Source organism: Danaus plexippus (assembly GCF_018135715.1).
Source record: "Danaus plexippus chromosome 22 unlocalized genomic scaffold, MEX_DaPlex mxdp_27, whole genome shotgun sequence".
Classification (NCBI taxonomy): Eukaryota; Metazoa; Arthropoda; class Insecta; order Lepidoptera; family Nymphalidae; genus Danaus; species Danaus plexippus.
In genome coordinates this window covers 3,257,859-3,329,947 of record NW_026869855.1, presented here as the reverse complement: position 1 = coordinate 3,329,947, position 72,089 = coordinate 3,257,859, and the positions used below count along the sequence as shown (strand labels likewise).

At 30.0% G+C, this 72,089-nt stretch overlaps 5 protein-coding genes across 5 annotated transcripts; 3 read left to right on the top strand and 2 right to left on the bottom strand.

Moving 5' to 3' along the window:
- Positions 1–6,481: 6,481 nt before the first annotated feature.
- Positions 6,482–7,572, bottom strand: LOC133318699 (defense protein 3-like). Its single transcript, XM_061528752.1, has 3 exons — positions 7,191–7,572; positions 6,922–7,119; positions 6,482–6,843 (listed from the first exon to the last, which is right to left on the bottom strand). The coding sequence occupies exons 1-3, from the start codon at positions 7,514–7,516 to the stop codon at positions 6,639–6,641; spliced, it is 729 nt and encodes a 242-aa protein (XP_061384736.1). The 5' UTR covers positions 7,517–7,572; the 3' UTR covers positions 6,482–6,638.
- Positions 7,573–9,128: 1,556 nt separating this feature from the next.
- LOC116773699 (defense protein 3-like) lies at positions 9,129–10,213 on the top strand. The gene is made up of 3 exons (XM_032666201.2): positions 9,129–9,503; positions 9,575–9,772; positions 9,852–10,213. The coding sequence occupies exons 1-3, from the start codon at positions 9,178–9,180 to the stop codon at positions 10,054–10,056; spliced, it is 729 nt and encodes a 242-aa protein (XP_032522092.2). The 5' UTR covers positions 9,129–9,177; the 3' UTR covers positions 10,057–10,213.
- A 10,946-nt stretch (positions 10,214–21,159) lies between these two features.
- LOC116773695 (defense protein 3-like) lies at positions 21,160–22,245 on the bottom strand. Its single transcript, XM_061528745.1, has 3 exons — positions 21,869–22,245; positions 21,600–21,797; positions 21,160–21,521 (listed from the first exon to the last, which is right to left on the bottom strand). Exons 1-3 carry the CDS (start codon positions 22,192–22,194, stop codon positions 21,317–21,319), a joined length of 729 nt encoding a protein of 242 aa, XP_061384729.1. The 5' UTR covers positions 22,195–22,245; the 3' UTR covers positions 21,160–21,316.
- Positions 22,246–30,791: 8,546 nt separating this feature from the next.
- On the top strand, positions 30,792–32,326 carry LOC116773502 (attacin-like). Its single transcript, XM_032665964.2, has 3 exons — positions 30,792–31,051; positions 31,287–31,478; positions 32,107–32,326. Exons 1-3 carry the CDS (start codon positions 30,858–30,860, stop codon positions 32,306–32,308), a joined length of 588 nt encoding a protein of 195 aa, XP_032521855.2. The 5' UTR covers positions 30,792–30,857; the 3' UTR covers positions 32,309–32,326.
- Positions 32,327–54,698: 22,372 nt separating this feature from the next.
- LOC116773576 (uncharacterized) lies at positions 54,699–59,476 on the top strand. Its single transcript, XM_032666059.2, has 2 exons — positions 54,699–54,751; positions 58,586–59,476. The coding sequence occupies exons 1-2, from the start codon at positions 54,740–54,742 to the stop codon at positions 59,474–59,476; spliced, it is 903 nt and encodes a 300-aa protein (XP_032521950.2). The 5' UTR covers positions 54,699–54,739.
- The last annotated feature ends 12,613 nt before the right edge of the window (positions 59,477–72,089 follow it).

Here is a 72,089-nt window from a genome sequence, read left to right as displayed (position 1 = left end):
TATTGTTTGTTTCAATTGTAACGAGACCGGACACTACAGCTATAGATGCACGAAGAAAATTTTGAAATGTAATATATGTAACAAAATAGGCCACTTGAGTACAGATTGTTTTAAATTGTTAAATAATAGTAGTTCTAAACCAAGAATAGAGAACGAAAAGACGGTTATGGCTTTGGATTCGATTTGTAATAATGGCAATAATAAATACCTGATCAATTTAAAATTAAATGATCAGCCTCTGAAAGGGTACGTAGATTTAGGTAGCCAGTGTACTTTATTACGACAAAGTCAAGCTGAAAAGTTAGGTATTCAATGGTCCACGGGGCAATTACCTACAATGCGTGGTATAGGCAATAATATTGTCCTACCCTTAGGAAAAACTAATGTAAAAGTGGAAATTCAGGGTATAGTTGAATTTGTTGATGCTTACGTTGTTAATGATAGTGTTATTAAATATGATGTACTGGTGGGACATAGTTTTACAGAAAGACCTGGTATAGTAATTACGAAAACTAGTCAATCGTTAGTCTTTGGCCGCTCGTTACCTTTGAAATTACAACTTTTTCTAACCAATAACGTTTCCCTATTACCACATGATGTATCTAAAATCGGAGTTAGTAGTGGAACTGAGAAATATTCGGGTAACATATACGTTAATGGGTCCTTACGTGGTATTATGGGTGACGAATATTATTTAATGCCAGGTGAATATAACTTAGTTAATGGTACAGGAGTTTTATTAATACAAAGCATTTCAAATAAAACTTTAAAATTAGAACAAGGATCATTAATTACGCGCGCCACATGCACTGATGATACCTTGGAAATCAAATTACTAAATTTCAATGATTCCAGTATGAAGGAAGCCTTAAATTATAGTCAACATTTGTCCTTAAATGAGGTCAAACAATTGAAAGACCTTCTTCAGGATTACGGGGAATGTTTTTCACATAATATGATGGACTTAGGATATACCAATGTGGAAACTATGGAAATCGAACTTATCGACTCAACGCCTGTAGTCTATAGACCGTACCGATTGTCCTATCCGGAAAGAGAACTGGTTAAGTCAATGGTTAAGGAAATGCTTGATGCGGATATTATTTGTGAATCTAATTCAGCGTATGCCAGTCCAGTCTTACTTGTTAAGAAGAAGACAGGCGACAAACGGCTTTGCATAGATTATCGTGCTTTAAATAACAGAACAAAAAAAGAACATTTTCCTTTACCATTGATCGATGACCAACTAGATCGCTTGGCTGGTCATTCCCTATTTATTACTCTAGATCTAGCATCAGGCTATTATCAAATACCATTATCAGTAAAATCACAAGACAAGACGGCTTTCGTAACCCCTGATGGCCAATATCAATTTAAAAGAATGCCTTTTGGTCTTGCAAACGCACCATCAGTTTTTCAGAGGACCATGAACAAGATATTGTCTAGACTTGACTACGTATTGGTCTATATGGATGACATATTAATACCGGCACAATCATTTAATGAGGGTTTAATAAGGTTAGAGGAGGTTTTGAAGGTTTTTCGAGATGCTAACTTGACACTAAAATTGGGCAAGTGCTTTTTCTTTTATAAGGAAATTGACTTTTTGGGATTTGAAGTTAGTGGAGCTGGTATAAGACCTGGTTATAGAAAAATAACTGCAGTATCGAATTTTCCGGTTCCGAAGAATATTCATGACGTTAGGCGTTTTATCGGGCTGGCTAGTTACTTTAGACGTTTCGTGAAGGGATTTTCTCTGATAGCTCGACCGTTAACAGACCTTTTAAAAAAGCAATTCACATGGAAATGGACAAATGAGCACGACGTGGCATTTGAGACTTTAAAAAGAAAATTAACAGAGAGGCCCATACTTGCTCTATATGATGCTAATTTAGAGACCGAATTACATACAGATGCATCAAAGTGGGGTATAGCAGGTATTCTTATGCAACGTAGTGATTGCGGATTTATGAGACCTGTGGCGTATTATAGCCGTAAAACCACTGCTGACGAACAAAGGTTACATTCTTTTGATTTAGAAACCCTAGCTGTGGTCGCATCTTTGAATAGATTCCGCGTTTATTTATTAGGCTTAAAATTCAAAATAGTTACTGATTGTAACGCATTACGAACGACTCTGACAAAAAGAGACTTGGTTCCTCGAATAGGTCGTTGGTGGATGCAGCTTCAGGAGTACGATTGCGAAATAGAATATCGATCAGGGTCAAAGATGCCACACGTTGATGCGCTTAGCCGTGCCCCAGTTGCTGAACCCAGTCTATTGAGTGAGGATCGTGTGATTGATGTACTTGCTGTAAGCACCGATGATTGGATTTCAACCGTCCAAAGTGACGACGATGAGATTAAGAGAATTAGGGAGATTTTATCTAATAATGAAACGAAACATATCGTCGATGTACATAAAAATTACCAATTAAAGGGTAAACACGTTTTTAAGATAGTTGAGGATGGGTTGCGCTGGGTAGTTCCAAAATCAGTTAGATGGCAATTATTAAAAATGAACCATGATGATGTTGGGCATTTTGGTTTCGACAAAACTTTAAACAGAATCAAGGGTTCTTTTTGGTTTCCTAAAATGAGACGTTTTATTAAAAAGTATGTTAAGGCATGCTTAGAATGCGCTTATCATAAAAGCCCTGGAGGATCCAAAGAGGGCATGTTACACCCGATCCCTAAACCAGACATCCCATTTCACACTTTACATGCAGATCACTTAGGGCCATTTGTACGTTCACGAAGGGGTAACATGTATCTATTAGTAATTATAGACGCATTTACCAAATTTATTAATATAAAACCTGTTAAGAATACTAAATCTGCCACGGCAATCCGTGTATTTCAAGAACATTTTAGTTATTTTGGCGTACCCACTCGACTAATTACTGATAGAGGAACATGTTTCACGAGTTCTAAATTTAAGTCTTTCATCGATTCTGCTAAAATAAAACATGTTCTGAACGCTGTTGCTACCCCGCGAGCGAACGGTCAGGTAGAACGTTACAACCGCACTATTTTAGATGCCCTAGGTACCAAATGTCATGACAAAAATGACAACGCTTGGGACGATTATGTGTGCGATGTACAATTGGGATTGAATACATCAATTAATAAAAGCACCGGTAAAAGCCCCTCGGAATTATTGTTTGGGTATAAAATCACAAGTTCTAGTGAAAACATACTGTGTGATGTGATAAATGAAACTTTAGAAAAGGTAAGCGGGGATGAACTGAATAGCATGAGAAGTGAGGTAGCTGACAAAATCGAAAAAGAGCAGGCCATTGCAAAAGACCGTTTTGATAAACATAGGAGACTGACTCATATTTATAGTGAGGGTGATCTAGTAAGAATAGAAAGAATGACGTTTGACAAGGATAGAATAGGTAAATCTAAAAAGCTTATGCCTAAATTTCACGGACCATACAGAATTATCAAAGTGTTATCTAAAGATAGATATGTGGTAGGGGACACTCCATTAACCAGAAAAGGTAATAAAAGATATGAAAATGTTGTTTCAATCGATAAGATACACCCTTGGCTTAATTTTAGAAGTATTGAGAGTGAAAACGACACTGACACTCATAACAGTGGTGAGGAAAGTGATATTAACTGATATAGACATGTTGTATATTTTGAAGATGTTTAAATAATGATTACAATGATGTTTGTCGTGCTAGTTAGGTTGTGAGCAGTCAGTGCTTGTCGGCACAGATGACTGCAGATCACACCGGCTAGTGTGATAAATTTATTATGACATGTTGTATATTTTGAAGATGTTTAAATAATGATTACAATGGTGTTTGTCGCGCTAGTTAGGTAGTGAGCAGTCAGTGCTTGTCGGCACAGATGACTGCAGATCACACCGGCTAGTGTGATAAATTTATTACGACATGTTGTATATTTTAAAGATGTTTAAATAATGATTACAATGATGTTTGTCGCGCTAGTTAGGTAGTGAGCAGTCAGTGCTTGTCGGCACAGATGACTGCAGATCACACCGTCTAGTGTGATAAATTTATTATGACATGTTGTATATTTTGAAGATGTTTAAATAATGATTACAATGATGTTTGTCGCGCTAGTTAGGTAGTGAGCAGTCAGTGCTTGTCGGCACAGATGACTGCAGATCACACCGTCTAGTGTGATAAATTTATTATGACATGTTGTATATTTTGAAGATGTTTAAATAATGATTACAATGATGTTTGTCGCGCTAGTTAGGTAGTGAGCAGTCAGTGCTTGTCGGCACAGATGACTGCAGATCACACCGTCTAGTGTGATAAATTTATTATGACATGTTGTATATTTTGAAGATGTTTAAATAATGATTACAATGGTGTTTGTCGCGCTAGTTAGGTAGTGAGCAGTCAGTGCTTGTCGGCACAGATGACTGCAGATCACACCGTCTAGTGTGATAAATTTATTATGACATGTTGTATATTTTGAAGATGTTTAAATAATGATTACAATGGTGTTTGTCGCGCTAGTTAGGTAGTGAGCAGTCAGTGCTTGTCGGCACAGATGACTGCAGATCACACCGGCTAGTGTGATAAATTTATTACGACATGTTGTATATTTTAAAGATGTTTAAATAATGATTACAATGATGTTTGTCGCGCTAGTTAGGTAGTGAGCAGTCAGTGCTTGTCGGCACAGATGACTGCAGATCACACCTACTTGTGTGACAATATGATAATTGTATGTTACATAGCTATTATTTTGTGTGAAAAATGATCACAGTTGCGGTTATTGCACTAGTTAGGCAGTGAGCAATCAGTGTTTGTCGGCACAGATGACTGCAGATTACACCAGCTAGTGTGATAATGAGGTTATGGTAAAATTTAACAATATGATTATAAAATGTTTTCTTTTCCTAAATTTAGTTATTGTTTAGATAATTTGTGTGAGGACCCACCTTAATTAGGATGGCCGAGCTGTAAGAATCGATTATTTATTTTATAAATCGATTCCATATATTATCAATTATAAATATATTTTGTAACGTCAAATGTCAGAGTGACACTTGTCATTCGAGAGTGGCGGTTGTCCCTCTGACATTGGACGAGGGTAGTTAGTTAATCACGAGATGTAAAACTGAGCGGTCGACATTAAAGTGTGGATATTAAATCTAGTTGAATCGAAGTAATCCGTTGTTATTTATTTGAAAACCGAGTTGATCTTATAATACAAAGTAATGGTTATGAACATATGTATACATATAAAGACGTTTAGCATTTAGTTTTAGTAAAGATTCAAGTGGTCGTCAATCCTTTAATCATATCGGCCATATTAATAGTGGGGAAACTAAAGTTAAACAATAGTGACGAAAACATAAAATAGCAGTGATCCAGTACAAGTAAAATATGGAATGGAGATCAAAAAATATATTTTTAATAATTTAATCCCTCAAATGGATATATTATAAATATCTATATTCCATAATAGGTAAAAGGTATTATTAAAACATAGTTCTGAATTCGGTAGTCGATACATTTTCGGTAAATATATAGTCGTCTTTAGGTTTTATCTGCCGAAAAATTCCTTTTTACGGTGTCGCAATGAAGATGTGAAAAATCGACATCGATTTAATGACAACTAAACAATGGATGACGGTAAGTCGCGAAAATGAGTTTTTATATTAAGAAATGAAAATTAAAGCTTGTAAGACAGCGAGTGCATTTTTAGAGGCCTTTTAAGCAACCCAATTTAATCAATATCTAATATAAAATCAAATCGACGACTTATAAAAGAGTATATCAAAAGTATATTAAAATGAATTAATATAAATAAAATAAGAAGTAAATATTAAAAGTATTCCTGCTTCTTGCAATAAGTTTTCTTAAGACATTAGTTCAACAATTTTGTCATATTGTTTCAGTTCTATAGGTTGGTTTTATTATATGGGAAAGCTATTCACTTTTAAATGAGATTTGTCAAAGTTTGTGACTTCAGGTGTCTAAATATATTATAAGATTGACATGTGCCTGTTTATGTTTAATATGTAATACCTATAACGCTTCGAACAAAGAAGAAATAAACTAAAGATAAGAAACAGATTCAATTTTATTTGTTTTTAGTACTTCATAAATAATATTACATTTAAAATGACAACGGAAAGTAATAAGTAAATGTATGTATACAAAATAAAGTCCTTCAGGAAGTACTAAATAATTTTGACATCAGTCATCACATTGAAGAAGATTTCTCTGTTAGGGACTCTTTAATTGCAAATAATAAAATTTAAATTGAAAGAGTAATTGCAAGATGATTAAAAGTAAAAAATGTGACTTTAAAAGTAATACGTGAGAATAATGAGTTCTCTTCATAATTACTAAAATGAACATTGAAGTAATTGTTCAGGTCGATGTTGCGCTTCAGAAGTGTTAAAAAAAAAAGATTTCATTTGCAGCTAACCCGAAAAATGTATCAAACATTGGATAGGAAAACAATAAAATGACGAAAATTTTATGCACAGGTTGTTTTATTTTTTTATATTTTTTATTTTGAGATTTTTTAGTGATTATAAAAAAGCATATAAACTACTTATCACAGACAACACTCTATTGAGATTCATTAAAATAATTCAAACGGACTGTAAAGAAAGTAATACGTTTGTTAACTTAAAAATATTTTGAAAACGAAAGTCCCAAAGTAGGTTGCCAGGATCTGTTAGGAATAAACGGAGAAACGGATTTTGCTGCACCGGCACTGAAATCCAAAGAAGAAGTTGGATTGCGGAAGAGGTTTAGGTTCCCCATTGCGGAATAGTCTGTCTTCTGTAGCAACGGAGTATGTGCCATTCCCAAGGAAGCTCCAACTTTTTGACTGCAAAATAATTACAAATTAATATTATTGGAATGTTTCAATGGCATCATGACATTAATTTCTTTTATTCGATCTTACTTGAAGGTATAATCAACACCACCGCCGTAGGTGTTAAAGTTGGGTATAGCTGGGTTACTTGGCAAGTTTCTGGTAGCAAAAGCGTTTGCGTTAAAGTCATGTTTATCCGTGTGTAACAGGTTCAGTTTACCGGCCGCTGTAAGTTGGTTTCCAAAATCCGGAATATGCTTGCCTGTTAAGCTTAGCCCGTGGCCATTTCTGCAATAAGAGTAACAAAATATTATTAAGGAACCGATCATTTATTTATAAAATTATGATAGATCACTTACACATTGTCCAATGCTAGACCACCTGATGCAGCTCCAAATGATCCGCCTGGTTTCACTCCTTGCACGCCACCAATAGCACTCAATATATTCTTATCATTACCCGCAAGTGGAAGTTTGGCCATAATATTAGCGGTTCCATCAGGATTGGTGTTAGCTACTCCATGAACTTGCCGACGATCTCTTATAAGGATGGGATGGACTGATTCAATCGGTTGATCTAAGTCGAAATCAGTCACATATCCTATAGGTCTGCTGTATTCATATGGAAGGTACAGGCAATTAGCTCCGATAGCAAGCACCGTTATCAAGATTATTTTTGAAATCATTTTTATAACTTATGAACCTCTGTCAACGCAAATTGAAGAAGGAATGATTTTCCAGACCTATATTGCAAGTTATATACTAAAATATAATGTTGCAGTAAATCCCCTTAGAACAAGTATTCTTTATATCTAGAATCGTCATTTGAAATAAAATTTAATTGAAGTGCTTTTTTGTATTAATATGTTGTGGATGTATTGAAGGTCTTTTCGGCAGTGTGCATATTGTAGTATATTTTTTTCGTCAGTTGACTAATATTAGATTTAATATATATTTTTCTCAAAAATATTAAACAATAATTATGTTGATATGATTGTGAACCCCACCAAAAGTAAATTTATAGCATACCGTAACGTTTATACTTTTAGAGAATATAAATTTTCCACAGAAAATAAAATAGGTACTATCTATAATTGTTAGTCAAAATGTAACTTAATAAATTTAATTTCTAACTTTAAGGAACAAAAATTACTAAAAAATTAAAAGTTGAATAAATGCAAGACGAAAAAATATTTTTTAAAGTTTTGTACTCGAGAATAAAAAATGATATGGTCACTTCCAGATATAAATGTTCTACACTCTCGGGGCTTCACACTTCCCCGATAAGACGAAGTGGAGATAATTTGCAATTGCGATTTGACCTCTTAGTTTACTGATTCAAAGTGAATCCCGCCTATCAACGAACTTTAATATGGAGACAATAATTAATTGCTTCTATACTTTTTATTTGCAAATAAAATATATGACTGATTCCCTTTTTTTGTGCTACTATAAATGCACAATGTTTGTGTAATTTAAGAATCCAATTTCTTATAGATTTTTGACATAACTAGTTTGTCTGTTCAATTAACTAATGATAGTATAAGACAATAATATAAGTCCCTTTTTTTTAACTAATTTGTTGATTATAAGAAAGTAAAATGTTAATATTTATATCAATATTTAAAAACTCTTATGGGTACACTCACATTATATATAACCATAGATATATATGTGTATATATTACATGGTAAATAAAATTATTACAGAGTCAAATCTTTTGCGTATTTAAAATTCTTTCAGCTCAAATCTCAAGACAGCTGTTTCAGGGCAATCGATCTTTAAATTTTTAAGAAATTTCTAGTTGCTTAAATTTAGAAAATAAATTTATCAAGTTACATTTTAAATAACGATCTGGATCTTATCTTGTTATTTAAAAATGACAATTGTAAATTATATATTATATTTAAATTTTATATTTATAATTTTTAAATAACAATAACACATAGTACCTATTTTATTTTCTGTGGAAAATTTATATTCTCTAAAAGTATAAACGTTACGGTATGCTATAAATTTACTTTTGGTGGGGTTCTCAATCATATCGACATAATTATTGTTTAATATTTTTGAGAAAAATATATATTAAATCTAATATTAGTCAACTGACGAAAAAAATATACTACAATATGCACACTGCCGAAAAGACCTTCAATACATCCACAACATATTAATACAAAAAAGCACTTCAATTTAATTTTATTTCAAATGACGATTCTAGATATAAAGAATACTTGTTCTAAGGGGATTTACTGCAACATTATATTTTAGTATATAACCTGCAATATAGGTCTGGAAAATCATTCCTTCTTCAATTTGCGTTGACAGAGGTTCATAAGTTATAAAAATGATTTTCAAAATAATCTTGATAACGGTGCTTGCTATCGGAGCTAATTGCCTGTACCTTCCATATGAATACAGCAGACCTATAGGATATGTGACTGATTTCGACTTAGAGCCACCCATTGAATCAGTCCATCCCATCCTTATAAGAGATCGTCGGCAAGTTCATGGAGTAGCTAACACCAATCCTGATGGAACCGCTAATATTATGGCCAAACTTCCACTTGCGGGTAATGATAAGAATATATTGAGTGCTATTGGTGGCGTGCAAGGAGTGAAACCAGGCGGATCATTTGGAGCTGCATCAGGTGGTCTAGCATTGGACAATGTGTAAGTGATCTATCATAATTTTATAAATAAATGATCGGATCCTTAATAATATTTTGTTACTCTTATTGCAGAAATGGCCACGGGCTAAGCTTAACAGGCAAGCATATTCCGGATTTTGGAAACCAACTTACAGCGGCCGGTAAACTGAACCTGTTACACACGGATAAACATGACTTTAACGCAAACGCTTTTGCTACCAGAAACTTGCCAAGTAACCCAGCTATACCCAACTTTAATACTTACGGCGGTGGTGTTGATTATACCTTCAAGTAAGATCGAATAAAAGAAATTAATGTCATGAATGCCATTGAAACATTCCAACAATATTAATTTGTAATTATTTTGCAGTCAAAAAGTTGGAGCTTCATTGGGAATGGCACATACTCCGTTGCTACAGAAGACAGACTATTCCGCAATGGGAAACCTAAACCTCTTCCGCAACCCAACATCTTCTTTGGATTTCAGTGCCGGTGCAGCAAAATCCGTTTCGCCGTTTATTCCTAACAGATCCTGGCAACCTACTTTGGGACTTTCGTTTTCAAAATATTTTTAAGATAACAAACGTATTACTTTCTTTACAGTCCGTTTGAATTATTTTAATGAATCTCAATAGAGTGTTGTCTGTGATAAGTAGTTTATATGCTTTTTTATAATCACTAAAAAATCTCAAAATAAAAAATATAAAAAAATAAAACAACCTGTGCATAAAATTTTCGTAATTTTATTGTTTTCCTATCCAATGTTTGATACATTTTTCGGGTTAGCTGCAAATGAAATCTTTTTTTTTTTAACACTTCTGAAGCGCAAGATCGACCTGAACAATTACTTCAATGTTTATTTTAGTAATTATGAAGAACACAATAATCTCACGTATTACTTTAGGCCTCTAAAAATGCCCTCGCTGTCTTACAAGCTTTAATTTTCATTTCTTAATATAAAAACTCATTTTCGTGACTTACCGTCATCCATTGTTTAATTGGCATTAAATCGATGTCGATTTTTCACATCTTCATTGCGACACCGTAAAAAGATTCATACAAAAACGAGATCACTAGGAATTTTTCGGCAGATAAAACCTAAAGTCGACTATATATTTACCGAAAATGTATCGACTACCGAATTCTGAACTATGTTTTAATAATACCTTTTACCTATTATGGAATATAGATATTTATAATATATCCATTTGAGGGACTATATTATTAAAAATATATTTTTTGATCTCCATTTCATATTTTACTTGTACTGGATCACTGCTATTTTATGTTTTCGTCACTATTGTTTAACTTTAGTTTCCCCACTATTAATATGGCCGATATGATTAAAGGATTGACGACCACTTGAATCTTTACTAAAACTAAACGCTAAACGTCTTTATATGTATACATATGTTCATAACCATTACTTTGTATAATATTATCTCATATATTTATTTCTATAGTATAATGATATATAAGACATTCGTGAGTCCACATAAAAAAAACGATGGTTTTCTGATACTATTTTGCCTTTTATTAATTTTTTTCCAACCATTAAACTGCTTTGAGGTAACCTTGATCGCGAAAATAGTTTCAATGTCGTCTTTCCAAACATACATAATCCGAAAATCATAGCGTTAACTCGTTCAAAGTAAAAAATGCTTTTTAACAAATTTAATGAAATTTCTCGAGCTGCATAAACTTGATAACTTGTCTAATATTAAAAAATAATAAATTTTCATTTGTCTACCATTTGCATCGTAAAATTTTAATTTATTTGCAGTTTCTCTCAAATAAATTTACTGCTAGTGCCTATAAAAAATATTATTAATACTCTCAGAACTTGTTTTGCTTTTATGATTAAAAAAGGGGTTTTAATACGGGCCAGCGTAGTTCCCAAAGTGCCCAATATTTTTAAACTGCAATTTTCTGTCTTGTAATTTTGCTATACTTTACTCCGGTAACATATCCTAAAAACTTCTGTGACAAAGCTATCTACTAAATTAACTAAAAGTTTATAAGCAAATCTAGTATGTAAGGGGACGAGTAAATAAGAAAAGGTGCTATATGTTAGAATCTAATAAATAACGAAATTTATTATATAAGGAAAAATAGTACAAAAGAGAATGTAGTGCATATGCCAATCTAGTATATAAGGGAGTCTTTTATCCACAAATGACACACTAACGATTACTAACGATTTTTCTCTTGTCTGTAATAGATCCGCGAGTTTATTCCTAATTAAGGATCAGTCGGTCCCAGTATCGATTAAGGCGCAATAAGTTTGACCACCTATCTTTATATCAGTTATACTACGATCCCTTGAAGTGCATAAATCAATACTTTGATTATTTGACAATTTCGAACAGTCATTTTATTTAAGGTTGCAATTTTCTTCAACGCGACAGCATTCAGCATATTATTTTATTAGTGTTATTTAGGGTATGTTATTATTAGAGTTATTTTCGGTATTTAAAGCCGAGGGACCTCCGAATGTAACAGTTCTTTTATTATTATAATCGCAAGCAAAATGACCGGGTTCATTACAATTAAAAAAATTACCATATAGTTTTGTGAGTACTTCTGACGGTCGTTTTTTTTAAAATTGATACTTCTGCTTTCGAAATTATAATTATTTCTCTTTCTATACTTTTTAAAAACAGATATTAACGTAGGTAAAGAACTGGTGTAGTTCTTTATAATTCACTTCTAATACAGTCAAGATAAATATCTGTTAACAAAGCGTCCATAATTTCGGAATCATTTGCTTTTGGCCTGAAGCATTTGAACAGCGTCCAGCCCGTCGTTGCGTATTCGGAGTAACCGTCCACTTGTTCAGATGTGTAACTGCTCCACTTCTATGCATCGTCAGCGTAGCAAAACTCTTTTCCAAAGGTTTGAATAAGGTATTCTTTCACTTGTTGCCATAAAGCTGACTGCAGTGACCACGTGTCAGCCCAGATCCTGGACCTCCCTAGTCTTTGTAGTATAGCTTTCATTCTTGCCTCTTGTTCTGTTATGTTGTAGGTAGAAATCATTTCATCAACACTTGCACACTAGTCTCCAATTTCATGTGAACGGACGTCCGGGTCGAAGGGTGGTAGATAGAGATTGCCTCGTAATGTTTCTAAAGTTAAACTGGTACGCTGCTTGTTTGCTTATAGAAACTAGACTCATAACCTCCTGCAGTTTTTAAAGTTTGGTCGTTTTGAATCGTGTATCGTAAGCCGCATAAAATAGGCGATTGGAATCCCACAGCTGCTGTCGGTGTAGCGCGCTCCGGATTATTATTATCATCCATTTCTTTATAGATTGCTTATAAATACTACCACAGACTAAACAGTAAAAAGATTTATATTCAAAAAAATTAAATTAAAAAAAAAAGATTTATATTCAAACTTCAAGAGTTGCTGCTTACAATATTTTCTCACTTGGTGCACCCAATAGAATGAATCCCCACAAACAATATCTGCCCTTTTATAGACATTATCAGGTGATAATGAGATCTAAGATTTTCGCGAGTATTCATTTAAATGAAGCTAGTATTATTCGGATTTACTACGCGGATTTTATTATTTAAAAACTACATAATCCCGACGTTTCGGTTACTTTGCAGCAACCGTGATCACGGGCAGACGAGGTGCCTGTATGCCCGTGATCACGGTTGCTGATATATGAAACGCCCGTGATATATGAAACGAAACATTTTCCATCGGCCGCTGCTAACTGCTAGCGCCGCTATGCAGCCAGCGCGGCGGCAGGCACAACTACTCTGTGCTTATTTTCCATACAAATGGTCTCATGGACGATCTCCAAATCCCTTGTTGTTGTATGTTGTGTGCAGAAAATGTTTGCATTTGTGTGTGTAAAACCTACGCATGTGTTGTATTCGAGAGGCACTGCTTCCTTTTTTTCGTTTAAAATGTCATAAAAAGTGCGTTAATTGTCAATTGAAACGGGACTCTCTGATTGGTCGATAAACTGTTTATATATTTTTTTCGCCATTTTGTTAATATTGAATATTGTCATGTCTTTCTAAGCGCAAGTGAATAAGTTTTAAGTAGCTAATTAGTAAATAGTGAATTAATTTATTAACGAATTATGGAAATTTATAGCTGTGAGCCCTGTGCTGGTGATGTGTGTTTATTGAAATTAGTTACGAGTAGATTTTCCATATTGTCGTTTGATAATAAAATTAAGACAATTACAAAGGGAAGGTGTGTGACCAGTTGAGCGTGAACTAAAAGAAGGGTAATGTTATTCGTGTAAATAAAAAGTATTATGATAGTTCTAATAAGCTAGCAGGTTGTGTACACACAGATAAGTTATTGTGTTTTCCTTGTTTGTTGTTTTCATATAATAATAATAATAAAAATGTTTGGATTTCCACTGGATATTCCGATTTTAATAACTTAATAAAGCAGTGATGAACAAATCGTCGTTTAAGGTACTTTCGTGGCTCAAATGTAATTGATAGATTCATAAAATATATAGATGTTCGTTCTAATCGGATTAGTGTAACTTTATGCGCGAATATTATCAATGTTTAAATGAAACTAATATTTTCGGATTACTTCGCGTATTTTGTTATGTTTAAAAACTACATACTCCCGACGTTTTGGTTACGTTTGCAGCAACCGTGATCACGGCAAACATGTCGTCTGCCCGTTAAAATAATAAATTACGCGTAGTGATCCGAAAATATTAGTTTCATTTTAATGAATACTTGCGAATGTTCTCATTATTATCAATGTTTTAGAGGAGGAAATTATCATGCAAATTGGTATTTTTTTTCAAACATATTCTGTTTAAATGAAACTAGTGTTATTCGGATTTACTACGCGGATTTTATTATTTAAAAACTACATAATCCCGACGTTTCGGTTACTTTGCAGCAACCGTGATCACGGGCAGACGAGGTGTGATCACGGTTGCTGCAAAGTAACCGAAACGTCGGGATTATGTAGTTTTTAAATAATAAAATCCGCGTAGTAAATCCGAATAACACTAGTTTCATTTAAATGAATACTCGCGAAAATCTTAGATCTCATTATATTCTGTTTACCCTACCCCGAATCTCTGTACAAGCCGCTGGGTGTAGCTCTACGAGGTACCATTGGTCCATGCCGCGCGGCATAGACGCGCGGTCGGCTCCCTTCTGAATGGTTGTATGCAGTGTTATTTGTTATTGCGATATAATATCGTCGTGTAACAAAACTTTTTAAATATTACCTTATTTTGTTTTAAGGATAATATTTTGGTTCTAATAGTTTCACAATTATTAATACTTTTTTTAGTTTTGATGTAGATCATTCATTATAAGTAGGTGGGATAGTTTTCTTTATAGTAATTGTTTGATTTAAGGACAGTATTTTGTTTCTAATAATTTAACAATAATTAACACTTGTTATTAGTTTTGATGTAGATAACTAATTATAAGTAGATGTCATAAGTTTCTTTATACTATTGTTTGTATTACAAATAGTATTTTGTTTCTAATAACTTAACAATAATTAACACTTTTATTTAGCCTCACAGAATTCCTGAACTTTGACACCGCGATCGGAAATCAAGCAATGAACGATCCCATCAATTAGCATAGTAAAAAAACACGACCACCAAGAAATAGAACTCGCAGGCAACTTCATTTGTTAAATGCTGCATTTGCTTATGATTGTACCCTTGACTATACTGAGCTAAATATTATTGATATTGGCAGAATGGATAAAACAATTTTTTTTTTCTCATGCAGATCAGGTATCCTTGCGCTCAAATTTCAATCCAGACTTGCATATCGATCTTATGGATATTCTCCAAACATATCTTCACAATCGTAATACGTATATTCAAAGTTTTAAATACAATCTGGAAAAATGACCACCGAACAACTTAAAACTCCTAACGAGCATCGAGGTCGGTATAATGTGCCAATAGTAGATGAATTAGCTGTTCTTTTGATAGATGAAGACAAAGGTCCCCGAGATATTGTGTTGACTGCGAGAGATGGTGGACTTCAACGAGTTTCCTGAAATTCATATATCTTATGATCCACTTCAGTATCCTTTACTGTTTCCCTTTGGTAATAACGGATACTGTATAAATATTCCACAGCAGAATATGCTGCTAGATCTAAAACTGTATCATGAATGCAGTTCTATACATTTAGACTCATGGTGAGAGTAAATGACTTTAACAGTAAACATTATTTCAAATCATTATTCAACCAATATTGTGTTGATATGGCGGCAAAAATGATTTCTGAGAGACTTTACTTCATCAAAAGAAATAAAAAAAAAATTGAGAACAGAAGCGTATATTCATTTCAGAGATGCCGTGGTTAATATTGCGTATATGAACGCTTCTAATATTGGCCAGCATGTTATATTGCCGTCGTCATTTACTGGATCCCCCAGATAATTACCCAGAAATAACTGCAAATGGCCTGAAATAAAAATTGATTTATTACACGGTCAACATTCTTACGACAGACATGATTTGGTTTCTAGATTATTTCATTTAAAACTCAAAAAAATGCTAGACCTACTATTTTATTTATTTTTATTTATTTTTGGACCATCGAAAGCCTTTGTCTACAGCGTAGAATGGCAAAAAAGAGGTTTACCTCACGCCCACATTTTATTGTGGCTGGCTCACAAAGTACAACCAGATTATATAGATGCAATAATATCGGCTGAAATACTTTACAAACAACAATATCCAATTCTTCACAATATTAATATAAAAATTGTTATACATGGTCCTTGCGGATTTCATAATCATGCGTCACCATGTATGAAGGAAAACATTTGTTCTAAAAGTACCCTAGGCATTTTATTTCTGAAACACAAACCGGGGATGACGGTTACCCAATCTGCAGACTCAGGTGTCCAGATAATGGTGACCACCGCAATAATTCGTGTCAAAGGTACAGAAATGAGGGGGGATAATAGGTTGGTTATTCCCTATAATACAGTGCTATCACGAATTTTCAATGCACACATAAACGTAGAGTTTCGTCAATCGGTCAAAGCTATTAAGTAAATCTGTAAGTATATCCATAAAGGTTCTGACCAAGCTACATTTTCGTTAGAAAGTAATGACGATGAAGTAGAAAATATCTAAATAGTCGCTGTATAAGTTCCTCGGAAGCGCTCTGAAGTAGTTCATTTAGAAACGTTTTCCGGCTGTAGTTCATTAAGCAGTTCATTTGGAAAATAGACCAAGAGTTTGTTTTATAATAATGCAAACCCTCAAGATAATCCTTCATCAATGACACCTACAGTCTTCTTTGATCTTTGCAAAAGTGACAATTTGGCACAAACTCTTTTATATCACGAAGTATCGAGTATTACGTATGGAAAAGAAATTCATTTTCTAGAAGAAGTCGTGGGTAAGATGTAAAAAAAGACAAAACTCGGTGTAAAAAAAGACACAACTTTAGACCGTGCCTACAACATCCATCCAACTCAAACTGAATGTTTTTATTTAAGAATGTTACTGCAACATGTTCGCGGTCCAATGTCATTTGAACATCTAAGGACCGTGAATGGTGTTATTTCCCAAACTTATCAAAGAGCTTGTGATGAGTTAATTTTACTGGAGGGAGATGAATATGGGCAAAATACAATATCAGATGCTATCATGACCGAGCCAGCCACAAAATTAAGAGAATTATTTACCATCATCCTTATATTTTGCCAACCATCTGACCCATTAGAGCTAAAGAATAAATTTCGTGACGCTTTATGTAAAGATATATTAAACAGAATCCGTAATGAGAATCAGGATATGACATTAGCATATAATGATGATATATACAATGATGAACTAATCATAATTGAAGATAAAATTCATGAGATTTGCAATAAATCAACAACCGATTTGGGCTTCCTGTATCAAAAAGGATTAGTTACTTAATCATCTGGATACGATAGAAGTAGCGTTGCGAAAACCGTATGATCTACATAAATTAAATGACCATATTATTCAAAATGGTCCAAAATTATTTAAAGACCAGGTGGTCGCGTATTATTGTGTTATGCAAAATGTTCGTTTAAGTGAAGGAAAATTATTTCTTTTGGATGCTCCCGGTGGAACAGGCAAGACCTTTATTACTAATCTTATATTAGCAAAAGTAAGGTCTCAAGGAAAGCTAGCTTTGACAGTAGCGTTTCAGGTATCGCTGCAACTTTATTAGCAGGTGGACGCACAGCTGATTCCACTTTTAAACTGCCTCTATCTGTTTCTTTACAGAAGGATCGCGTGTACGCTATACGTAAAAACGTTGTAAAGTATTGCAATTTAAGTTCCCCATTATGGAAGTTTGTTAAAATCTTAAAATTAACTACAAATATGAGAGCACATTTGGGGGGAGGTAGTATAACTTTTCCTTCAAAGTTACTTTTAATAAGAGATGGGAAAGTAATTTATTTTGAAAATAAAATTGAAATTCATCGCGATTTAGGAGAAAGAGTGAGTAAAATTAAGGACTTAATATCGAAAGTTGACCGTGAAATCAGCGAAATAGAAAATAAAAATCATCATTGGATGTGTCAAAGGGAATATTGGCGGCGAGAAACAGTAGCGTGGACGAATTTAACGACCTAATTTTAAGTAGACTTCCAGGAGACATAGTTACCTACACATCTATTAATAATGGATTAGGAAAATGCGGTCCGTGCCCCAATAATTTTACTTAGAAATATTAAACCACCAAATTTCTACGCAAATCAAACTTCAAATCAAATTTCTACGCAATAACGTGATCGTTGCAATAGTTTTGATTGGTTCAGCAGTTGGACAAACAGTGCTCATACCTCGCATCATATTGATTCCAATTGTTTTACCTTTGAAATTTAAAAGAATTCAATTCCCCGTTATGTTATCTTTCGCCGTTATAATTAATAAATCACAGGAGCAAACATTTAAACACGTAGGAATCCATTTAAGTCAAGACTGCTTTTCGCACGGCCAACTATATGTCTCGTTGTCAAGATCGGGTTGCGTAGAAAACCAATATGTTCTTCTGCCACAAGAACATAAAACTAAAAACGTACGTAAGTTTACGCAAAAGTACTTTAAAATAATTTAATTTTTTTTAAAAACCTAAAAACTAAATTGTCTAAAATAATAACAGAAGGTGGCTCTAATTTATAAAGCTTAGGGGGTTGTTTGCAAAAATAAAAAGAAGCCCAAAATAACTATTCAAGGACGAAGTCGTAGGAACAGCTAGTATAATTAATATAATTAGGTATCCACAACCGCGTCCACATATATAACATCAGTCGATGATGTATGGAGAGACAAAAATATAGATAAATCTTATGTATATTATAACTGATCTCGAAAAAACTTGATATCGTTGTATATCTATAAGGAATTGTAGTGGGTTGATAATGTTAAAACATCACACTTCTCGTTGGCCGGTCTTCATTGTTTGTTTATTCAATACTTGTTAAGTTCGACATTAATTAATAATTGCAATCCAGCAAGTAGTTTAAATTAAAAAAAAAAAACTTATTTTATTTGGCTCTCCGCCTTACGTTTATATAACAATTTATATTTTTACCAAATCCACGAGTTGTTTAAAATTAAATTATTTCTAGAAGTTTATCTCAACAGTCACGAGATTCATCTATATCCCAAATCTCTTATATACAAGATTCACTTATATACTATTTTCCCTTAGATACTAGATTCCCTTATATATCAGACTCCTAAATATACAAGACTCCCCTATATACTAGATTCATTTATGTACTAGATTCTCTTTTATACTATTTTCCCTTATCTACTTACATTTCCTTATATACTGGTTCCAATATGTACTACATTCTCTCATATTCTTTTCCCTTATATACTAGATTCACTTATAAACTTTTAATTAATTTAGTATATAGCCTTGTCATAGAAGTTTTTAGGATATTTCACCGGAGTGAAGTAAAGTAAAATTGTAGTTTAAAAAATTGGGCAATTTGGAAACTACGCTAGGCCGTATTAAAACCCCTTTTTTTATAATATTGCAAAACAAGTTCTGAGAATATTGATATTAAATTTTTACTAGTAGAAAATTTACCTGACAGAAACTGAAAATAAATTTAAATGTTAACGACGTAAATACCATAAAAATATATATAATTTTTTATAAGACAAGAGAAACTAAAGATAACAATAGTGACGAAGTTATTACAATAGAAAACGGACATAAAATAGCAGTGATCCAGTACAAGTAAAATATGGAATGGAGATCAAAAAATATTTTTTTAATAATTTAATCCCTCAAATGGATATATTATAAATATCTATATTCCATAATAGGTGAAAGGTATTATCAAAACATAGTTTAGAATTCGGTAGTCGATACATTTTCGGTTAATATATAGTCGACTTTAGGTTTTATCTGCCGAAAAATTGCTAGCCATTTCGTTTTTGTATACATCTTTTTACGGTGGCGCAATGAAGATGTGAAAAATCGACATCGATTTAATGCCAATTAAACAATGGATGACGGTAAGTCACGAAAAGGAGTATTTATATTAAGAAATGAAACTTAAAGCTTGTAAGACAGCGAGTGCATTTTTAGAGGCCTTTTAAGCAACCCAAAAATAAATTATAGATCACAATATTATACTCAAAATATACTAATATATAACCAATTTTTATAGCTGTCTAATATAAAATCAACTCAACGACGTATAAAAGAGTATATAAAAAGCATATTCAAATGAATTAATATAAATAAAATAAGAAGTAAATATTAAAAGTATTCCTGCTTCTTGCAATAAGTTTTCTTAAGACATTAGTTCAACAATTTTGTCATATTCTTTCAGTTCTATTGGTTGGTTTTATTATATGGGAAAGCTATTAACTTTTAAATGAGATTTGTCAAAGATTGTGACTTCAGGTGACTAAATATATTATAAGATTGACATGTGCCTGTTCATGTTTAATATGTAATACCTATAACGCTTCAAACAAGGAAGAAATAAACTAAAGATAAGAAACAGATTCAATTTTATTTGTTTTAGTACTTCATAAATAATATTACATTTAAAATGACAGTGGAAACTTATAAATCTATATATTAATATAAAATAAAGTTCGTTACGACCTAATAAATAATTTTGTCATCACATTGAAGAAGACTTCTCTGTTAGGGACTCTTTAATTGCAAATAATTAAATTTACATTGAAAGAGTAATAGGAAAATGATCCTCAATATGATGTTATATTTACGTAGAGACAAACACTGACAACTATACTATAATTCGGAATAAGTGACATGATAAATTTTGTAAACATTAACGCAATATCATTCGGAATTTGGTATCAAATTGCTTTTAGTATGTTTTTGTTTTTTATTTTTTATAAATTATCACTCTGTTTCAAAATTTTAAATAGATTGACTAAATTTCTTATTCTTCAATACCTGTTACAATCACTTGAAAACTATAAAAACATATAACAAGGAAAGAGAAAAGGAAAGCAAGAAAAGTAAAAAATGTGACTTGTAAACTAATACGTGACATTATTGAGCTCTTCATAATTACTAAAATAAACATTGAAGTAATTGTTCAGGTCGATGTTGCGCTTCAGAAGTGTTAAAAAAAAGATTTCAGTTGCAGCTAACTTGAAAAACGTATCAAACAATGGATAGGAAAACAATAAAATGACGAAAATTTTATGCAGAGGTTGTTTTATTTTTTTATATTTTTCATTTTGACATTTTTTAGTGATTATAAAAAAATATATAAAATACTTATCACAGACAACACTCTATTGAGATTCATGGCAATCATTCAAAGGAACTGTAAAGAAAGTAATACATTTGTTAACTTAAAAATATTTTGAAAACGAAAGTCCAAAAGTGGGTTGCCAGGATCTGTTAGGAATAAATGGCGACACGGATTTTGCTGCTCCGGCACTGAAATCCAAAGACGAAGTTGGGTTGCGGAAGAGGTTTAGGTTTCCCATTGCGGAATAGTCTGTCTTCTGTAGCAACGGAGTATGTGCCATTCCCAAGGAAGCTCCAACTTTTTGACTGCAAAATAATTACAAATTAATATTGTTGGAATGTTTCAATGGCATCATGACATTAATTTCTTTTATTCGATCTTACTTGAAGGTATAATCAACACCACCGCCGTAAGTGTTAAAGTTGGGTATAGCTGGGTTACTTGGCAAGTTTCTGGTAGCAAAAGCGTTTGCGTTAAAGTCATGTTTATCCGTGTGTACCAGGTTCAGTTTACCGGCCGCTGTAAGTTGGTTTCCAAAATCCGGAATATGCTTGCCTGTTAAGCTTAGCCCGTGGCCATTTCTGCAATAAGAGTAACAAAATATTATTAAGGAACCGATCATTTATTTATAAAATTTTGATAGGTCACTTACACATTGTCCAATGCTAGACCACCTGATGCAGCTCCAAATGATCCGCCTGGTTTCACTCCTTGCACGCTGCCAATAGCACTCAATATATTCTTATCATTACCCGCAAGTGGAAGTTTAGCCATAATATTAGCGGTTCCATCAGGATTGGTGTTAGCTACTCCATGAACTTGCCGACGATCTCTTATAAGGATGGGATGGACTGATTCAATGGGTTGCTCTAAGTCGAAATCAGTCACATATCCTATAGGTCTGCTGTATTCATATGGAAGGTACAGGCAATTTGCTCCGATAGCAAGCACCGTTATCAAAATTATCTTTGAAATCATTTTTATAACTTATGATCTTCTATCAACGCAAATTGAAGAAGGAATGATCTTCCAGACCTATATTGCAGGTTATATACTAAAATAGAATGTTGCAGTAAATCCCCTTAGAACAAGTATACTTTATATCTAGAATCGTCATTTGAAATAAAATTAAATTGAAGTACTTTTTTTGTATTAATATGTTGTGGATGTATTGAAGGTCTTTTTGGCAGTGTACATATTTTTCTTTGTCAGTTGACTAATATTAGCTTAAATATATATTTTTCTCAAAAATATTAAACAATAATTATATAGATATGATATTTACCCCACCAAAAGTAATTTTTTAGCATATTTAACGTTTATACTTCTAGAAAATGTTATTTTTCCACAGAAAATAAAATAGGTACGATCTATAATTGTTAGTTAAAAATTATATATATTTATTATTATGTTATTTAAAATGTAATTTGATAAATTTATTTTCTAAATTTAAGCAACTAAAAATCATGTACAAATAAAAGATGCAAGACGAAAAAATAGTTTTTAAAGTTTTGTAAATAAAAAATGATACGGTCACTTCCAGATATTAATATTCTACACTCTCGGGGCTTCACACTGCCCCGATAAGACCAAGTGGAGATAATTTGTAATTGCGATTTGACCTCTCAGTTCATTGATTCGCAGGGAATCCCGCTTATCAGCGAACTTAAATATGGAGACATAATTAATTGCTTGTAGGTATACTTTTTATTCGCTACTAAAATTACTTGCGAAACTATATATGAACAATCTTAATATACTAATTATAGTATAAGACAATAATATTAGTCTCTTTTGTTAAATAATTTGTTGATTATAAGAATGTAAAATGTTAATGTTTATATCAATATTTAAAAACTCTACTTATGGGTACACTCGCATTATATAAATATATATATATATATATATATATATATATATATATATATATATATATATATATATATATATATATATTTATATAAAGATAGATATATATGTGTTTATATAAAATGGTAAATAAATTATTACCTAGTCCAATATTTTGTGTATTTTAAATTCTTTCAGCTCAAAGCTTAAGGCAGCAGTTTCAAGGCAAAAGTAAAATCCTATTATGCATTAAAATTCCTAGATCAACTGAACAATGCCGGCAATTACTTTATTTTAAATAAATGATACCAAGGTTTTCAGGTTGCAATAAAATAAATATCTGAAAATGTTCGTCATATAAATGAATACTCGCGAAAGCCTTAGATCTCATTATGTTCATCATATCTCTGACCTTGAAAACAAGAAGGCAAACTTACCTTATTATAATTTCAGAGCTAAAAATTTAAAATACAATTACAAAAAAAAACTGAAATAGTTCACTTAACTTATTAGGTGTACATTCATAACACAAATAAAAGATAAAATTTTAATCGTACTTAAATATTTTCTTATATTAAAAATAATTTAAATAATTAATGGTTTACATACAAATTTTGACATAGTTAAAAATCTTTCTACTTTATTTAAATAATCATACATATTTTGAGATAATAATTTACCACATTCTTAAACGGAATCCATGAAATAATTAATTAATTAATATTAGTTTCATTGACTTTTGAGTATGTTTTACTTATGCTTCTTATGCTGAATAATTGCTAATAGAAAAATCATATATATATATATATAAATAACCGAACAAACGAAAATTAAAAATTAATTTAAGTTTTCTTTTTATAAAGAATGTCTATTATTTATACTATGCAATAAAAAACGTTCACTTTTTAACATATAAAGATATATCAAAAAATCAGCTCAAAACTATAAAAAATATTAAGAACCAGTAAAAATGAAAAAATCTAAAATAATATATTCTAGAACACCTGAAAATACCTGCCAGCGTCGCTCTCCATCAAGCAACTAAACGTGGCCGATGGAAGCAGCTTACGTAAAAAATCTGGAGTAACGATCCTCAGCAGTGAGGGCACGATTAAGAAGATGAAAGTTAATAATAAAAAATTAAATACGATATAATATATTATTTTTCAATTGACACGAAATTATAACGTACACGCCTTCAGGAACTAAGTCTATATTCTAAAATGCAATTAGGAATTTATCTTTGTCTCTTTTAACTCCAAATAAACTCTTTTGCTATACAAAGCGTGTAATGTTAATAATTATGTTTGTCGTATTATTTTAAGTTGCAAAAAACAATGTTATATTTTAAAAATAATTTTCGTACTATTGGTCTAATTAATTTTTATTACAAACCTATTTATCCGGTAAATATGCAAATATTTTTTCATTAAAAACATTGTTAGATTTGAGAATATCGTTTTGTTAACGTTAAAACATATTTTCCCACTCATAACTCACATCGCTACAGAATTTTGATAAAAATATATTTACAGCGCACTATTTATCTATTTAAAGGGACATAAGAATTTTTTAATTTACATTATCCTATATTAGTACTTATTACTTATAGAAAAGTGCTGATGAATTACTATATATTTGTTATTTACTTACTAGCTGTGTATGCAAAATTATTTTTTTAGAATTTTGCATAAAAAATATTTCAACCAAATTTATTTATTACTATGATGTGTCATTTTTGAATTATATAACATATATAAACATGCAACGCTCATTGAAAGGGGACTTATATATATCCCAATCGGAAATCATCTAGGGACTTCCCAGATAGGGGACCATCGCTGAAGGTGCATATAAACTTTTTGTTGACTTAGTTTAAATCCTTATATACCTGTTTAAATTTACTGTACGTGTGTATGTCACTGAACTTCTCCTTAATGGTTGGACCGATTTGGCTGATTTTTGTTGTATTTTTTTGCATGACGCCCTAAATGGTTTGGATTCACAATTTAGCTCGACGGACAGCGCTGTATTCGATACCTAGGTTATTGAAAATTTAAAAGCTTTAAAATAGTTTACTATAAGAATTGTTTTAACACATTTTAGATATTTCTCTCTATCCTATTCACACAGACGAAGTAATTAGCAAACACTAGTTGTATATATTTATTTATTGCTAGGCATAAGAATAAGATGTCAGAAGATGAAGTAAAACACATTCAAAAGATATATAAAATGCAAAGGATTTACACTAGTCGCAGTAAAATTAAAGGAAATCTATAGGAAACGTACATTTGTAAAAATACATAGAAAATTTTAAAATTGGAGATATTTTCCAAAACAAAGATAATAAATCTAAAATAAACTAACATAAAAATTTTACGTGCTCATACGTGTGGAATATATTTCCGTTGATTTTATTTCGTCAGCACATACTACCATAAACGCAAACGATAAACATACATAAATTCAAATATATGCTAGTAATATACACATACCACTTATATTAAAAATGCGAAAGTTTTTGAGGATGTTTGTTACTCTTTAACACAAAAACTTCTCTACGGAATTTTATGAAACTTAACAGTAATGTAGAATAGATATCAGAATAAAAGAATAAGTTATAATTTGTCCCGAATTTTCTTTTAGTTGCTGCTATATCAGGGTATAAAAGTTTTATTGTGTATATGGATATAGTTGGTTACCATGCTTGTGGCTTTAAAAAATTTAGTCCCTTTCTCTCTTACAAATTTCAAAGTAGAAAACATTGAGTAGTCTTAAACTTTAAAACCATTTCAATAGTTTTAATTTCAAAAAGGTATAACAAATTATTATTAATAATAACGTTTTTTTTCTATACTTTGTCGATATTTAATATACTGAAATATTAAATCATACTCTTTCGAAACATATGCAAAGTCTCTACCTCTATAAATTAATTATAAAAATGTCACCAGAAAAACAAAATAACACTAAGAAAATTCTTTATTTAAATTATAATTAAAATAATAATAATATATTTTATCCTAATATTATATTTATTTAAGAATATAAATATTGAAGTTTCGCCTAGTATGCTTTGGATTTCTGAAAAGAGTCTCTCATGAATATTTATCTGAATAAATTAATTATTTATGCAGAAATTACTTCCTGCTTTATATGAGATAGTAAAATAGTTTTGTTTTATATAATAAGAGGTAAACGTGACGTGCTCTTGAATATATAAATTATCAACATCTTTTCTCGCAACAACTTTCTAATTGTATGGAATCTTAATTGTTAAAAAAAAAAGATATTATTGTTATCGTGAAGTTCATATTTTAACAGCAGAAGAATCAATTTGGATGATTAGAATAAATTTTAACATTAACGTACACTTTTAAATTGTAGCACCACCGCTAACAATACCTAGGACTTAATTAAATACAAATATAAAATAATTAAGGTACGGTATACATAGCGTAGTATTTCAAATATTGTTATAGTAAAGGTTACATTTAAAAATTTAAAGTTTCCTAAATATAGTCTATTAAAAGCAAAGCTCTAAGTGGAACGTCACAAAATTCCCAGACTGAAAAAAAAATCGTCTGGCTTTTTAAAAATAATATGCGAACATAAATTATTTCAAGGCTCTCGTGTGAGTGTAGCTTTGAATAATATATCAGACTTTTGCTACAAATATTCCAAAAACATTCATTTATGTTTTTTTAAACACAAATAATAGGTTTTAAGTTCAGTAATAAGGTTTAATAATTGCTCAAATTTTTTTCGTTATGCTTTATGAGTGTAGTAAATCTGGCAGCCTTTTGGAAAAAATTGTATAACCCTTTAAATAACAGCTAACACTAATAATAGCAATTAATATTTATTTTCATACTCTCTAATTATAAAATAAGTCATATTTAATTAAATTTTGTATATTAATATAAAAGTCACTTGTATTTTTATTAATCCTTAAAATAAATATATGACTGAATGTATCTATATATATATATATAATTTTTTTTTGTCAATGAAATAACAAGACGAATGGCTTTGAAATCTTATCAGAAAGATTGTTGATATTTCTTATGAGATTTAGAAGCTAGATAGAACGTAACGATAGTAGTATAAAGATATTTTAGTTTCTCTATTCAAGTAATAAACGATAGTTTTTATTTTACAATTTTAATATACACATATTATTTTCTTTGAGATAACTACCATAATGTGTATGTTTTAGATCAAGAACTCTTGTTAACTGTAGACATTGTAATCTGGAAGTGATTTTAATGTAATATGTTAGTATACTTCACTATGCTTAAAATTTAATTGAATCATTTAGTATTGAATAGAGTAAATAAGAAATTACATACAGTATCATTGAAATTGTATTCAATAACATTTAGTTTTTGTAACTTACTACATAACTGTTAATTTGGAATGTTAATTTAAAAAACAACTCTGGTGTGTATTATTTTTTCAAAGATTGTTGTGAGCATGGAGATAGTTGAAATTAATTGACTATAAACTCGAAAGCTAATATAATTAAAAAAGTAGAGAGACGCTCCCAACAAAAGATCACTAACGTGTACGTTAGCGTATCAAGTCACAGTAGCTTGTAAGGATCATATTCCATTTTGTAACGTCCTACCTTATTCAATGTTAACAAAAAATACAATAATGATAAAAAAATAATCTAAAAATGAATAACTTGACAGTATTATACAAAAGAAATATTCGTACCACAACGCTGTTTCCCAATCAATCTGTTAGTATAAATATCTTCTTCAAGAAATTGTTGAAAGATATTGAAAGATCATAATAATATGGATATACCTATAAATATGAAAATTTACTAGCTGTGAATGCCTTGTCATATAATTTTATTTTGACAGCCTACATTTAAATGGCACTATTTTGTTCTAAGACAACAACGAAACTGGTATTTTAAAATAATATCAAGATTTAAATAGAAAAAACCTTATCCATAATATTATAACCCAAAGTATTTTCTACTTTGCTTTCAAGATGGAAGACAATTGAAAATGGAAAAGAAATCTAACTCACTTCCAAGATACAACACTATGAATATTTTGATAGTGATTGCTCTCTCCAATAATGGATTTGTATTGAAAATTTTAAATTGTGGTTCTGCAAAAAATATCTACAAGTTCCAATTGCACTGGTATAAAAGTGGGATTTTAAAATGAGTGGCCATAAATTATATATTGTTGCAGAATAATTTATACATTTTATTGTTAGTAAATAACTGGAATATATAATATACAATACTTCCTTTAAATTCAAACATAAAGCGGAACTGTAGCAACGCGCCAGTACAAAGGTCACGGACAATTTACGCTAACTATTGTCTCTAACGCGGACTTTGATAAAGTTATGCAAATTCACTACATGAATTGTAGGGTAACTTTATGTTCTCTATTATGTTAAAAATATACGTTCAATGTACGTTATAATTTTTCGAAACCTTTTAAGCAGGACGTCGTTAAAATTTGAGGTTCTTTTGGATTTTAAGTGATTGAAAATTCAATATTTACCTAAATAGTAACGTTAGCATATTTTAATATAATTGTAGATGCACTAAAACCAATGAAACTTCGTTAATTTTATAGACTATTATTCTTGGAAAAACCGTTATTATTATCTAATCGGCAATCTCCTTAAAGTGCAAAAACTTTATGTCGAAAAATTTTTGTATAACTTATTTCGTTACATATTTCCTTTAGAACTTCTATTGACTACTAAAATCAATGGGAATAATATTAAAAGTTTTTAATATATTATTCATGTCTTAATTATTGATAAAAAAGTTACTTTCAAAACAACGCCGATTATTATAGAAGTTACCTTTAAGTTTGTCTGCTTTTAAAAGAATGCTATTTCTGTTGCTATTTTCATTTTGCACTCTTCATACTCGTTTTATACATACATGCCACATTATAAGAAATTCATATTTTAAGATAATGTGACTTAGATATTGCTGTATCTAGTCAACAATACACAATTTTTTACTCGTATAAAGCATAAGTCAGATGTATTATATTATGATAAAAAAAAAACCATTTCAATGCAATTATAATGAAGAGGTTGTATGCAGTGGGATCTTGTAAGTACTCTCGTGTTGAGGGGATTTTAAATGTTTTTTTTTTATAGGATTGTAAACTTCATTATTACTCGCTTTGCTATTGAGTTGTCTGACTTTTTAATGATTAATTATTTTATTAATTAGTATGTAAGCTTAATAATTACATAATGTTATGATCTTAAAATTAAACCTGGCGATTTAACAATACTATTAATGTGATGTTTACAATCAATATTTATGTAGAAAATTTAAAATATATTCTGATATATGTTATCCGAAACTGTCTGGTGAATAGGGCTTTAAAATTCGATATTAAAGAAAAAGTTGTGTCTAGTTGAGGGAAAACTACTACTTATTTGCAACTTTATAACTAACCACTGGATTCATCTAGAAATTCTCCCATTATGAAAAAGATTATCCCACTGAGTAGTGTACCAATAAACTACATTAAATATTTCAAAATGTACAACTTATATACCTAACAAAAAAATAGTAATAATAGAAATAAGAAAAATAGAAGCAAAATAATTACGCATCCCTTTATATTTTTACTTTCTTTTAGCTCTTTAGTATATTGGGTACAAATAGATTTATTGTGATGTCTAAATAATTGAAGTGGTATTTTGCAGAATTTGCTTATTTGCTTTACCAAGCAAGTATCAATAATAAGAGTCAGGGAATAAGTTCTAAAGTTAAAGTTAAGCAGGAGCAGTTCCTAACTATTGTACAGTTGTGACTTGGAAATATATCTTGTTAGTAACTTTACTAAGGGTAGAACTTTGTGCATGTATGCCTTGCTTATTAGACTTTTTCTATTTATTGAAAAATATAAAACAACTGTTACAAGCTTAGAGAAACAGCATATTAATTGGCATGTGATTTATTTTCTTGTATTGCCAAAAAAAAAAAAAAAAAACAATAAAAATCTGTGTTACCTTAAAGGAATCTTAGGTGGTTGAATTAAAGAATATTAGTCTTTTAAATAACATAATTTCTTTTTTTTTAATTATTTGCAAGGATTCGATTCCATAAAGCCTACTGAAAACATAGAAATAAAATTATTTTAATATTTAACAATGTAAAAACAGTACTTTGAATAGTATTTTGTATTTGCACGGTACTTCCCCTCCATACCTCAATCAATTGTTCCCACTTTGTAAATTTACACAATTTATTGGTCTGGACGTTGTTATTGAGATAGAGTTGTTAACTTGGTGAGTCCGCACAAATAATTCTATTATGATTCACATCCTTTGCGAACGTTTCATACTCCAAAAAGGGAATACCCTATAACCATAGTGTTGCGTGAATATCGATAGAATATTTTTTTTTTTTAAAGAATCCTCAAATCTTTCATAAAAAATCAGTTTTATTTATAAAGTACATATAAACTTAAAATTCTTACCTGTTATTATTTTTTAAGTCATTTTATTAATAATTCCTTTTTGTTGTTTGAGGATTTTCAATCACTCCATTTTAAATATTTTTAAACATCAATGAAGAAACGACTTCATTGTTATAGTACATGATGTTTTACTTTTAAAGTACATAAATTATCAAAAAAGGAAATAATAATATATAGATAGAATTTAATCGACGTCCCTATTTATGTTAGTATATATAAACAACAAAAACTTTTATGTGTCCATTTTAAAATTTTATATCGTCACTTTCGGTTACGGGATAAATAAATTTTTCCTTCAAGATGCCGTTGTCGGGTAATATGACTGTAAATGATGATAAAACTAAGAACTACTCCATTAATGCTGTGAAGGAAATTAACGGTGGTAAGGTTCTTGGAAGTCTCCATGTTCAGGGCTATAGAGATTCTGTGGATCCTACGAGAATTAATGCTCCTCCATACAATGTTGCAAACGCTAGCTTAGGGATTGCAAACAAGTAAGTACAAAAAAATTTATGTGTACATTTATTTTTTTAAATTATTCATTATAATAGTTACGGATGAAAAAAAGGCTTATTTATTGACTTGTTTTTAATTATTCCTAGATAATGCTTGAATGTCATTCTGCCCGTTGATAAGGCTGGTGTTAAACGCAGTCTCACATTAACGTTATATTATTTATTAGACTAATAATTGTAAAAAATATTTGACTTATCATTGGTTTTCATTTAGCGATGGACACTCAGTCAACATATCTGGTCAACACATACCCAACTTTGGAAACAGAGTGATGACGTCAGCAAACGCTAATATTTTGAAAACTGACAACCACCAGCTAGATGTCAACGCATTCTCTGCTACGACAATTCCGAAATCGATTCCAAATTTTCAGACCCATGGTGTTGGTATGGACTACGCTTTCAAGTAAGATATTTTTTGTATTTTATTGAACCAAAAGTATTCGGCCTATACAGTAATTAAATGTATATATGCATAATATTGAAAACAATTTCCTGCTTTTGAATGTATGTGTGTTTTAGTTATTACTTAAACCTGAAAAGATTCCAGGATTTGGTCAATGGTATACAGTATAAAATAAAATTACAAAAAAAAATTACATAAAATCATTAAAACTTCGTTACTTTTAGAAATAAAACCTTAATTATATGTTATAATTGCTTGCTAAGTGTTCCATTTTTTTTATATCAAAGAGGAAAACGAGAAGACAGCCTACTTTATGGAACGTAGTTACTGTCGCCATTTGCAACATAAGGGATGTTGCAGATGCGTTGCCAACCTTAGTTATGGAAGAGGGGAGGAAAGGGTGGAAAAAAGGATAGGGCAACCGTTTCGCTCACTCATCGGATGAAATGCAGCCATTAAAGGCTACTTAAAGCCGATCTACTGTGAAATGGTGGTACTTCCCCTTTCGTGCCAGCCCATGTACGAGCTGTAGTAACATAACCACAGCCAGGCCCTACATCCTTTAAACAATTTCCTAATAATATCACGTTACTAATTTTCCTAATAATATTTTGAGGAAAATTTTCAGAGATAAATTCGGTGCAAATGCCTCCGTTTCACATACACCAGCGTTTCAAGCAACGGACTATTCAATTGGTGGGAAAATGAATTTACATCAAACACCAAACTCATCCCTGAATTTAAATGTCGGAGCTAATAGACAAGATACAGCATTCGGTAGAGGAGATTGGAACAAGAATGCGTTTATAGAATTTAAAAAATCATTTTAACCTTAAACTCTTGATATTTTTCAAAAAAAAAGTATTCACATGTAAAATGTATTTGTTTTAAAATGAAATATTTATGCGCCATATTTTTACTTAGTGATTTCACTTCACTATAGTCAAATGTTATTAATATATGTATGTTGAAAAATAGAAACAAATATAATAAAATTGTATTTCCCTAATAAAATTCCAATTGAAACTTTAATGACATACCAATTTTTGAATGCGAGTTATTTACAATACATAAAATTATTTAATACATTTTCAATCATTGTAATGTAAATATATAATATGAAAGTTGAGTTTATTCACTTAAAACGATAACTTGATAACAATCGATAAAAAACTAATAAAACGTTCTAATTGAGGCATAAAAGCAGTAATTGTTTTTCATTCTATTCATTTCAATGGACTTATAAAGGACGAGACATTATCTAGGTACTAATATAACACTATTCAGATTATATAGACATAAATAATTATTATATATCGATAGTATTTTTTGTTATTGATTTTATATATCGATTCAATGTCACTGTCAAATTATACATTTCATTTCTTTAAAGGTTCTTCTCGGTTTAATTTATCAATAAAATTTGCAAGTTTATGACAACGTTAAAGAAAAAATTAATTTTATAAAAAAAAAAAACAAATATTTAAAGGAAGTTATACTAAGAACAGTCGGTTGTATTTCTACTGTTTTATGGCGCATCCATAAAATGAACAATAAAGTTAATTTGTGACAGGACTTGTTTTGAATTGGGTCACTGAAAAACTTTATGTTCTCTTTATTTATTTTATCGTTTTTTTTTAATCATTTAATATCTAATACATTAAACGTTGTTCATTTAATTATTATCGATAATTAAATAAGAAAGCTATATATGTCATACTCCTAATTTTTCTTATTACGCAAATCTAATACATCTACCGCAATTTATCGATAAGACATATGTATTAAAGTTATTAACGCAAGTCATATCCTTAAACGTAACATGCTCGTTGCATACTAAGTCAGAATTTCAAAATATCATACGAAATTTCCAAACAACATTAGATAGATAAAAAATAAGTGTATACTTAGACAGGATAAACACTGAAAATATTCAAAGCCGGAGGGATTTTATTTTATAAACGGCGAAAGCAAGCAGACAGTGATAGTTAAGTGCTTAATGTATCTGAAGAGCGTCGTGCGCCTGGAAATTGAAATTGCTAAAGTCTTTGTTCCTTGAATAAGACAATTCTGTCGTCAACTGAGTTTTTATTGATAAATGTATCTCAATATTACCCAATTCCATACTTTACTGTATTTAGACGAGTTTTTAATAACTAAACCCTTTTTAATGCAAATGTTACTATTCATGATTAAAAAATCACAGCAAATAAATTCATAAGTACATGTTGAATATTCTCAGAAGATTTTCATAAATCATTTTTATATAATATGTAAAAGATAAAATAAAAAGGGTGGATACTTAGGTATAATATAATAATTTATATGAAAATAACATCCTTAATTTTGCTTTATTAGTAGTGTTATAAATAATATAAAAACTGTAATAGATCTCGAGACCTAACCTTAACCAAAGTCTACTTTATGAGAGTTATTCAGTTTTAATATTTTGCCTGCGAAATAAGCTCTAATGGCGAACGTTTATGATAAAGGCTTTCATTAGAGTATGTCATGCGTTATAAGTGTTTTCTCTTAAGATTTAAATTAAGTGTCGTTTGAATGTATAATAACTATACAAATTTATTTTAATTCAAAAATGTGAACTAACAGTCCAGACTCTGTCATGAATAAAGTGTTTTAGTAAGACTTGAACGTTTTGTTATGTAAATAATGAAGTCTATTAAAAATTTAAGATGAAGTTCTTTCTGTTTTTACGAAAGTGTGTTCTCGAAAGAATCTAATAAGTATGTAAGGGTGGGAGCACAAAGCCTAAGCTATTATGAAAGCGCTTTTAAAGTCGATGTAGGGAGGCCATTTTAAAAGAATAAAAAAATACTTTGCTTCTGTTAAATGTAAAAAGGATTTTATTTCCATTTGTTGTTTTTTTTTATTTTCACAGATGGTTTTAAATTATTTATTTAAAAGTAGTAACTGTATTTTTTTTTAAAACAAGCAAAAAAAGGTATCGAAAGAAATATTATATAAGTTGTATAGTCGTTAACGTTCATACACTTTCTAAGACATTTTCTAAAGTCTTCTGTTATTCTAAATTATATTCACACCTACGCAAGAGGCTGTTTTCACAACAAATTATTCTAAATTGGGAATTCAAACTTTTGTAAACACGTTCGAGTATAAATTGAGTTAATAAAGTGGATAAAAGGGAATTTGAACGCTTAAATTAAGAAATTATCGCAGACCCCTTCTAAGTTGAAATTTTCCCTCTCGCTTTAATACATTGCTTTATTCAAACGACTTACACCTCTTCCTTTCACTGTGGGAAAATTAAATAGGCCTATTTGAAATTCACGGGGTGGTTATAAAACATATTCATTTTTAATTATTACATCAATATGTTTCGCCAAATTCTTCCTCAATAAGACAAACGAATTTTTTGTGACGGGATTATATTGAAATATAATTTAATATTTTACAGAGTAATAATCTATAAACGTACGAACGATTTAATAAATACAGGTGAATAAGCAATATCAAATTCAAAAGCTGTTATCCACAATTTAACAAATGGGATTCTGTTAATGAATTATCCACGTGAACACAAATATATAAAAAATAATATAAATAATATACACGTGAACAATAACATCCTCATCATCATCGTCCCAAGAGTCTTCGCACACTCGTCGTGGTCATCACGTAGCAGTGATCTGTATACATGAGGACTTAAGAAGGGAAGATAGTTGCAGTTGTTTCCCCTTGCCTTTTGCACCAGCACTTTTCGGGGCTATTTAGACCCCAAGGCTTGCTGTGTTCTCTTCCAGCCAGTTTCCCGGCTGGGTTTTGTAGCTATCCTGTCACTGCTTAGTAAGAACAATAACATAAATGGACTAAAAAAAATATTCTATTAGGTTAACACTTGACAAAGAATTAACTTGAAATGTATATATAAAATTAAATTAAAAACTTATCATTGTTTTCACGTTGTTAATATTTATACTTATGTTTAATATATGAAAAAATAAAAGAAACATGATAAAGTCATATATAATTCACAATTGAATAATGTTAGTCATTAATGAAACTATTAGTCTGTAACTGTGATTTTTTGTTGCACTATAAATTAAATGCAAAGTAACTATTTGTTAACCGTAACTTAAAACGAAAAAAATATACATCTACCCACAGCATTATCGCCTTAAGCGAAAAGAGCATATAAAATTCGAACAAAAAGCAATTTAGAGTAGATATTCTTTTCGGAAAGCAATTTAATTGATATAATCCAAAAAAAAATTATTGAAGTGAATGTTTTTATATTTATGGATTATTTTTAAAAAGCGTAATTAAATTTTTTTCATATTTTTTTCGTTTTACAATCGTGATTGTTAATTGCTATTGTTTTTGAAATTTTCCTCCATCATTATTCTATATATAATTTTTTACATCAATTTATAGAACTTTAAAGTAGTTAAACAGGATTTCGATTATAACAATTTTTATGATGAGATCTAAGACTTCCGAGAGTATTCATGAAAATAAAACTAATATTTTTCGGTTTTACTACGCGATTTTTTTTAAACTACATAATACATTCGACGAGATGTGAATGTCTGCCCGTGAACACGGTTGCTGAAAAGTAATCGAAACGTCGGTATTATGTAGTTTTTTAAAATGAGACGAAACTTCTCAGCATTCCATGGATTCACCGTGCAGGTGCCGGGTCCATCCCGTTGCATGGAGAGGACCTTCAACAATGCCTGGGACTTGCGACCCAGGTGTAGATTCAAGGGGCTATTTAACACGCGTTAAACGCTCACCTCCACCGTCCAAGCTCCTCTCTCTACCTAACCAAATTTGAAAGAACCTACTAGGGCTACTTCGAAGTACGTTCCAAGAATGAATTGATATTAGTTCTGGACAGGTCCAAGTCTTTTAGTAGGTTGTAGAGATATTTAGCCGTTATACCTCTCCCTCCCACTTCTACCGCATACAAATCCACGACGAACCTATTTCGAGTGAGTTTGTTAATGAGCTCGTAATATTTATTGAACTTGATGACATGGTCTTTTGAGGATGTTGGTTTCCAAAGGCACCGTAAACTCTATTATCACAACGCACTTTAAAATTAGCGCATATAAAAATATGTCCGGTCTGGTCGCCGTCGTATCCATCATTATAGTCCATTCCGAAGCCGCTTTAAGGATAGACTACGGTTTGACGTTTGATTTTGTAGACCTAGTGCCGTCTCTCACAAAACCTATTGATCGCTCGTTTGTGGTTATTTCCCTTTGAGCTCTGGTTACCGAAAGACTAACCGCTTCACGTATAATTTTCAGAACCTTATCGTCACGATGCGAGTATTGACCGCTATCCAAGAGTACCTTACATCCTACCAGCAAATGCTTAGCAATTCCAACTGCCTTCCCACAGATATAGTAAGTTTTTTCGGTACCTTTACTCCATCTTACTAAATTACTCTGATTTGGGAGAGTCATTTGGAATGCATTGAGATAAAATTTTAGTAATGCTAGGTGTCAATCATGAATTAAGGTGCACCATTTAAGTGCCAGTGGCAAGCAAAAGTCTCATGTCTAACCACTCGTTCTGCATATCTAAACTCATTGCATGGATCTCATATTCATCATTTTCGTCTTGCCGAATAAAAGACTTATTACATACTCCTAAACTAAAATAAAATAAAATTCGCGTAGTAAATCCGAAAAATATTAGTTTTATTGTAACAATTTTGTTAATACTTACTTACTTACTTTGTAAATACTTACTTGAAATAATTCTTACGTTTTATTTCACTTTTGAATTAATTTATATACCTACTTTTTGGCCCTACAAGATCTCGTACTGATAAGAAGCCTGTAATTTTCAAATAATTATGTTTACAAATAAAACAATAGTTTTATTTAAGACATGATCTTTAGGATTTAAATTTCGATTATTTTTTACCATACTTAGAAATTAATAAAGATTTATTTATATTTTATTTAGTATTTTAACAGGTGTTAGAGAAAAATAAGTATTTATTGAAGTGTATTGGTTTTATTTTTAAACCATTTGTGCTTATAGTAAGTAAAAAGACTTTACAGGAAGAATTTTTTAACAAAGTGATTAAGCAAGTGCTTTGTTAATATAAACAAAACTTTTTTCTTAAATTTTCTACTGTTATCTTTTCTTCACATTGGTTAGATCGTTATATTGTATTGCACTTAATTTAAATTCGTGTTTTTTTGAAATGCTTGTGGCCATTTCATTTCAGATTACCTTTTGATTATACTTTATTTTTCAGTTTCGACCAGTAATGTAGTTATAATATTAATGTATATATTTTACTTACAGTGATTTTATTACTTACCGTTTTTTTAAACTTTGGCGGCAACAATTTCTAGACTTAGTTTTATAACAGCTTAAAATTTCAACGTACACTTTGTACTTTGATATTTTTTAAATAAATTAAAACAAAGATTTCGTACTTATAGTTGATTATATTGGCATATTTTCGTGATAATAATATAATTGATTGTCAATTAGATTTTAGCAACCTGACTAGCTGTTTGCTGAAATAATGTTTAAAATGTATACTATTACAAAATTATTAACATTTCACACGCTATAATACGAAGTTGGTGCCATTTAAAACGCTACTAATAGGTCTGGTGGCCGAAACATTGCAGAAATACGATCAATACAAAACTTCCTTATCCTGTTATTCAATGCCTTTGTAGACCACGCGGACCACAGGTCTACAAAGTAAGCCTAAACAATGCAATACACTGTCTAATTAACATGTTACTAACTGCCAGTCTTGTATAGAATTTTATAGAAATGTTTATAAGTGATATAATATATTTTTATAATTAACTAAGGTTACTTACAAGGCAATCGAAATCTTTGCGAATAAGGTACGATGTACAAATACCCCGACGTTTCTATGGATTCATCTCAAATATTTTCAGAAGCTTTTTATTGATGCATTCAATTTATAGTTCAATCTTATGATTTTTTTTAAATTGAATTAATAAAACTAAGTCATTTAAAAAACTCAGGATTTGTTTTTATTTGGAGCGGTCGAAAATTTTATTGTTACAATAAAAACTAACGGCTTTTGTAACCATTAATAATTTATACAAATATACTAATTTGATAATTCTGAAATATATGACTTTATTTACAGTTTGTTCCTAAAACGATTATAACGTCTCTTAATGAAACGCACTTAAGGGTCGGAGTTTTTTAATAAAATTCATAATGGTTAGTTAATCCCTATTCTATATTGACCAAAATTAAGTACATCATAGAATATCAAAAAGATTTTTAAAATATCGTGTAGTGTACGATTTTTTATAGAATTGTTGATAAAACAATTCTAAAGACAAGAGAAATAAAAATGGACTTAAGAGTATTTTCAGAATCCTTAGAACAAGTTATCTCAATATAACGGTTTAACTATTTTCCCGTATAAACTATCAATGGGTCTGTAATAAATCACCGCATGTAATCGTATCAGCAGCGATTTATGAATGAAAACGTCGAACCTTTGGTCTAAAGTGACGATGGAAAATTTGTAACTAGGACTCTAGTCTGTATCAGTATTGAATAGTAAGCAAATTATTTATATAGTCATCGGACCATTTATACCGCTTCACGAACCAAAACAACTGATGTCGTCTCAGAAACTTCCACAGACATATCTTCGTAATTTGATCTTTAGATGAACATGGGACGAAAATATATCATACTGATTTAATACCACGACTTACTTCAGAATATTAAGTTTAAATACAAAATCCGAAATCAGTAACACCTTAATCGAAAATTTAAAAACAAAAACATATATTTATATAGGTATTTAAATTTGGTGAAAAAATAAAATTTCAATCCCATAACTTCAGTTTACACATTAAATGATAATTGAATGAATGGGCGGGTAAAGGCCAGTACCGAATTAATCAATGTTTGAACACGAACAGCGATATTTGAGTCCATACATCATTTATCTTCGGAAATTCAAATATAAATTTGTGTATTTCATAACGGAATCATTCTTATTCTATAATCGTTTTCAGTTTTAAATAATTTTATCATACTTAATTTATTTCCACCGTTTCAAAAGAGTATAAAATTGATTTTATACGAGTTTCCCTACTGTTAAGACTCTTCAAAACGTGGTTGAGGAAATGAAGCTGTATAAACAAACGCCAGCTATAGCCTCTTAACGTGCTCTGCAAGGCAAAAGGAGGATTAAGTTATTACGCCTCCGTCAATTTGGTAGTCGCCCTAAGCTTGTCTTAGTGGACGATGGGAAATCTGGGTCAGAAGGGTCTTATAATCAGCTCTTAAGATATTAATAAAAGAAATGGCTTATTTATTACAATATAACAACCGATTGCTATACTATTCTAAACAACTATATATTATAACATATAATATCGTTATTTGGACAATACAATCAATTTAAAGATTAAAGAATTTATCTGTAAGAAAAGATTCTATTGTTAGATTTTCTACAAAGGTTACGATCTATTTTAGGTTCACAATAAAAACTTTACAAAACTAACCTGTAGGAAAAGAAACGAAGCTCATTTAAAGCTATTAATTGACAATGTTGATTCCAAAACCACAGATAACAATACTTAGTGTTTATCTTTACATATATATATTAATATATTTGTCTGATAACTTTTTGCTCTTCTTAACTTCTGTATTACTCGCCCTTTCGGTCATTATTCTAAATGCATTTTTTTTTATTTTTACCTAATTGCAACATATGACAATAAATTAATAGGTTAATCGAAAATACGTTGTAGCTTCAATTGTTTAAAACTCTTGATATAATATAAACTCATTTTATTATTCCCAGTAAAATAGATTTTTGGCAAAACATATTTCCCTTTTCTGCCTGAAGCAGGCGGAACAGCAGATTGTTAATCAATGTTTCTTGATTTGAATAAATAGGTATTAACAAACTGGGAACTTAAACGACGTTTAATATTTAAAATTTTAGAGTAGCAAATATCTCCCAATGTTGTAATTATAAAAATATTCATAAAACTGTTTCAGTTGGTTGTTTACAGTCTTGAAATATATTTCTATAGTTTTAATGTGTTATAGATTTTTTCTTACTAGGCTTTCTTTAAATCATAAAAGTTCATAACAAAATTGTGAGAAAAAAATGCTTACAAAGACTTATTTCGAAAAAAATATTGTACTCCTTCTAAGTGTGAAGATATAATGACGTTGTAGCCATAAATCGTTTAAAATGGCAAAAAAAAAAATTATTCGAAATTTATTTGATATCAAGTTATAGGCAGTCATTTTTTTTATTCAAACTCTCCTAGTGTAACTTGTCTATTTTCTAAAAACAGGCGTATTTTGCTTTTACTTTCTTCAATTTAGGATAGAATTTATAAGAACTACAATTCTTTCATGGAACAAACAGTTGATATTTAAAGCTAACTTCTCTGCATCCAAGGTGGTCTTTATTGTCTTTCCAAACGTGTCTTGTTGTCTTTCCAAATGGCTTTCGAAACTAACAGTTTGTAAATACTGTTTTGTATCACAAATATTAATAGTTGTAGAAGAGACATTTCATTCACAACATTACAAAGGTTAAATCACAAAAAAAGAAAAAAACATTGTCGTTTTTCAATCAAACATAGATTATACACCTAAGACAATTTTCTTATACTCTCTTTTCTCATACCATGGGTTAAAAACTTCTTCCCTGCCTATGAAAGTTATGTTTGCTCAAATCATAATACTCTATGTAATCAGTTGAACATAGTTATGTTACATTAACAAATTAATAACTTGAGATATTGGAGTATATAGCGAAGTTTATATTTGAGATTATTAAATAGGAAAATATCTATAAGAACTGTTCTCATAGTCAACCCTTACTATTTTAGTTTTGGAAGAGTATATATATATATATATATATATATATATATATATATATATATATATTCCTCTTTGTGCAGTGCTCTTTTTAATCCGATCGCTCCATTTTAATGAAAAGAAAATTTTGAGTTTATCTCGCTTTCAGTGAAGTTTAGCTTAAGTAAGGTGAATAATTTTCATGGAAATATATTGTCATGAAAATTAGACTAAGATTACTTTATAAAATAAATTACCAGTCGTTTCAATCGTCCTTTCGAAAATCTATATTCTATTGTACTGTTATACAATTTCTATTTATTATGTGTAAGTATTTTTCATTATATTTTATAAACAGACTTTATCAAGCATTGGTACACAGGCATAAACCTATGTATGTGAATTTGCATGTATTTACGTTATATTTTTAAAAATACTGACTATATTGTATAAAGCATCATATAAATTTATTAAATGATCTTAAATCATATCTTTTCGGAATAGTTTTTTTTTTAATTTCAACTAAATTAGTAAATAAACATTTCATACCGAAGAAAAAATTATCATAAATGGAAATATTGTATCCTGAAAAAGTATATATTGCATCCAACGAAAATGCATTTTACATCATACAGACGTGTAAATTTTGTATTTCTGAGTAACGTAGCAAAAGTCGATGAAAAAGTTAAAATAGAGGGTCTTATATAAACTTACTTAAATATTCTCTTGACGTATCCGAATAATAACATCGCATATATTAATATTCATCTCATTAATTTCACGTGAAAGATAAGAATTATATTTATGAAGATGGACGATTTCTTAATATTTACTAAGTTTAAAAATATACAAATATATTATGTTCCACTGTATAAGGTTTCTTCATAAGAGTGTTCATGAAAGTCTGTGTTTTATTTCAATATACATAACTAGTTATATGCTTTTTTTGGGAAGGAAAAATTTCAACGTTGCAAATACCTCCAAGCCTAATAGGTTTATTTTTTTTTTTTTGGTTTGCTTAAGAGAATCTCTTAAAAAACCGTATGTACTATGATTTAAGGATTTCCAGTTAACACACACACAGCTTGAAAATCCTTTGACATTTCAAACAGAAAAATGCACTAAAAGGAAGGAAAATAGAGGGAGAGACCTGAAAATACACACACATTTTAGCATTCGGACCCCGGTTAGATATTATATCTATAACATACTGCAGTAAATTTGGGAGCTAGCCAAATGCACTGCATGTACATTATGTTGACTCGGCAGTTTGTGTTCGTTCTCATTGTTTATTGCTATCCGATGTTTATTTATGAAATCACTTCATGCAAAATATTTAATCTACAAATACAAACATCACTTAAATTCTTATATTTACATCTTATAATGACGTAACAAAATTTCCATGTGCTATTTTTACTTAGACAATCGGTATTTATTTTTTAAATATTTCTATATTATAAAAATTCTGATGATTTATTAGAAGCAATGGAAACAGATTCATTGTACACATGGAAGCCGTGTACTGTGATTGAGGCATGTAACATGTCCGATGCGGGTCCATTTCCCAGAATGCATGGATTTAGGTTACGTGTGCGCTACACACATCAGAGATGGCGGGCGTATATGACGTCATATAAAACTTGTGGTAATTTAAAAATATTATACAGATAATTAATATTTAACATTTATATGTATTTATATTATTGTATATTGTAACATAGTGTTACAATATTCATTGATTTTATTGTTAATACGAATAGCAATGCCCTATAAAAATGTTTACGTTTTTAAACTATATAAGTATTGCATTTGTGAAAAAAAATACAGTAACAAACTTTGTCAAAATTGCATAAACAGTTAGTAAAAGTCTTATTTGTAAGCGAAGTATAAATATTTCTATCATCTTTATTTTATACTTATTTGTGACGAAAAAATTCAGCAAATATTACACAGCCGCCCATGTGACGCAGTTAGATAGGCTAACAAAAATAGAGTTAGTTCTCATGAAATTTTAAGGTAATTAATAGAAGCCTTTATTTGAATACTCTGCAAACTGGAAACTAATATTCTGTCAGATGTGTGTTATTTGATGTTAGGACTTTGAGCTTGTGAGTTGCGCTTGGTTCAAAATGCAATTTATTATTCAGAACTTGCACCGATCTATACTATACCTGTTATAAGCTGAACTTAGTTTTCCTTTTTAAAGGCTATATATTAAAGCTTTATTATGAATACCTATAGAATATAAAATTATGTAATATAAGAAATATTTACGTCAAAATGGTTTTATTTATTATAAGAAAACGTGATGTTTAAATTAATTGATATTAGTTCTTAGACATGACGAATTTGAAACTGTTAGTGAAAGGTTTAATAAAAGTTGAGACAATATTTATTTGTAATCTAAATCAGACACTATGGCGTATAGACGATTTATGTTATTTGAAGCTCAGAGTATATTTTCATTATTTGTTAATCCTATGATTTTTTACTTCTTGTTTACAAGACAAGTTAAGATAAAGTTAAATAAAACTCTTTAGCTTATTTTTTTCGCAAATAATTTTACCCATTCTAGTTTTAATAATTTAAAATTAGAATTTTATTGTTGGAAAAAATATTTTGCTGTAAATTAACTATATTTTTAATAGTTACTTTGAACAAATTTTAATGCAAATGTGTGTTGCTTTCAAATAAATGGTTTGATTGGTATTGCTTTAGCCTTACTAATTTTCGCAGTGACGTATAAATTTAACGTCTTACCCTGGAAAAGATTTTCTTTGAAAACGGTGACTTGAAATGCTTGTTACCTTATTTCTTCCACATATTCCGTTCTGCTCTTATCTCAATGCCTTAATACCTCTGACTACTTCTGAAGGAAGGAATTCATGTTTAAAAATATAAGTAAGTATATTGTAACGCCCCTTTTACTATTGTTTTATAGAATAAAAGTAACCTAAGTGAAATATAATATAACAAAGCATAAGGGTTAAATTATTGTTTTTGTTGCTCTTTTATATGAAACAAATCAAGTAGCGTGGGTAGATGAGGACACTAGTCCTGCCAAATAACTCCGAGCTGACAATTGACAAAGAAGTGTTGTAACAGAATAAAAAATATATAAATCACAGTGAAGGGACCATAAAAATTTCTTTTTTTTTTATTCAAAACAAAGTCTCTATTCAGTTTTGTTTCTGGTATTGGACATTGTTCATATATTTCCTTTGTTTATATTTCAATTGGATAGGTCTTAATCACTTGTACGGATTAGTTTTTGAAACCGAGCTATCAATGGGTGAAAGCAATCTAGCAATACTCAATGCTGACTGCTATTTTATCTTGATTTTTATTTTCTACATCAATTGTTCCGAACTCATCTATAACAACAATATACAAAAATTGTTATAACTTTGAATGTTGTTTGGTTCTTTGTTAGAATTTTTCCTTTTAGTTATTAATGACGATTGCAACAATAAGCCAGTTAGCTATATTAAGCAACAAATCGAAGTCCGCCAACTTAAATAATTAAGACCACAAGGATTCACTTTGCTAAGTTATTTCATTATACTTATTTTGTTCTAAAACTAAAACATCTTTTAAGGCTGTTTATTACATTTGAAATTATATTTTATATCGTCCAAATAGAGTATATTTTGATAAAATGGCAAAATTATTGCTTATGTTGTAGGTAACTTAAACGATCGTTATACGATATCAACTTTATAGCCTTGTGTTAAGGTTTAATGTAGCAAGGTTTTTAAAGTCACTGAGATAGTTTATCAATGTACAAAGCATAGTGAAGTCGTAATTGTAAAAGTTTGGAACCACGCTCTATTAGCTTCAACAGTATTATGTACATACTGTAATGTTAATTGTTGCATAGTATCCAATTTATGTTTGCATTGATTTCAATAGTTTTTGATAAGAAGTAAAATATTACTACTATATAAGAGAAATATTCTCTTATATAGTATTTATATTAAAAGAAAAAAACAACGTAATTCTTAGTAAAAGTAACGAAAATGAAATCTAAGCTATTGCTGTCAGATAGGCATGAATTAAATAACATTTTAATTAAAAAAATATTTGAGTTTCAGTCCATCAGTAATAGCGCCATCTTTCGGGATATATTTGAAACCCTTGTAAGTAAGAAATGGCTTGTTGAATAGGAAATGCATAAGTGTCGGGAAGACATTAACCAAACAGCGTTCGAAGTGATTTAAAAAAGTTTACAGAGATGGCGTTGATTTTAAAATAAATATACTATTAAAGTTCTATTATTTTCAAAGTAAATTGCTTTAATAACTCTTGAAATATATTAATAACAGACTTTCCGTAAGCTTATTTTAAATTGTCACCTGAAATAAAGATATTTATTTTTATTCAGACATATTATGTTAACTAGAAGGTCCTAAATTTATTGTTATAATCTTCTTTTAAAGTTGTTAATACTAAATAAATATTGAAAAACTAGCATCAAAAACGACCCTAGACATTGCAGAATTCAAATGACATTTGTAAAAATTATGTAACAGTATTATGTATTTTTTAATTGATATTACACGTTTAGTTGATTGAGTATTATTATAATGTGGCCCCTTTAGTATCCCTTCAAACGTCAAGTCTAAAAGATGGAAAATCTGCTTTGTCATGAAAAAATTGAGAAACGACAAAACGATGCTTGATAGGAGCGAATAAAGTGGGACATTGAAGATAAGAAAACGAATATAAAGGTTTTAAGGTTTCTCTTACCTGGATATCCGTAATAATAAGAGGAAGTTGCTTCAGTGATTATATATTATAGGGATTCCAAAATTCTGAACCTCACATATTTATGCCTGATTTGTTTTAAATTAAATATTTAAAGGTTACTCTACATCCATATTTAATTACGTACTTATAAACAAAAAAAATTTATATCTTTGATATAAAGTCTATTGACAAATGAAGGACCTCTCCCTACTACTCTTCCTTTGAAGGCTATATAACCATGATATTTTCTTTTCATCTAATATTAGTTACTTTAATTGATAATTAGGAAGTTATAACTAGAATTAATTAAAGCCTAACGATTCTTTTGTTTTTTTCTTTTAATAGGCAGTACAATCTGTATTACAAGTTTTCTGAACTTTATAGAATCGTTTTAACTTTGCCAAGTAATTAAGAGCCGGCTACCTCATTAAATATCTACTTACGTTCCCAAACTTTTGGCTCAATTTTAATGCTGTGTTGATATTTATGAAGTTGTAATTAGGTTTTATTACAATATGATGTTAGATGTTCTACAAAAAGTTCGTATTTTTAATAAAAACACAGTATACTCACATAAAATGTATGCACACAGCTTATTCAATTGATATCCCATTAATATATTGTAGTATTCAATGAAACTATATTAAATTCGTCATGTATGTATTGTGCTAAGTAGCAAACTGACTGACAGAGACCAATACAAATAAACTAATCTACCTACATTACACTTGACATCATATTATTATTTTAACAATACCGAGCAAGTATAACTAATACATAACATAAATTTAATGTATTAATTTCATTAACGTCTATAGGTATCTGGTATTCTCATATTTGTCACAAATCTTTAACAGATTGAATTTTATATAACATAATGATAAGTATGTTTGTTTAAAATATATTAAATGAAAAGGCTAAGCTGCTATGGAACACTAAAATAAGTTCAGTGTTATCTTTATGTATAAAAGGGATTTTATAATAAATAATATCTTAATAATGTTCATTGTATTACATAATCGTCATAGTTCATTGAGCAAAAATAATACAAATATATTATATGTATATATTTAAACTTTTAGTGATTGAATACTCTACCCGAATTATGTTTAAAGTAGCTGTTGATATTTCATTTCATTAATCGTATACATTAGACTTACAAGAAAACCAATTTTACTGTATATAAAATATAATATTCTAGTCACGTTCTATACAGGCGTTTGTGATGTTTGATAAAGAGTTTGCCCATTTAATAAATTAATAGTATTAGTAGTATCCGTAGTAACTAACTCATTTTAAAGTACATAGAACATTTTAAGCGAATTATAATATTCAAGTAATTAAAAAAAAATTGTCATTTGATAATTCGCTTTTCAACACTTCTGATATTGTTCGTGGATATGAGAAGCCAAACGTAACCAAATCAACTGGACAAGACGATATTTAAGATTTTCGGATATGACTCTAACAATAATCTCAGTTTTATTTAACTTGACAATTCTCGAAAAGCCTCCTAGACAGCCTTACGTATCGCTAATGAAAAAATCTGAGTAGTAAATAAGATTTTAAGAAAAAATACACCTTACTTATCGGAATTAGTTATATTCCATAAAATTACTGTAAAAAAACAGTAGTTCTGAGAAAAAAAGTGTTGTGGCTTAATTAATTATGCTGTTTTTAACAGTTTCTGAACTAGAATCGTCAAAAGTTTATCTTACCAGTGCAGTTAGGTTTATCTAAGAATATTTGATGAGAAGTTATTCTATTGTTCATACCCGCCACTCAAATAAGATCTTACCGTTACACGAAGAGTTAGACAAAAACTGTTTGAATATTTTAAACAAACGGTTATCAGAATTTGCTTTAAGGTTGTTGAGAATTGGTTCATAAAATCAATCTTAAGAAGCATTTTAGGAAACGCTCTGTGGGTGAATTGGAATATATTACTAAGCAAGTGGGGGTCTATCGGAAGTCTTGCAGACCGTAGTTATATCACCTGTTTCGTTCTTGACTTCTTACTTCGTTTGAGAATTACATCCGCGCCTTTTTTTAAATATTTTTACTTCAAATTCTCATATAGTATAGATAAAAGAGAGGAACGGTGTAATAATTATATGTTTATTCTCATATTAACAAATCCGATATAAAAAAAGTACGGAGTAATCAATAAATAAGGCTAATATAATGTTAGTGCTAAGTCAGGATAGCGCTTCCTACATTACCTCGTATAATCAGCAGGCTTACGTTTATCTTATACTAAGATGACTTATACTGATTACGTCACTTCAAAGACAAACAACTGTCTAATTACTTTATCTAGACTCTGACATCGGTGACACTCTTTTAGTTTTCCTTCGTATTTTCTAAATTAATTTTTTTTTTAATTTTATATCTTCTATGTATAATTTGTCAGTGGAAACTGGCAATATGTTCAGATTTTGCCTCTTAAGAGCAATGTTTTAATTATTTATTACGTAACACAATAATTTTACTAACATCTTACACGTGTGATTATCCGGAAAATGATTTACAACCCTTTTTTATTGCTATTGTGAATTTTTTGCAAGATTTCAAAATTCGAAATTATTGTCAAGTCTCTTCATCAAAGATCCGATTTGTTCTTTCATTAAGACCTTTGACCAAAGTCACTCGTAATGAGGAATTAAATAATCTTTCAAGAGATTTTTAGCTTCAGAAATGGAAGAAAGTCGACTGCTAGCTTTCAGTCTTAAGGCAGCTGAGATTCAATTTGCCTTGAAATCGTCATTAGTAGGTGAACTCTTTTTTAAGATTTAAACAAATAAAATAAAAAAACAAAATGCTTTAAATGCTTGACTAAGGTAAAATAATACATATTTGTTTTTAAAATATTTAATATTTCTTAAATCTAATAATAAATAAATTATTCTAATATTTAACAAAGTTATTACGTAGGAAATATACATAAGTATATATAAAATTAGTAATAATAAAAAGATTGTACGAAAATTTACATTTTAAATGCGTGGCAGAAAAAAAAAGAATGTGTTACGAGGAATAGGATATTACTTAACTTTCGACGATAGTGAGTGTTTTGTCTTAAGAGGAAATGCTTACATTCCGAGAATAAGATGTTCTTATGTAATATAATAGCGAACATATATTCTACCGATCGTTATAAAAATAAAAACTTATTTTTTTATTTGTTGTCAAATATATCATTCGAAACAACAAACAATAATAGAAGTGATCACAGAAAATAAAATAACTGAAACCTATGCTATAAAAACGTGAGATGCGAAATCTCAATTAAAATAAAAATAATTTTGGCGAGCTACAAAATTAGATGCTGTTTTAAAACTGGTTCGTCAGCTTATTGTTTGCATAAAAAAAAAAATATTTAAGTCGTTCTTTTTAATTTTTACTCGTCTCTCGTAAGAACATCAATAATGCTACCAGGTAGAAATAATGCTAGCCTCCAAATGAAAGAGAATGTAGAATGATAGAATGTACTTTCACTGAATCTGGTCAGATGTGGTATATTTACTTACCTTTCAAATACCGATTTTATGCTAAGAGATAAATTATTGTATCTTATTTCATCAATGACTTTTGGTTAGAAGGTTTATTTCTTTATACTTTAATAAACTATTTAACGAAATGAATATAAGTGATTTATAAGTTGATCTCCAACATTATTTAAAAATAAATATTATTTTGGATATGCCATAAGTATATATATTTTATATTTTTAAATTATATTTAATACTTTTTATTAAATATTCTTACAGACAGACGAGATGAATGTGCCTAGCGGTTTATCTATTTATAGGTCATCTTCTACTAAATATTTGTCCAACTATTGCTTTAAATATATGATAAGTGTGGTCAGAGCCCGTCTTGGAGCGTAATCAAGTCATAGAGGTAAGACTGTCACACATCTCCTCCAATTTAAGTTGTTTCTACAGTAAAAAAGCTTCTAAAAATTACATTTTTACATGAAATAATGTGACGAATTAGTCTTGGTTTACGCTTTTGTCACAATAAACGATCTGTGGTACAGCAAACCAGATGTAATGATTGGTTTTGAGTCATAATAATGTGGCTGTGATGCGTTTATTGATAATTACATATTGATAGGTTGTATATCCAAAATAATTCTGGCAAGCAATGAAATTTATTTGACTGAGCCTACCTTCAATTATCAGACGTACACACAGTTTAATTATTATTATTACACCAATCGATGAAATATTGAGATAATATGAAGACTGCGTTTCTTTGCATTCATATAAAACTGTTAAAACAGTATCGTTTTACCAAGTTTAAAAACCATACTTACATAAACAACACTCATATGTGTACTTGTTATAGCCAACTATAAATAATATAACCGCTTGGGTTCACTGGATCACATATATTTTATTCATCGTCACAAATTAATTAAAAACACAAAAAAAACTGTTTCTTTGGATTTAAATTCCCTGAAATAATTTTAATAGTATCCCTTGAAGTATGTGGATTGAAAGTTGGAGAGCGGTAACTTTCTAACCGTGCAAGAGACCTAACTCTACCAATTACTAAATTACTAGCCACAGCTGTTATTAGCGATTGAATTTGATACACATTCACTAATACGTTACAACGATTAAAGGCTTCGTATTTTTCGTTATGTATAGGGTAATAAAATGTTGATACTGTTGATAAATGCGGAATGTCTAAGTAGAGACTTTCTATATGTAGCGCATATGTGACATAATAACCGTTCGCATATTTATAACAAACAGCAGCAGATTTCATTAAAGTGATTTATTGTTAGGTGACAAAAACTGTTGATGGAACTTTTACAGTATAAATAATAATATTCCTCCATAATAAATATAAGACAGTTTGAACCAATGTGTTTAACGAGCAGCTTATAACAAGGAAATTGCTACTCAGGCTCTATCTATTTTAAAAGTTACTGGAAACATAACATGGCATGGCCATAGTAATATTTTTCGTTAAATAATAAACATATATTTTTTTAATACAATTATTAGTATTAGTCAATTTAATATTAGTTAATCTTTCAGTGAATTTTGAAGTTCCGGGCAATTTTATAACAGAAATTCATTGATGTGGAAACTTAATAATATTTTATGAAATATGTTATTGCTAAATAAATTTATTTAATTATTCGATGGATTAGTTCCTTATTAAGAACTAAAGTCACGTGTATGTAATCCAAAATAAATTACCAATAAATTGTTAATGTTATACATAAACCACATAAAATACTATCACTTTCGCCAGAAATAATTACAGAATCATATACACTTGTAATGCTCACTTATACTAGCTGCTTTTCTAGATGAAGTAGTGCTTTAAAGAAATGTTCAGTTGTAACTTATAATGATATAATTATAGAATGAAATGGTGACCGTTATTGCGTTTAGGAAAAAAACAACTTGAAGGAATAATTTTCGCTATCATGTAAATAATACATATGAATATTAATATTAATAAATATTAATGAATAATGAAACTGCTAACAGTATACTAATTTATTCAGCAATTCAGGTTATTCATGTTAAATAACATTCAAAATGATAGAAGTTACTCAGACATCTGTCTTTCTAAAGAAACTAATTTACAAAACAATAGAAACTTTGAAATTGAGCATTTGTTATAATATTGTATAATTTGAGTACAATCCTATTCAATTTTGTAGCGTTAAAGTTTTTTCGTTCACATTAACGAGTTGGCTAAATAACGGTAATTCTGTTACTGGATTTTATATTAGCTTAAATTTAATATTTTTATTGCAATATTCGCTAATACACTGTTTATATTATTGTAGTTTATTCTATAATATTTTTCAATAATATTCGTTTTTTATATATGAATTTTAAAAAATATATTTTTTGTCAGAAGTTAAGCCACATGCTTATATCAGCATAATAACGAAGATCGCTATATTGACTAAGACTGAATATTACGTGCTACACGAGTAGAACTGAGAATATTCCAAAGAACTACCTAACAAGCCGAGACAAAAAGTATATAATAACCTAACCAAGGATTTTATTACTGCAGTAACAATTTCCGTTCTTATTCCTTCTGTAGAATATAACTTTATTTCAGACATCCGCAATATAAAAAAGGAAATATATAAGGAAATATATAGTAAATTAAGTAATTAAAGTATTTAGCACCATGCAGAAACAAGATTAAAATTAATGCTACATTTTACATCACAATGGATGCCCTCGCACAAATTTTCTAAGATTATATGTGTATTACTGTCTGACAAAATTTAGAGAAATATTTTCTTCAAATAGTTTTCCAGATATATGAAATTATTATTTGGCCCCTAAACTGTAAAAGGTTATAAAATATAAAACGTTTATTAACATTTGTTATGAAGAAGTTACTTTAAATTTACTAATCCATACATTAATATGGGTGGATAGAATCTAGAATATAAATTATTGCTATCCAAACTCAATAGGATAGAATGGTGTTACTGCTATATCAACTTAAAGTACAATAAATTGTTTTGGGAAGGCGAGAATTTCTGCGGTTTAAACTGCAGTTTGCGGTCTTCTGAGATGCAAGATAATAAAATTTTACTGAAATGCTCTGTAGTGACAGTATATTTATTTGACGTTTTATCACAGGAGGCAGGGTATAATAGATGATATTCCCATCGGCCTGATCAGTTTTCCTTAACCAGTTTCTATAGAGATATTTAATGTAAACGAGACTACTTCACCCTCCCTGTAATAAACATAAAAGCAAACTAATATCATTTATATAACTTCTTCTACCTTGTACGTTTTTCACACTTCATTGATTTTTATGCTCTTTTAAACTGCCGAGGATCTTTTATTTGCTATGTGATCTCAAAAGAATATTATGCAATGCTTCGAATGAATTTTCAGATTGGAACTAAAATGTAATCTTAGATTATATATTTTATAAACAAAACCAGGATTATTTTATTTTATGACGCCGAAATTAAAGTATACCTATTACGTTATGAAGATCTTAACCGATGACCCTTTTAAAATGTGAGGGTGATATTTGATGTAGGTCATTTATAATTATGATATATTGAGGAAAATGTTCGCCATATAATTATTATTCGCGCTATAATCTGGAATGAAAGTTATTGTTCGCTGTACAACAATAAGTTGTTGAACCTGGGTTATCGTTAAAGGTAATCGTTTAAGAATTCCAGGTTATCTTTAAGTTAGAATTTTATTGGATATAAAATTTTAATAATAGAATGTCATATTTTTATTTTTCATTAATAAATTGTTTAATTAAACGGTTGTCATTTACTCATTATAATCTTTTTCTATATAGCAATTTCATATTTTTTGCCAGACATTTTTTTAATTCTTTTAAGCATTGCTTATAAAATTCATTCAAGTCTACAATCAATAAAAGACAGCGAGCGAGATAAATGAAATCCCTAAAATAGTGAAAAATAATTAATACAATGCTTCTCATATAAAATATAGAACAAAAACTTGTGACTTATATATATATATATATATATATATATACGTTCATCTTTATACTATCACACGCTACGTATATTAAGTACGAAGTGAGTTATAAAGGTAAAGGGATTATTATTAATTTTCATGCATATGTAGATGTTAGAAATGCAAAATTTTAAATTATATTCTTTGCGTAATCAAATAAGTTTCGATGAGTAAGATGCTGGGCAAAACTTTGAAACAAATTGTGAATACAATTAATGGTAATATTTTAATTAAAATTCACGAGAAATATTTATCTAACAAATGAAAGGGACAAGCAGATGTTAAGTATTCAAATTGGGAGAAATGAATATTTGTTACAATCATTTGAGGCTTTCGTTTGCTTTACATTGCAAAACTCGATAGGAATTTGTGGACTCCGTCCTCATTGGAGGATTAATGGGGTTTCCGGAATATTGTAGGAATCGTATCAAATTTCAAAAATTTGGCAATTTATTGTATAATTTATTATAATTGTGTTCCAATTTATTCATCAAAGTCTTAGTTATCGAATTGATCATTACCGATATTATTCGTTGAAGTGCAGCCATTTGTGTATTTTAATTGGGTCTACCTCCCTACTTTTTATCTCTTCAACGATTCATGTATATTTTATTAAGATCAATTAATCTTAATATTAATGGAGTATTTAATCACAGTACAACGAGTAACAATTAATTTTACATCTATAAATTTTCAAGATAGAAAATTTACATCAGGTGGGGCCGTCTGCTCGTTTATCGCCAATATATCATGAAACAAAATAGTATGGATAATGATATAGTACCTTTCACTAGAAGAAACAACTAGCTAGAACAAAACCAGAATATTGAGAAGAAAAGCAAAAAATATTTAAAACCTTTTTCGAATATATTTCATATGGCTGTTTGGTTAAGTATAGATATAGGTGTCTCGGTAATTTATAGTTAACGTAACAATGTTTTCAATTAAAATTTTATAAAAGAATAATCTATTAAAAAATATCTATCTAATTGCTAAACTAATGTCAATATTATATAAAAAAAAAACAAAAAATATGTATAGCAACAGTCGCCTTTCCCTGGCACTCACTTCCGTAAGCTATAAAAAGTTAGTACATCCGAGTGTTCGTATCATTGCAATATCTGCCACCATACTAAGTAGATCGAGATGAAGTTATATGTAAGTGATTTTTATTATTACGTGATAAGATATGTGATAAGTGATGTTTGAGTGCATTTACGTATTGATAAGACAGGACCGGTTGACGGAAGCTATACGGACCAAAATTTAAATAATATCGTGACACTTAAAATCTAAAACTATTTTCCTTATTTTGATATATTTCTTAGAATATTTTGGTAAAATAATAAAATTATTAGATATTTTTATAATTTTCTCTCAACTAATAAAACTCAAACAAGTGAACATAAATGTTAATTCAAAAGCGTACCTATCCCTCACTATTTCACTTATAATAGTTTACGGGAACTCCATAATTTTACTCGATATCATATGTCAGTCGCTTTGTTAAAAATTTATTTACAGTTACATTATTGTAGCGCTTGTTATATCTAAATAACTCTTTTGTCAAATTGATGGAAATAACGAGGCACTCCTTTGTTTAAAATCTCCGCTACCTACGTCTCGAGGAATTTAATGTGACATAACTTTGTCCAACACATAATTGTCACAATAATTACGCTTCTATTGTGATTTTGGAAATTTGGGTCTGTTTATTGCTTAGAATATTTTTTTGATTGTGTAAATTATATTTAATTTCTAAAAATATTATTTTTAAGTTGGTATATTTTAAGGCAATAGACCTTTTAAAAATATTTTATATTATTCAAAGGGAAGGCAAGGATTTTAAAGGCAAACTATGAAATAAACCAAAGAAAATCTATATAGTAAATATTTTATAATTTATAATATGTTTATCCAATTCGAAAGCTACTACCAATAAGGTCCAAAACTGTGTTGTGGCAAACTAAACAAGCTTTCGAACGTGTTAACATAATGCGAGCTTTAAGATAGCCCTCAACGCATTTCCCGTTTATCGGAACGATCAGGAAGTAACATTATTATGCATTGAACGGTATTTCATGAGGGATAATATATCGAAATACTAATTTTGTACTAAATATAAGTCTAGTGAATACATGATAGACTTCTCTACAACTAACTTCTCCTACAAAGGTCTTTTAATTATTAAGTTTTATTTTACATATTCTTGTCACTTCATCAGAACCTTCTTTTGTTATCTTGTAGTTTGCCTCTGATTATTCGTAAGTTATTACAGTTACTAACAAATATATCCCTTAACACCTAATAGTCTATTCCTCAAACAAACCCGTATTTGAAATATAATATTTGTTATATAAAACACCATTATTTTCAATATATATATTCTACTGTCTCCAAATACAATCAACGTTATATTTATGCGGAGTTCCTCGCTCGCTCGGCAACTCATTTGTCTGAACAAATGTTAGATTTTGATATAACTTCCAAGCAATTATTTAATGTTGAATATATTCTTATTACTTATTAAAATATATTGTAATCATAATTTAAACAAAATTTTTCATTTTAATAAAATTTATTTTTCAGTAAGTGAAAAATATTTAGAAGTCGTAAGCAGAATCGATACGTCTGTCTTTTGAAATATTTAAAATATGGATTAATTAACTTTGTTGTTTTAAAATCCCGTTAACATTGCGAAACAATTAATATATTTGGGTTTCTGCAAAAATTTTAACAAAATTAAATGATATAAAAAAAACACATAAATTATGTAAAGAATCCTCGACTCGAACAAAATTCAAAACTACGACGTAATCGTCGATGTTCTAATTCCAGAATGTTTCTTAGTTCCAAAGATACATATTACAAGAGAATTGTAGGTTACGATAAACTTTTTTAAATTTAGAACGAATACAGTGTAAGTTTTCAGAACGTTGAAGTTAACGGCGTAGATTTTTTTAATTGTATAATTACTGAAACGCTATACAAAATGTATAAACTATAAACGATTTGTATAATAATATTAGTTGAGATCCATGTTCGCCTGTAACTGTCGTTATTATCTTATCGTAACCGTGAGCAGGAGCTTTCAAGTTGCTTTAATCTAATCGTTAGTTCGTTTTGAAGTTTAGAAACAAGATAACTTAATCTTTGAGTGTCTGAGTAGAAGTTGCACTGCAAAAAAATAAATAGATTGCTCCTATGATTATTATATTTAAGTAATGATTCAAATGACGCGTCGTCAGTATTTTAGTCTAGAAAGTGTGTAAGATACGTTCTGTTTGTTACAATTTCAGTCAATTTTACTTGTACTTTCAAATGTAAAAGTAAAAACACTATTGTATCTTATAATGCTCCTTTTATTTACACGTTGGTTAATTTTAAAACGTTATTTAGTAAGTTCCTGAATTTATACACTCAACGAACAATACATCACTTTCAACTAACTTTATTGTTATATTTTTATTAAATTTTTTGATTAATTCCAAATATCATATGATTTAAATAGTATTAAAGTTTTTTAGTCCGTAAATATTTTGTTTTATAATTAATTATAAAAGATCTTGCGTTTTAAATATAACAGGAACATATAATGCTCTCAATTAATTACATAAAATATTTCCTTCGGATTTTTTATAAATTTTTATAAGTGTAATCTATAACTAAAATAGACAAATTAGCTGCTCTTTGTTACTTTTTAATTTATGACTAGACTATTACGTTGATATTACATAAATGAATGGCATTGCAACCCAACGGAGTGAAACGCGACACGTTTTTGGACATTCATGTAAAAAAATAATGTACTATCAGTTTTGAGCAGTTTTTGTCTCCTTCAAACTTAATAATAATTCAAAAGTAACGTAGTTTTAAACACTTATAGTAGTGACTTACATTAGAGCTAATTTATTGTTAAGCTTTCGGGTAATCTATCTTTATCTTTATCTTAATCTTTATCTTTATATTTTTCTTTTATTTATATATCTTAGAATTAGTCGGCAAAAATTTTACGCTCTGATTTATTTAACAGCGATATTAAGTAATAAGTAGAAAAAAGACTTCCTAGTAGCAATTTTAGAATACCCGAAGCGTATAATAAGCGTCAATGCTTTTGTATGAAAAGTTCTCTTTATTATATTACGGTAAAGTTCGAATTTCTTATTACGACGGTCACGATTTAAAAAAGCGGTTATTTAACAGCTATTTATTCCTTATTTTATAAAACAAGCACTCGTAGTACGAGTTTTAATCATCCATTGAATACTTTTCAATGAAAGTTTGAACATATAACCAGGATTTAATATTATGTAATAGGATTTAACAAGAGGATTAAATGTTATATGAATATATTGAATGGATTGGTAACACGAATATTTTAAGTGATGTATGAATAAAAACGCCGAAAATGTCGTATTTTAATAGAAAAAAAAACCTTTTTTGTTAAGGATACTGAATTAAAAAATTCAAATGGTACCTTACCTAAGTATATAATATGTACGTTTACGTAGATGTATAGAAAATCAAAATTTCAATGAGAAGAACCTCACTGGGTTTGAGGCATGAGGAGAGATTTTGTCACGAAAAAGGGTTTTAGTAACAAAGACGACTTGTTGACCATCCAGTATAATTTGTTTAATCATAATCCGTCGTGTCATCAACACAAAGAATCTTCACTACTTACTATATAAATTTGTACTTTTTTCGGTTTTATTTATATAGACTATACATTTTATAAATATGTATTCGTCATTTTTAAAACGACTTTACCAATATATTTTTAAAATTTTCAAGGGTTTTAAAATTTATCACGTAGACGCATGTCCCAATGACCGACTTAAATTATTTTCAAATAAATAGTAGTATACAAAGTTAAATAATAAAAAGATAATCTGAAAATCAGGTAAATTAAAACCAGAGAATAAAAATAGAATCATCATTAGATTGATCTGTTTAATTAAGACAAATAATAATATTTTTTTTTTTTTACAGATTTGTTTATTGGCATTAGCCGTAACCACTTGCAAGGCCGGATTTGAATCTGGAAATGAACACCTTGAAAATAACGGATTAGGAGGTGGCGGTAATTACCATTTTTCTTCTGGAGGTGACGGGAGTCATGACTTCGGCGGAGGGCAAACACAACAGTTTGGTCACGGCCAAGATTTCTCTGGTGGTCATGGCGGTTTTGGGCAAGGAAATGATTACACTCTTGCATTAAGCCAAGGGCATGGCCAACAGCAAGCCTTTGATTTAGGCAGTCATGGAGGACAGAACTTTGATGGAGATTCATACCTTCAAGCTGCTCACGAATTAGGTCAGAATCATGATGGCGGTAATGACGGCCATTTGGTTGAACAGTTTGGTGGCCAACAAGATCACGGGGAAATTATTCATGATGGGGGTCACTCTGGTGGGCAATATGGCAACGGTGGATACCACGACAACGGTCAGCAAGGATTTGTCCTGCAAGATGCTGGACATGAATATGGAGACCAACATAATTTTGGACATGCTCAGGCCATCCCAGTTGGAGAACACATTGATGAAGAACATCCCGTGGAGGTGCCTCTATACAAACATGTTACTGTCCCCATACACAAGCCTTTGCATGTGAACGTGCCGAAACCAATTTTAATTGGAATTCCTCATCCTTACCCTGTAAAGGTTCCTGTGCACAAGCCAGTTGCTGTACCCGTGGAGACTGAAATTTCTATTCCAATTGAAAAGGTTGTGCCCTATCCGGTAGTTAAACATGTTCCCTATCCAGTAGAAAAGCATGTACCTATCAGAATAGAAAAGACCGTCACTGTTGAAGTACCTCAACCTTATCCCGTGAAGATCCCAATTTATAAAACCATACACCATAAAGGTCACCATTGATTAAATAACAAGTGTTATGGTCTGTTTGTGTGAATGTTCCGTGCCTTGTAAATATTGTTGTCTAATTTTAAGTCATTTTCAACGATCTTGTTGTAGTTGATTTATTTATTTTTAAGATTGTTGATGCATTATATAAAAATATGTTACCTGTTCATATAGTCTTTTATTTTTGTAAGTATTCCACCAATAATAATTATTGTCTTGGCATCCCCGAAATGAAAAAACTGGATTAATTCATAGTCAAATGAAGAACTCACATTACACGTATATCAACGACTGAATCATAAGCATCAAAACAACATTTCTCTTTTTTGTAATTTTGGGTCAATAATCGCCATGGTTTGAAGAGGAAACAATTTAGGGCGCATCAGATCAAAATCCTTATCCTTATGGGTAGGTTATTATAGTAGGAAAAAATAGCAAACTTATATATAATATAATACATGTTTAACTAATAAAATTTAATTAAATTACCTTCGATTTGATGGAGAGAAAGTTACTTGAATTTCAATAAGGAAACCATTCCAGCAAACTGATAGAAAAATATTATTTATACGATGCTATCTTACATTTTTATAAATAGGGATCATTAAGTTAAATGTAAAAGGATAATATATATTTTGAATCAATATCGCTTAAGGATTAAAATTAAGGAATTCTTAAATACATATTATGGGTAAGTACTAGAAACCTACTTTCCTCTTTAAATATATCATAATAAGTCTATAGAATAAAACCAAATCATATTTGCCAAACAATAAGTAACTTAAACAATACTTACTTTGGTATCATAATCTAATAAAGGACACATTATTCTCAAGAAGCTACACAAATTCAAAAATAATCATATTATAAAACAATTCTCTGTCCCGGAAAGTTGCTGGTACTGTTAAGGCGTCATATGTTTCCGGACGCTTGCAGCATTGTGCTTAAATTTTGAATAGAGCATGCATAAGATATACTTTATGCTATCCGCAGCTGATTTTAAAGGATAGGATACACCAACATTTATGTTAAATGTAAAAACATAAGTATATTATCTATAAGGTGTATCTATATTTAATAAATCACTGGCTTATATTCTACTGCAGTAATATAACTGAAGATGTTATATCAAAATAAATATCTTTAAAAAATGTGTGATAAATCAAAAAAAAAAAAATGTTAAATTTTGGTTTTATTAAAATTAAATATAAGTAATTAAATTGAAATTAAAAACTAGATAATTTTTATTACCCATCAGTCTATATCGCGCCTTAACCAAGTACCTAACAACATGATGCTTGCATCACAAAGTAAATAACACTTTAATAACGTGACTGCATTAATATTTCTTGCCTTGCGTCTAATTTAAAAGTTAAGTTAAAAAGTTTGTTTTTGAACTCTATGCATATTTTACAACAAAGAAACAAAAATCGTAGTCATTTTTGCTTTGCATCATACTATAATATTTTTTTAAAAGAAATTTAAACGGTCGTCATATAAATTACTATTATAACCACAAACAATTACAAAAATAATGACTTTTAAAAAATTAAGGTATATTTTAAGTTACATTTAAATGAATGTTTAAAAAATTCTACATTTCTACAGGACCCAGTTTGAGTTTTGTTTTGTAATGACCAATAAATTATTTATATAATTATTGATGTACCTACACTATTTTTAATACAATAACACAATTAAATAAGAATGCATTGTTTTTCTATCAGGCGTCAAAATTTTAATTGACAAGACGAGTTTATATCATACAGGGATGGCTTAATGGAAATATCTACATTAAAAATTCATAGATATGAGAGAAGTGGATTTTTATAAGTTATATTGAATTATCCTTTCTCCCTTTAAATCACGTAAGCTTGGAATATTGCTTTTGGATAACCATATTTCATATAACAATTTCAACCGTACTAATAAAATATATTCTCAAGCAGATTCACTTATATTTTGTGAACCGTCTTACCAGAATAATGTGATGTGTTTGTGAAATGGTGTTGGGTGGAATCACTTTCGAATAATGTGTGTATTCATCTGAACTGGTGAGAGCATTAACAATTCTCTATTCATTTTCGTCTATAACTGACCATTTACCAATAACCGAAAGAGAGGGATAAACAGTCAATAGAATAAATTTCTCTGAATATATAAATAGGATTTTCCGTGGTGGTTCGCTTCCTTATAGCGGTTGGATAATATTTGAAAATTTCAATAAAAATCACATTTATAACCTACTTGGAATAGAGTTGGAGTGCCAATAACTTTAAAGTAGATACATTTTTGCTTAGATTTTATATTTATGAAATAAATAGTTTTGTTTCATAAACGACTTTAGATCCTAGCGCTTTAAATCTAAGATATAAAATTTATAATTTAATTATTCGTTATGTTACTTCTTCAACAAAATGCTAATTTTTATTTTTATTACCTAACTCTAAAAACTTTATTACGTATTTCCTTTTCTTGTAGCAATACATTAAAGAAATCTATTTTCAACATACTTTCCGATGTTATTTTATTATGAAATAGCACCTTTTACTGGGATATCCGTATTATTTTTTTATCAGAATCGTTACAAATATCAAGATAATGCAAAAAAATTGAATTATTACACTCTAATAATACAAGGGATTTATCTGTTCTCTCTACTTTATATTTTTTTAACAGTATCGAATGTTACTAATGTGAATACTATGCCGTACCTTTAAACGTAATATGTGAAGTTTTAAGGTCCATTCTCCCTGTGACGCTGTCAAAGCCGCAGCTCCAACGGCTATATATATTACAAAAAAAAAAGTTTCAGAATCAGTTGTACCTTCTTGATTTATTTTCTTGTAGGTTCTCGTAACTGTTTGCGATCTTCTTTGAAATGCATTGTCCACTCCCGTTAAAGTAAGTCCCTCAAATAAATAATTGTTATAACTTTAAAATTACCATTCAATGTTGCCCATTTAGAGAAGTACTTACTTATTATATAAACGGAATTAGATATGAATACACTCCTAATTTCTATGAATATGATGCCAATTTCAGAACTCGTTATGACTTGTAAATTCATATAAATTACAACAGTTATACTTACTTTATATAATATTAAATTTAAACAGGCATAAGCAAAGAAATACACGAATGTGAAGATTATATATTGGGATAGAATATATAATATTATTTCAAAAATATGAGTAAAAGTGATTTAATATTGTTGCCGAAAGAATAAACAATGAACGGAGAACATATGAGCTGATATATTACATTGATTTTCTCTAACCCCATGAGAATCTTAAATATTTCTTCGTAGAGCGTCAGACGATGACGTAGATAAATTGTAACACGCAACTTGATATTTCTATTACTGACGGTTCATTTAACCGTATCCCCTAGACTCGCTTACTGGCTATCAAATGGTCAATACCTCCATAATAAACCGCTTTATATATTAATAGACATTTTTTTAAATTCATTTGCAATATCAAAGTAATTCTCAAGTATTCTTTTACTATTCGACGAATCAACATTCAAAGGTTTGACATTACCGGAAACGTTGCTTGGGGAATTATAAGTAAGCGAATGCAGTGCGTGACGTCGTCTGGTATAACTTCCAATTTTTTCGGATTATTTATAGAGTCGTAAAAGAATTTCATCTGTAGCAATTTCGGTTATGTACAAATTATTGCTGTCAGATTAATACGGAGGATATTAGACAGCAGAAGTTGACGAGTAGATCGTAAACTGATTAGGAGAACAATTTACTTAAATCATAAACACTTAATAAATCATAAACACTTAATCATAAATAGACAAATAGATTTTTCACTATGAATCTAACGTTTAGATTTCTTGTAGCTAAAGTGTTTAAAAGAATAAAATATCATCTTCACAATTGCATGTACATAATAACCTCAAAGTAACTAAAATTTCGATTAAATTATTAAATGTGTTTAATATATATATATAAGAATGAATATAATATAGTACATTAAAAAATTCTCATTCAAATCTAAAAAATTTAAACATTAATTACTTTAATAGGTCATTACTCTTTGAATCTACCAATGATTCGGATAAAAAAAATGATAGAATATTAAATAATCATCTATAAGTGATGTCAAATTATATGTACACTTTTTTATGTAAATCTATACGACATACCATCTTTGACAGATAAGGCTAGTGCAAAACAGCACCATGCACTTTACTATCAAATTCCGCGGTGTGACCGAAGCTTTATTGGTTTAAGCGTAACTGTCACACGACACTCCTGTCATTGTCACGCGTCATTTAACACCGATAACGGACATTTGAATAATTTATGAACTTAAAACGTAGTTAAATCTATTTCACAAATAAACTTTAATTATGTTGAAAATAGTTTGTTTTCGTTAAATTTAATATGTTAAAGCTAAATAATTGTTTTAAACTTTAATATTTTTCAACTTTAAGATATTATTAATCGACTTCAAAAAGGAGGAGGTTTCTCAATTCGAATATACTTTTTTTTAATGTTTGTTCGTGGATAACTTAGTCGTTTATGAACCGATTTTCATAATTGTTTTTTAATTAAAAATAGATATTTCAAAGGCGGTCTCATGATAAAGAAACCGGGGTTTGATAATGGCAGATCAGAGATATCGAGGGAAACTGTTAAACATTTTAGAGGCGACTAGTACGGTTGTAAGTTTTTTCATTAAGTATTTTAAAGCCTACCATTTCATAAAGGTCTGGGGTAGATCTGAGGATGCAGATGAGTGACGGTCGAGGGAACTCCCCAACGATTAATAGCTGATACTTTATGTTTCAGCTTCATCTTCACCTTCATTAATTTGTATTGATAGACGGTGGCTGTCATTAGAGGTCTGATGATGAAGATGAAGGATAGTGCAGGGAATTCCTTAACGTTTTACAATAGTTACCTTGTATATGGTCTTAATTAATTTATATTGATGTGAACTTTGCACCTATATGGATTATAATGTAGGTTTGCGGTATATATGATAATGGAGACCATTTACAGTCGAGGAAATTCCTCAACGATTAACAGCAATAAAGTTTAAAACAAGACAGCAATTACCTACTCGTCATACTGATGTGTCAATCTATGAATTTAAGTTGCGTAATCGCTTCATCTCTAGCAATGCTCTTTCGTCGTGTTTCCTACTCAATAATTTATTTGCATCTAAGTCCCACAACGCTATATCGTCCACGGTTTTAATACGACTCAGAGTAACATGCACCTGTCCTTGGGCAATTTTTTTTTGTCTAGATCAATGACAGCTGTTTTTGTGTAGTTCCCCGTAGTTTGTGAACCGTAACCGTAACTGCCCAACGTAAAATTAAAGGTAACATTCGGCGCTCGGCGTCTCCCTATCCTTTAGTTGCCTGAAATGTTACAACAGTAGGTGTAAGCGGTACCCAGACATTTTCATCTTTAATTCTACTTCCAATCGTATCATCATCAAATTGAACTAACACACTTTTCGGTAATTCTTCAATTAGTTTTCTTCGAAGAGCAGGCCATTGAATACTTTTTACAATACTCATTGCTCCGTTTACAAGGCCATCTGAAACTGATATATTTCGCCTTAGCATAACGGGAGATTCTCAAGCTAACTTTAACGTTGGTAATAAACCTCAACAGTTATTTACATCCCTCGGTATTACGTTGGGCGGCGGTGTCTTTCCATAAGTAGCGACCTCACGAGACTCGACTACAGCAATTAAGGTATAACCTTTATGTACTTTATAATTTTCTGCTGTCATTAAAAAATTATTATCGTCAACTTTTTTAACGGTTGGGAAGATTCGCACAGCAACTTCGTCAGCGAAGTCCTCTGTCAAAGGTATTTTGCGTATTAGCAATTCAAGTTGATTCGTAGTCAAGTCACTGACCCGCAAGTTGATGAATTCGGAATTTTGTTGGCGCATATTTATTGTTAGTTCTCAAAACGAAAATTGATGCCATAAATTAATTTCGGTTGCAAACCAAGCTGTCTGCAAAAAGCACCAGTTTCCTTTGACCGGGGTTAGTTGCATTATATCACAAAACAGTAGTAAGTTAGCTTATTTTTTTATATTCTTGTAAACGTTAATATATGATGCGCAGGTTTTTATAATATGCATCGAAATTTCATCAATTATAAGCCAATTGATATGGCGCTGTCTTCGTCTTTGTTCTAGCTTATTTCCATTTAAACGTTTATAGGACACGGTATTGCTTTTCTCAATAGGTATTAAAAATACGGAATGCAGAATCTTACCAATTATTTGTCGGGCAGCAACCCCTGTCAAAGATGCTACTTTCCCAAATTTGGGTTTAAACAGAGGGTCCACAGTTCGGGCGTAACAACGTACGATGTGTTCAACAAGTAATTTTAACACCTCCCGTTATTAAAAGCAGCAAATGATATTCGGTGCCATTTAAATCGGCTTCGACCGCAACAGAAACCTTATGGAATAAATTTTGTTGTTGAATATTAAGTCCTCGTGTGGCATTGATGAAAACATCATGAAACATCATTATTCTTTCATTAATATCATAACAATTTTCATTAATATTAATAATAACTTTATCATCTGCACATTGTCCCTTCATTGTCAGTGGCGAGCGTTTGTCTAGCACCATTTAACGCACTTGCTTGGCCTTGTGCTTGTATTATTTGTTCGGCGTGTTGAAATTCTTCGGGTTTAACATTAGCTATCGAAAGTAGTAACACAGTTTGCCGTCTCACAAAACAAGTTGCAATTTAATCGTTTAGTAAGAGGCTAGATTCGTCTCGAAAAGAGAGATGACATACAAGTAAGCTATAATAACAACTTTCTTTGTCACTATTTAAATTGTAGTGTGAAGAACTGCGTGCTTATTTCATATGCGCGGTCGAGTGTTGTCTCTTAATTTAACAAAACGTAGGGGCTCATTATGTGTTTATCTCAACTCCTCGTCGCCATCTTATTCATTCCACAGAGGGTGTGAAACTGTTTCAATAGATACAGCAAATTCAGCCCGGCTCAGGTTTTCAAGATCATTGGGTACGTAGCGGTTAAAAATTTTATTATTAATTCATGATTCATTGCCTTCCAATCGTAAAAGCCAATAGCTTTCATTTGGTTTGCAACTGTTAACTAACACAGTTGTCCGTGCACACTACTTAAGAGGTAAATTGTATAACCTATAAGCACATTCAGGGCCGCTTGCTAGACTAAGTGACAAAATTGCCAAAGCCACAGTGTATAACTGATACCATACTGTGCCCCCTTGCCTCTTAGCCCTGGTAATTGTTTTGCGTTATACATCGCCACTATCGTGTGGTTCATATTTGCTAATGTATTTAGCGAGGTAATAAGAAACTGCAGTCACATTACCACAAGATTTCACATGAATGTTGCCTTCCCGTAGTTGTAACAAATTTGCATTATAATTATCAACCGTACCTTCTTCGGCTATTCGTCTAAGGTTTCATAATCGCCCATTATTAACTTGAGCTTCATTGGCTCCTAAACAAACAGTATTATCACTAGGTGCCCTAGGAAAACCAAATCGACAGGATTGATTAGTGCGGTCCTTATAGCAAGTGCTGGTGTCCTTATGAATTTATATGTTCTCTACCAATGCTTTCAATGTAGAATTATCAGGATTTAAAGAACAATAAATTATTTATCAATAACTGTAGTGCCTTCTGAGGTAGAAAAGTTAGGAAGACCCTCACACCATACCAACATATTATGGAGATGTGGGCTATCTCGATTTTGAAATTTTATTCAGTTATTTTATCACATTAAGGGAGGCCTTAAAGTTCTTACCATCGGTATAAGCTCCGAACAACATTTTCTCCAATACGATGCTGAACCCCTTATATTTCTCATTATTAGGTGAATATTATCAACAGCCCAAGTTTGTTCTCCATGAGCTTGACACAGAAATTCTAGACTTTGCTCGATAATACTCAACAACTGTAATATTGCAATGAACAACACTTTCAAAGGTAAGCACTAAGTGGTCCCTATCATCATTGTAGATTCTAAACTTCGTGCTCGATGTAACGCATGCTATCCGGTCTCCATTATGGACTTTGATATGGGTATGCTATTATCTTAATTACGAGTAATTAGTATTAGTTTGATTGTCAATAAATGATACTGATGTAAAAATAATTAGCGTCAACGAATAGACGTTCAATTTGTAAAGATTAGAGAAATATTTGACAATCAAAATTCCTAGGCAAAACGTCACACAAACTATCAATATTTGTTAATCTCATAGGACAAGCTGTTCCGTAATGGTGCCTTAAAAACCTACGGGCCACGCGCATGATAATTAAATAAAAAATACGTAACAGATTCTGATTGACTTTTGTTAGGTTTGATTGACTTTTGTTTGGTTAGCAGTTATCTAACTATACGAGTGTTTTTGTTTATTAAGAGAATTCTTTAAATTAGGGAAAGAGTTTTCGCTGTCGTCATTTACTAAGTGACCCTTATAAATAGGTTGCTCGTTACCGCTCTTGTTTACCTGTTGTCTATTATATGTTATACATTGCAAAAGTTCTGTAGCTATTAAATAATCTGAGTTTGAATCATTGATGTTAGGTGCAGGTGCAGGTCGAGCTGCCATGCAATTATGATAATATTTGTCAACTATAATCAAAATGTTGTCAATATCACTTTGCCACAATGACTTTGGATCAATTGGATGAAAACCCACACAAGACACTATTGCAATGGCAAAACATTGTCTGCCCTGAGATTCGAAACTGAATCTTGCATCACCTCGATACTAATACTAAAAATACTTATATTGTTATTTAGGTGCTTAAAATGTCTATATTAAAATGTCAATAGTTCTAATTGTTCTCGTTATTGCTTGTTTCTTCTTCATGATTGGGTAGTTCACTGGCTACCCGTATTGATATTCCGAAATATCAATTGCATTGCTGAAATAAAATCAAACATCCCTATAAAGAACATTGTTAGACATTAACCAACTTAATGCAAATTTTAATTTACCAATATCAAGCACAAATATTTTTGAACGTTGAAGGTTTTCAAGACTTTGTACAATAAGTATTAGTCCAGCCTGGTTTGAGTGAAAGAATAGTTGTTCAGCTAACTCTACAACATCTTTGGCAAATAAGACTACTTACTAATTTTGGCTAAATCGATTCTGTAATTTAATTATTTTAATAAATGGTACCACTCTGCAAAGAAATCTTTTTTCAACCTCGTTTGAGTCTTCTAATTCTTATGGTACATTAGCAAGAACCATATTTTTCCAATAGGCTTGAGATGGTATTTTTCGTTTTTTTTAAAGTATTAGTGCTACTCTGTAAATTAATACGCTGTTTTAGATAAAGCAATTTATTACATATAGCAATTTATTACTATTAACTTTTTCATTTTTTTGTCTAATCGTTACCTTCTAATATTTTCCGCCTCACGTAGCCTTCCCTTGTCTTTCTAGAAGTCTCCTCGCTCGTTCTACCCATCATGTAAAATCGTAAAATAAATAATTTTACAAAAAAAAAACATTTTAAGCTGTAAACTAAAAAGCAAACAGTATATTTACTTCTTACTAAGTAATACATATGTTCATTTAGTTAAATAGAAAATAATATTTTAATATTAGAAAATATATTTTTAATTTTGAAGTTGGTACCAAGTTAATGCTACAACAACCTTAACACGATATAAAATTACTAAGTACACACAATAATAAATGAATATATTAATTAAAGCAATTACAAAACAACAACAGTATTAGAAAAATATATTAATCGGTACCTATTAATTTTCAATCTAACTTTTAAATATTATGTAGGTACATAAGTACTGGCTTGCGAACTACTAGTAATTAATTATGAAAGAACATTAGTATTCACAAAACAAATGTAAATAATCAAAATGGAATGGATAAATTAAAATAAATAAGTAAATATGATACCAAAATCACTTGCAAACAATATGAGTCACTCACGCTCACTCGAGCACGCCCCCCTTCCCGCACCGCGCACGTTCTCTGTGTGCCGACGCTGGGAAGGGAAGAGTAGTTTTGCAAGAGCGTAGTTGCCGAGTACTGATAATAATCACCACAGAACAGATATTTCGTGATAGTTACCTACCAATATTTTCGTCAGTTGTTAAAGATAAAAATAAAGATTGATAATGGGTATCTCATATCTCTACACAGTTTTTGTTTTATTTGGCATCTAAATCAAAATTATAAAATAATTATTAAATATTATAATCGATGTAATAAAATGAAATTAAGTATTACTTCGTACGAAGTAAATTTATTTTTTGCTTTTTAGTTCACTGCTTGAAGTTGGTTTTTTTAAATTAATTTTAATTATAATGACCATAAAACCAATAAACGATTTCTGTCTATGCAAAACCAAATGTAATAAAAGGGAATTTTAAATTACATTTTCGTTCACCGTTGTGAATTTAACAAGCGGAAGTTGAAACAAAATTTTGTATTATATAAAAAAATATCTAACATTTTAAAAAGTTATCAAGGATTCTAATAACAAAGAATAAAACGGTTTTTGGGAAATTTCATCTAACCTACTTAAAGTTCTATGCATAGAATTAAAGTAAAATTTCAAATGAAAAAATAAACAAATTCGCAGACATTTTCTCTTCCTTCGTGTTTTTTATATGGTTATTAAAGGGATTTTCTACATTCAAAAAGCTAACACGTATTATATAAAACATTGTTTGTAAACTCATATTTAGCTTTAGACGAACTTTCATTACTTAAATAAATAAAAAATATCTCTAGCATAAAGTTTTCACGTATTGATCACCTTTAGTTAAATCTTTTTTGAGATAGGTCATCAATATATGTTCATCAATATATATAAGTAGTGAGAACAAAGTAAGTAAAATAACAGATACAATTGTCATACAAAATTATACAAACTTCCGACGGAAAATAGTATTAACAAAATATAAGTAGATAGGTATCTACGAAGATCTACATTTATACCTACTCTTGATAAGGTGTCATTTAAAAAAAAACCGTTTTATTATTATGATGATACGAAATATTGTAAGTAGCTTAAAAGTTATATATATTTATAAGTGGAAGCATAAGTTCATAAAAAGAAGCCCTTTTGGAAGGTTTAATTTTTTTTTAAATATTAACTTAAGACGATTTAAATTATTTGCCTCTTAAAGTCAGTTAGCGCAATAAGTCAGGGTTTAACTTTTAGCTGTCCCTTTGACCCTTTACTTATGTTACTCCGCCATTTGTGCCAAAACTTTCTTATAAAATATTGAAACGACAGTTTTATACTTTAGAAGTTTGTTGAACTTGCAACAAATGAAATGACATATTACGTTGTTTTTTTCGCGATAGTTTTAATATTTTAACTATAGTTTTTTTAATATTTTAATAATAGATAATTATTTAAAATTTATAAAAGTATATCATAAGATTTTTAAAAAATAGTAATTTTTATTTAATAAAAATATATAAGATTGCCGTAATAGTATTCCTAATAATTTTATTTGAGTTTTTGTACAGAAACTATCTTTATATGTGTATGCGACTGTCATAAAAATAGATATTCCTATTACCATAAATACTGTTGCAACAACTTTCGCATCGATGGGATACACGCTTGCAGAGCAGCATTTCGACAATTTCGGAGAAGTTAGAAAATGGCACAATTAACGATTTTGCTTAAAAGACAAAGATTTTTTTCCGGGATAGCATCCATATATTGCAAAAAAATATTCAAGATATATAGAATCAAATGGCCAATACTTTGAAAAAATGTTTTTCTATATTCTTAAAATATACGTTGTCTTTTTTTCTTAAAAAAACTGGTAACGACTTTCCAGTACACCTATGTATTTGTACCTGTAACCCTAATTATATCTGGAATAAAAGGTTGTCTCTATGTTGCATAATAAGATCCTTTTTTGTTCAGTGAATTTCTCGTGAAGTTACAGTGATGTTTTTCAAATGCTCTCCAGCTTATTTAGTGTAAACACCGTATCCTTTAAAAAGACCTAAAGTTGTTCATTTCATACTCATCATGTCATTTCTACAACATACGAAAAATTCATTCAGATGTAGTTGACATTTCCCTGTGGAGAAGAGAAGGCAAATAAAAGGTAAAAACTGTTTATAATAACTTGCAGAATATATATCAATCCCATATTTTCTGTTCCAGCAGTCCTTTTTTTATAGTATCTTCTCAAGGAATTAGCAAAATTTTTGAAATAAAAATTTAAAATTGTTTGTCTTTTATGATTCTTTAGTAGTTGAGCTTTAGCTATCAAGCAATTAAACTGAAGGACCATAAATTCTCTCTTTCTTTTCAGCAGATTTTCAGAAGTGATAGAGTAATTCTAACGACAATTGAGATTTCTCTAACAATTCCTATATCTTTTCGAATGAATGCTTCCCCGTGTGTAAATGATCACATTAACCCGACAGTGATGAAATTTGCTTCAAATTACATAAAGGCGACATAATTTATGTATGGATATTGACATTTTCGACAAATGTTCCAATTGGTATTTATACGCAAATGATGGATAATGTATTTCTGCCTTTAAATTTCACTTGACATTTTTTTTTCTTTTTCAGTTTGCAAAACCAAAATTTGTTTGC

What these genes read in the sequence shown, in the direction of transcription:
- LOC133318699 (XM_061528752.1), bottom strand. Translation starts at nt 7,516, where the DNA reads ATGATTTCAAAAATAATCTTGATAACGGTGCTTGCTATCGGAGCTAAT. An exon ending in GGTCTAGCATTGGACAATGT is followed by an intron (nt 7,120 to 7,190) that starts GTAAGTGATCTA and finishes CTCTTATTGCAG; the next exon opens with AAATGGCCACGGGCTAAGCT. An exon ending in GGTGTTGATTATACCTTCAA is followed by an intron (nt 6,844 to 6,921) that starts GTAAGATCGAAT and finishes ATTATTTTGCAG; the next exon opens with TCAAAAAGTTGGAGCTTCCT.
- LOC116773699 (XM_032666201.2), top strand. Translation starts at nt 9,178, where the DNA reads ATGATTTTCAAAATAATCTTGATAACGGTGCTTGCTATCGGAGCTAAT. An exon ending in GGTCTAGCATTGGACAATGT is followed by an intron (nt 9,504 to 9,574) that starts GTAAGTGATCTA and finishes CTCTTATTGCAG; the next exon opens with AAATGGCCACGGGCTAAGCT. An exon ending in GGTGTTGATTATACCTTCAA is followed by an intron (nt 9,773 to 9,851) that starts GTAAGATCGAAT and finishes ATTATTTTGCAG; the next exon opens with TCAAAAAGTTGGAGCTTCAT.
- LOC116773695 (XM_061528745.1), bottom strand. Translation starts at nt 22,194, where the DNA reads ATGATTTCAAAGATAATTTTGATAACGGTGCTTGCTATCGGAGCAAAT. An exon ending in GGTCTAGCATTGGACAATGT is followed by an intron (nt 21,798 to 21,868) that starts GTAAGTGACCTA and finishes CTCTTATTGCAG; the next exon opens with AAATGGCCACGGGCTAAGCT. An exon ending in GGTGTTGATTATACCTTCAA is followed by an intron (nt 21,522 to 21,599) that starts GTAAGATCGAAT and finishes ATTATTTTGCAG; the next exon opens with TCAAAAAGTTGGAGCTTCCT.
- LOC116773502 (XM_032665964.2), top strand. Translation starts at nt 30,858, where the DNA reads ATGCCGTTGTCGGGTAATATGACTGTAAATGATGATAAAACTAAGAAC. An exon ending in AGCTTAGGGATTGCAAACAA is followed by an intron (nt 31,052 to 31,286) that starts GTAAGTACAAAA and finishes GTTTTCATTTAG; the next exon opens with CGATGGACACTCAGTCAACA. An exon ending in GGTATGGACTACGCTTTCAA is followed by an intron (nt 31,479 to 32,106) that starts GTAAGATATTTT and finishes GAAAATTTTCAG; the next exon opens with AGATAAATTCGGTGCAAATG.